At 53.9% G+C, this 69,187-nt stretch overlaps 1 protein-coding gene across 6 annotated transcripts; it reads left to right on the forward strand.

Moving 5' to 3' along the window:
- Positions 1–1,496: 1,496 nt before the first annotated feature.
- On the forward strand, positions 1,497–52,105 carry SRC (SRC proto-oncogene, non-receptor tyrosine kinase). 6 transcript variants are annotated; one of them, XM_074347255.1, is made up of 16 exons: positions 1,499–1,801; positions 15,743–15,835; positions 21,355–21,423; positions 21,545–21,605; positions 31,644–31,811; positions 32,283–32,539; positions 33,661–33,760; positions 41,209–41,307; positions 41,488–41,591; positions 43,378–43,527; positions 44,984–45,139; positions 47,091–47,270; positions 48,315–48,391; positions 49,146–49,299; positions 49,459–49,590; positions 49,899–52,105. In XM_074347255.1, the coding sequence occupies exons 6-16, from the start codon at positions 32,290–32,292 to the stop codon at positions 50,105–50,107; spliced, it is 1,611 nt and encodes a 536-aa protein (XP_074203356.1). In that variant the 5' UTR covers positions 1,499–1,801; positions 15,743–15,835; positions 21,355–21,423; positions 21,545–21,605; positions 31,644–31,811; positions 32,283–32,289; the 3' UTR covers positions 50,108–52,105. The 6 variants fall into 6 exon arrangements, with proteins under 6 accessions (XP_074203359.1, XP_074203356.1, XP_074203360.1 ...); XM_074347258.1 differs by lacking the exon at positions 15,743–15,835 and having other exon boundaries at positions 1,497–1,801; positions 32,286–32,539; XM_074347259.1 differs by lacking the exon at positions 21,545–21,605.
- Positions 52,106–69,187: the final 17,082 nt, after the last annotated feature.

Raw genomic sequence — 69,187 nt, forward strand, 5'->3', positions numbered from 1 at the left:
CTGAGAAACCTGCTCCTCCAGCCAGGGGCCCGCCCAGTATCCTGGGAAGCTGTCGTTAATCTTTAAGCCAACCTTGCAAATAAGTGCAGCCATTTCACCAGCCAAGGGTGGCTTCTGGTGCTGGCTCTGCTGCCCACTTGCTGTGGGACTTCAAGCAGCCCCTTCCCCCTCTGGCCTCAGCTTACCAACCATAAGAGCTCCCATTTAGCTCCCATTGAGCACAACCTCAGCCACCCTCACCCTTGTCAGTTCTGAACTTCCCTGGAGTCCTCAGTGGCCACGTTCACTCCTGTTTCATAGGAGAGGGGACTGGGCTAGGGACGTTGACGGACTTGTACAAGGTACAGCAGGTGGGCAATGAACCTAAATTTGAACCTACATCAGTCTGGTTTAAGGCCTTGCTCGCTCCTGGACTACTGGATACTATATTGTACCCTGAGGCCTTTGCCTCCCATATTCTAGGGTTCCCCTGCCAACTTCTCTCAGGAGAAGCCCAGGCCTGGTACCATTTGACCTGGCTGGGCCTTAGTTTCCCATCTGTAAAATGGGAGAACTTTTGGAGAAGGAATGTGGAGGCAGATGGTGGTATTTAAAGCTGGATTCAGGCCCACCTTCTCCTGTGCAGGAGGACATGTGAGGAGCTAAGGGTGGGGCACCCGCCCCCAATAGGGCGGTCCAGAAACCTAGGCCAGGAGGTGGTGGGAGTAAGGTGGGGTCAGATAGGGAGGGGGTGGGGGAGGCTTTGTGGTGAAAACAGCATTTCCTCAATATCCCCTTTCTCTGCAATACTCCCTGCCCTCTGTGTCTAGATGCACTCAGCCTCTTTGTTTGATTGGAAGTGTGACTGTCACTAAATACCTGCTTCAGCCCCCTCCTAAGCAGGAATATCTGGAACTTGCTGCCTTCTGATGGGCTGCTGTAGTTCCTTTTCTTTTTCTTATGCACATTACAATGAACAAATTTCTATTAAAATACATGTTGCTCCTTCTCACACTGTCCCTCCTGCCCCAGTCTCCACTTTGGGAAACTCAGGTCAAGGCCAGGGTCAAAGCCCTGGTTCTTGTCCAGCGACACGCTTCTCTGTGCCTCAGTTTTTTCATCCATAAAATGGGGATAATCCTTGGCCTGCCCAGCCCAGTTGGTTGGTAGTAGATCCTAAAGTTGATCTGAGCCACGTAGCATGATAACCTGGCAAGAATTGAGCGCTCCTTTAGTGCTGCTATTATTATTATTATTATTATTATTATTATTATTATTATTATTATTATTATTATTATTATTATTATTGTTACTAATAATTTCGGGAGGGGTGGATTTGGGGTAAATAAGGTGGGGGGAGTTAGGAAGGGCATTTTGGCTTGGGGGCCGATGGGTGTCCCGCGGGGTAGGGAGCTGTCTCCGGGTGGGGGTGGTGGGCGGGGCTTCTGTGCCCCAGGCCTCCGCCCCCCTTCCCTCCCCGCCCGGACCCCTGGCGTGGTGGGGGCCCGCGCATGGGTCTCTCCTGGGTCACCGGCGGGAATCTGTCCTGGCGCGCTTCCTCTTTCCTCCTCCTCCCGGCGGCCTGCCGGGCCCCTCCTCCCTGCTCGCGCGCTCCCTCCCTCCTCTTCCCCTCCCCGGGCCGCCGCCTCCTCCTCCTCCCCCCCCCCCCCTTTCTCTCTCGATCTGTCTCTCTCGGCCCGGAATCCATTCCGGCCCGGGAGCCGGAGCGGCCAGGCCGCCGTGTGCCTGAATCCCTGGCCGTCCGGCCGGCTGTCCTCCCGTGCGTCTGTTTGCCGGTGCGCCCGCCCGCCCGCCGGCTCAGGTGAGCACCCCCCACCCCTCCGCCGGCCCTCAGTCCCGGCCCGCGTGAGGGAGCCCCCGCCCGGGGACCACTGTGGCGTCGGATCGCGGGCTGTGGGAGCTCCTGTCCACCCCTGCAACCCCCATCCTCCGGGCGGAGCGGCGATCCCGGAGCGCTGGGCGGGCACACGGGGACTTGCCTGGCGCGGCCTTTTGTTGTGATGCCGCGGGGGGAGGGGGCTGGATGGGGGTGCCTAGGGGTCCTGTTCGCGCGGGGACTCCCTCCGGCTCACCCTCCCTCTGTGGGCCCCCTGAGAACAGCTAGCTGGGCCTGAGCCCCCGGGCCAGGTCTAGGCCAAATCTGAAATCTGAGCCAGTCGGCGCCGCCTCTGGCCGCCGCTGCCCGGCCTGGCGCCCCCAGCCCGGGATGGGGGCTAGAGAAGGGGCGAGCAGGGTGGGCCTGGGGGCGCTGGATGAAGGGTGCAGGGCCTAGGCACCAGGACCTCCCTGTCCTCATGGGGCCTCCGGTAGGGCCTGGTGCTAACGGCCTGGAAGGGACTGGGCCAAACTGCTTTGTCCCTGCTGCCCACCGCCCCCAGCCTTGCCTCTGTGCAGGCCCAGCCGCCTGTCTGCTTAGAAGTTGGCAAAAGTTTTGGGATTTCACCACCAGGCCGGGTCCATCTGTCTGCCTGGGCTGGGGTTGGTGGTGGGTTTGAGTCCTGACAGGCGTTACACTTTACCTGCTGTGTGTCCTCAGGCAACTGCCTGCCCTCTCTGAGCTAAGGGGTCCTCATAAGGACCAGCTGTGGGCCTGGCTGAGGTTACTGGGCTGGTGGAAGGATGAGGTGAACAGAAGGGGCTCGCCTGTGGGGTATCAGTTCAGCCTCTGGCGCCTTCAGGCAGGCTTGAGAGTGCATGGAGTTTATGTGTGGCCCTTGGTGAGGCTTTTTGGGCTTCAGGGACTCTGTACATCTGGGACAGTGGTCTCTAGGTCTCCTGAGGTGAGTCCAAGCCAAGCCACAGTGCAGCTGATATCAGACTTGCTTTCAAGAATGGACCAGCCTTGTCCTGTTGCTGACCGTCTTCTCGGCCTCCTGGCTTCCCCAAGAAACTTCTAGGTGATCTGGGCTACAAGACTGCCCCTCTGAGTCCTCATGTGTGGAATGGGGATCCTCAGGGGAAGAATCTGTGCACTTCTGCATGTAGGGGCTTGGCATGTGGTAGGTGTTCAATAAATGAGCGCTTCCTGGATGAATTGCCTAAAACAGATGGGTGGGAGGCCTCGTGGGGCTCATCCCCAGAAGGGGATTGGTACTCAAAAAGTCACTGAATAACCCCTTGAGGAAGAAACAGCTCCAGCACAGTCTCACTGCCCAGTGGCTGTGTGACCTTAGGCAACTCACTTCTCCCTCTGGCCTCAGTTTTGTTGAGTATAAAATGGGCCAGTGATAATGAGAGCTGCTAACATCTACTGAGCAGCTCCTATGAGGTAGGGACTCATGTGTATCCTCATTTTGCTGGTGGGGAAACTGAGGCTTATGGAGGGGAAATGACTTGGCCAAGCCCACATAATTTGAAGTTGGAATGAGAGCCTAGATCTGAGTCCTCAGTCTGGGTGCCCTTGTACCCTTCCAGTGATGGGGGAGCAGCGGTTTCCCAGTATGGGACCAGGCACGTGACAGTGTCAGAAAGACTCTACTTATGAGTGATTGTGTGGAAGCCACGAGGCCCTTTTGGTGATGTGGTGATGTGGTGTGCCTTGGTGATGTGGTCTTTCCACCCAGGGAAATGATTTACAATGTGTCACCTGTCTCAGCTGACTGCCTGCCTGGGCTCTCCCTTGTGGCTCCTGGGCCTTTGCTCCTGAAGGCGTGCCCTCTAACTCTACCAGTTGTTTATCTGCTCTTGCTCTTTAAGGCTTAGCTTAAGGCCCACCTCTCCCAGGAAGTCCCTCCAGCTCTCTCCTCTCCCCTAGCCTCTTCCTGGAGCATGAATTATCCCCAGCTCACAGTCAGTTCCTGATTTGGCTTCTTCCCTGATTGTGACCTGGGGCGGGGGGTTGTCTGGCACCCTCAAGCCTCAGGAGCCAGGCAGGAGATGGCTCAGTGGCCTGCTGACAGGTCGTCCTCAACTGACCTCGTTTTTCCCAAACCTGCCTAGATACAAACATCTGTGGCCCTCTGTTGAGCACCTGCTATGTTCTAGGAGCTTTGAACTTGGGCTAAATAGTGTGGTGATGGGTTAGCAGTCGGAGTTCTGAAGGTATCCAGAGCCTTCCAGGAGGTGGTGACGAGAGGGAGCAGCAGTTCACTCAGCAAAGAAGGAGAGGGTGTGCGCTTTCTACCCTTCTGCTTAGACACTTCCCAGGGCCCCGGGGCTGGTGGGGAGTGTGGTCAGCCTGGGTGGGTCCTTGCTGGGGAATTGTGAACAGGTCCTTGGCCACCCAGAAATTTGTCTAGAGGGTGAGCCAAGTAGCAAACAAGTTGCCAAATAAATTAATATATAATCACAGATGAGATAAGGGCTCAGAGAGAGAGGCATGCGGTGCAGAGGAATCTCAAAGGAAGCGTGTAAGAGTTGGTCAGGCATGGAGCTAGGGGAAGGGCTTACCAGGCAGAGGGAACTGCAGGTGCAAAGGTCCTGAGATGGGGGAGTGTGTGCTATTATGGAGAAGCAATGGGAGAGCCTGTGAATCTGGGCACAGAAAATTAAGGGGAGTGGGTGAGAGGTGAAATGAGGGGGTGTTATCAGGACGGCTGGACCATGTTGGGCCACATGGGCCTTGGGGAGGAGTTTGGCCTTCATCTTCACACAGGAGGCTAGTTGGTGTCCCCTGTGTGAACAGCCCCATGTTGGAGACCAGGGGTGCAGAGTTGACCAAGTCACCTGGTAGAAATAGACCTGTGGGCTCGACCCCAGGTATTCTGTGGGTGCCTAGATCAGGTGTCAAGAGGAGGAGGCATTTGAGGCTGGGCTTTGAAAGTAGAGTAGTTCACTAGCAGAAAGGCAGGAGAGGGTGAGAGCCAGGGGATGGGGCCGTGCAATGCAGGATGGCTGGAGGCTGGGAGTGAGGTCGGCTGGAGAGATGGAGACCAAAGGAATGGTCAGGGCTCAGGAGTCAGAAAGATCTGCATCCAAGTTCTGACTGTGCCCGCTTGCTGTGTGTCTTTGGGTTATTCATTCTACCTTTCTGAGACTTAGCTTCCTTGCCTTAAAAATGGAAACAGTAAATATCTTCCTATCAGGTGAGGGTTAAAGGAGGGCTGTATGCCCAGTGCCTGGTGCCGATGTAGGTACTCAGGAAATGGGACCTGTCTTGTGTGCTGTGACACTGGGTGGGTCAGTGGGCCCAACAGGTCTGGACTCCCCAGCTGTCCGGTGAAGGCTTTGAGTGGATGATCTCACTGATTCTGGAGGTGCTGGTCTATGGAGGGATTTTGGCAGCCATGTACTGGGTGACTTGAGTTCTGTCTTGCCCTCTCTGTGTAAGGAGGCTGAACTGGGGAGAGCTCTATTGGTCTAACCCATCCCAGCTTCTTGAAAGCTTGCCTTAGGTGAGATTAGCCCCATTTTCCAGATATAGATACTAAGACCCAGAGAGGAGAAACCACTTGGTTAGGGTTTCCCAGTTGCCAGTAGACAGGGTCTGCTGAGTTTAGGCTTTGGGGCTCTGGACTCCTGGGCCAGGCTGGCATCACCAGGGGCCTCCTGTGTCTCTGCAGGCCTTAGAGCCCCTTCCGAGGCCCCTACCTCCCTGTCCTGGGCCTTTTGACCAGAGCCTCACTTCCTGCTTCAGTTGTGTGGTCTCTGAACCTCTATCTTCCCTGGGGTTCCCCCAGCCCTTTACTTCCCCTCCACTGCTCCCACTCCCTTATCTCCATGGTAAACCACTCTGGTTTCCACTTGAGTCCCTAGCAGGGTGGCGGGCCCTTCCTTTGGGGGCACCTCAGTATCCTCATGTATGAAGTGAGTCATGGCTTCCAAGATATCCCAAAAGAACTGAAGTAAAGCGTTTAGCATGCATTAGCTTGATAAATAGGGGTGAGGAAGAACCAGACACATGCTCAAATCCTTTGTTTTCTAACAGCTGAAGCCCCCTTCCTGCGACTGTTTCTGAAGCTGTAAAATGAGCATGGGGCTTGCACTTAGTAGGGCCAAGAGGAGGATGCGGTGAGGCTGTCCCTTAGGCTCTCTCCTGGTGGCTGGCTCTGCATCCCTGTTCCTGGGGAGGGTGATCCAGTAGGTACCTCCCCTGTATTCAAGGCCCTGTTCCCATCTGTCTGTCTAAAGGCGAGTCACTGAACCTCTCTGAACCTCAGCTTCTGCACACCTCCCTTGTGAGGATTAAATCAGTGAATGTCTCCCAGAGGCTTGAAACTTCCGGATGCTCAGTAAATGTTATGTCTGTCTTTCTTCCTTCCCATCCCTTGAGGGGACTCAGATATTACCTGGTCTAGGGATGGCCCAGGGCTCAAATCCCCCAGGCCTGGATTGCTGTGTTGAGAAATATTCTGAGGCCCAGTCTTGGCTTCATGGGAAAGAGTGCTGTGATAGATTAGTAATGTCTGTCCTGGGCAGAGGATTAGGCATCATTGTATGTGTGCCATGAGTTTGATATTCCTGATCTATTCTGACCTTCTCTTTTCACAGATGGGGGAATTGAGGCCAGCAAGATCCAGGACATATTATCCAAGAAGGGAGAAAAGTGCATATCTCTTGTCTTTCCATCTAGGGCTCTCCCCACCCAGCCAGCCTGTCCCTTCCCACAATACAACCTGGGGGGCTGGGAGGGGCTGAGTCAAGGAGTAGATGATTGGGGAAGATCCCAGAGCTGGAAGCCAAAACCTCGATTTCCCCACTCCTTGATACGGGACCTTGAGCAAGTGACTTCCCCTCCAACCTGGGCCCCAGAACCTCCCCTCCTCTTGGAACTACCCAGAGAAGTTCCAGAATAAAATGAGAAGCCAGAGAGGAGAAACTAGATGATCTTGACCAAGTGCCTTCTTGCTGAGGGCTCTTCCCTCCTTGAGGCACTGCGACTGGGATCCTAGCCAGGGGGTTCTCCAGGGGCTGGCCGGGCTGAGTCCTCTTTGGTGCCATGTGGGACTGGGGATGTCAGCCCGGCTGTGGGGCTGTTGAGAGACTGTGGGAATGGGTCCTTTGAATCCTCAGACCGGCTGGGCTGCGAGGCCCGCACGGGCAGAATCCTGGTGCTGGGGCATGGAAGTCAGGGTTGGGGTGGTATTGGAAAGCTCAGCCTCCCCGTCAAGGTCTGATTATCTTCTCTGCGGCTTCTTTATTCAAGTTTGTGGCCTTGACTTTTACTCTGTCTGATATTGATGCCCTCACATTGTGCTCTCCCCAGCCAGGTCATAGCGAGGTGACTCATTCCATCCTTTGTCCCCTCCTGGGGGTGGGTGGAAGTTTTGTTCCTATTACACAGAAGAGGAAACTGAGACTCACAGAGGCCAAAGGCTAGGGCCACAGTCACCCAGCAGAGTGAGATGTGATCACGGACTTCTGGCTTCTGATTGATGTGTGGCATCTGATTCCCACTGAGTTTGCAGCCAGCTTGGCTGAAATTTTTCTCTGGGTATGGGGAGGATGCCTTGCTGGGCGGGCAGGTGATCCTGACTCTCTGGGCTTCCAGCTCTGGCTGGTGGATCTCCACTCAGATCTGGAGTCCTGGAATCTTGCAGGGATCCCCCCACCTCCCAGCACTGGTACATCCTGGGTGCTCAATGTATGCTTATGGACTAAAGGGAGTAGAAGTAGCCAGACCTTTGGAGCCAGTTGGTCCTGGGTTCAAATCCTGGCTCTGCCACTTGTTTGCTGTGTCTGACTGTGGGAAAATGATTGCTCTGAGCCTGAGGGTCGCACCTCCCTGAAGTGGGGACGACAGTGCCAGTACATCCTGGACAGGGTGCTGTGAGGATCAGAGGAACTAATACGTGCCTGCAGGGCCCCCACACAATAAGTGCTTAAGGTTTCTGAGTGCCTGTGATTATGAAGGTAATTCCCTGATGAGGCGGGAATTCTGGGCCTCTGCAGGCCAGCTGATCCCGGAAGCCCTAGGGCTGACACTGGACGCCTGTGCCCGTGGTGGTTTGGTCCTATGGGGCGGGGCTGGCGGGGGAGGTTAACAAGAGACAGACAAGTTTGGTGGCTGGACCCTTTGGAAGCTGCCAGCTCCATCCTCCATGTAGCCTCCAGAGCCTGGCTCCCGCCTTGGCCCTCACCCTCCTGTGGCTTGTTAAGACCTCACGGCGCCCTTACCCAGGCATTCCAGGCCCCCGTCACTGAATGGGTCCATCTCTCCAAAGGTGGCCGCCATTTGAGCATTGGGTACTTTGCATCTTCGCCTGCTAGGCCTGGAGGCAGCGGCCATACTACCCTTATTTTTTTGGAGAGGCAGCAGAGGCTGAGAGGCAGGAGGGACCCGGGGTCCACAGCAAGGGCTCCTGGCAGTGCTGTTGGTCTGGGCCGAGCTCTTCCCTCTGCTTCACTCCATCACCTCCCACGTTTCCCTTTCACTCAGGTGACCTGGTAGCCTTCCTGAGCCATCAGCTGTCTTCCTGCTTGCCCCGGGTTGTCCAGCATCTGTGCCTCTGCCTCTGCAGATCCTGCTGCCTGGCGTGCCCTCCCTCTCCACACTCATCTTGTGGCTAAGATGCCTCTGCCTCCAGAAGGCTCTCACTGCCCACCCTCTCTGCCCCCGCCTGAGCCCGTGCTTCCCATGCGTCTCTCCTCTGCACTCCCTGCTCCTTCTCTGCCCTCCCTCATGGCTCTAATACATTCTGCCTTAGATGGTAAGTCATAGGATTCTTTTTTGCCTCTAAATGTGGTAGTCATCACTCCCAAGGGTCCCGCACTTTACAGTTTACAAAGCACTTTCCACAATCACCTCTGATCATCCCCAGTGGGCTGGGAGGGAGACAGACCATCATAATAATCTTCATTTGGCCGATGAAGAAACTGAGGCCTCAAGGCAGGGTCATGCCAGGTGCTACTCTGCTTGGGCAGGTGGAACTGAACCGCCCTCTCCCCATAAGCCCTCAGTCCCCCCAGGGAGGAACATCTCTCTCAGTCCCATGGAAGCCGTGATACATTATCAAGAGAAGGCTCTGAAAGTTCAGAGAGGTGAAGTGATTTGCCTGAGGTCACACAGCCTGGAAAGCCAGCAGAGCTGGGAGGGTCCCGTCTAGGAATTAGGGAAGAGGCAGGTCATGCCCACCTTCCCACCCCTTCGGAGTGGAGAATCAGACAGAACCCAGATCCTGAAGGAACAGCGAGCCCAGTGGTCCCGCTCTGAGGATTCCTTGAATAGTCATTGTTCTTGAGCGCATAGTTGAGCCCTGCGCAGTGCCAGGCCAATGGCTGTGTCTGAGCCCCACGACATCCCTGCGAGGCAGCAGTTCTGGCCCCATTTCACCAAGGAGGAAATCGAGGCTCAGAAAAGCGAAAGGACTTGCCCGAGCCAACCAGTGCATGGATATGGACCCAGGGCCTTCTCAGCACCTCTGCCCCGCCTGCCCCGCCTCCTCTAGGCTGAGCCCTACTCCTGCCTCCTGCCTGATGCCTGACCCTTCCTCCAGCCCCTCCCCACTGTTCCTTTCAGGGCTGGGTGAAGGTTGGGAGACGTCTATAAGCCACCCCGCCTCCAGCCCCACAGGCTTCTCCTCTACCTCCATACTAGCTGTGTGACTTTGGTGAGTCAGTTTGCCTCTCTGTAGCCTCAGTTTCCACATTTCAAAAAGAAGCCTGATGGCAGTATCCACATCACAGACTTGTTCTAAGGATCAAGAGAGGCATTATGCATGATGCTCTGAGCAACGTTAACACATAGTAAATGCTCAATAAATGTTAGCTGTTATTTTATTATCATTTATATCTACCTGGGGAGGAAGGGAACCACAGCTCCATTCTCCAGATAGGAAAACTGAGACTCAGAGAAAGGAAGGAGTGTCCACCAGACCACAGGAGGATGTCCTGGGGCACATCCCACTTTCTAGACGGGGAAACTGTCCCCTTTCAGGACTCAGTTTTCTTATCAGTGCAGTAGGTCTGTGCATATTTTGGGGCAGACTGTTCCATCACAGTGTACCAATCTGGCTCCTCAGTCCTCAGCCACCCTAGGTGGGGGTCAGAGTGATGTAGGGGCTCCAGTTCTGCCTGGGCTGGTGGGGGCTGTGCCCTGTGTTCTTTGTCCCTAAGTTATGCCAAGTCCCCAAGGCTGGGCCTGCCTAGGAGGCTGAACCAGGCCCTGCCAGGCCATCTGGGTGCCCTCTGGCTGCTGCCACTCAGGTCCTACCACATCACCTGGTCCACTTGCTTCCTCTGCTTTGTGTCCTGGGCAAATGGCCTCTCTTTTTGAGCCTCAGTTTCCTCATCTGTGAGATGGGGGCAGGAGTCTTTTCCTCGCAGGGATGTTGGGAAGATCTGATAAGCTCGTTCCCCTGAAATGCCCACCCATGTCAGGCTTATAGAAAGTGCCCAGTCAGTGGCCATGGTTATAAGGATAGGCAGGATTCTGACTGGCAACAAGAGGAACAGCATTCCAGGCAGAGGACCTGCTTGAGCAAAGTCTTGGGGGTGGGACAGTTTAGGGGAGCACCCAGTAGGTAGATGGGGCTAAGTGGGAGAGGACTCCCCACTTTCCAGGGTTTGGACTGACCCTGAGGGAAGTGGGCAGTTGGGTGTCAGCACTGACAGCAGTGATATTACTTCCCTGCTCCTAAACTTTAGATTTCCTTCTGAAGCCTCTGGACAGCAGCCACCTGCCTCCCCACCCCCACCCCTGCCAGGTGTTCCCGAAGGCCCTGGAACCAGATGAGCCACCGTTCTATTTGGGGACAATTCTGCTGTTCCCGTTTCTCTCCTGTGCCCTAGTTTTAGAAACGACGTGGGTTGGGTTACCAGTTGGCCATTTGTGAAAGCCCCCTCCCCCACTCCACCCATACCTTAGATCTGTGGGCAGTGAGGGCAGAAGAGGACTCAGCACTGCCTTTGGGAGTTGCTCCTGGCTCTGCCCCTGTGTTCTCTGGGCCGGAGTTGGCAGCTGGACTTTTGCTCACCTGCTGCTGATGTCACCCAGTCTTGTGCTGGGGACCTCAAAGCTGCCCTCTGGGAGCAGCCTGCGCCCTGGAGGAGCCAGACACAGACCCTGATCATTGCAGTACCGTGGGGTGGGCGCCATATGGACTGTGGCAGCCATTAGGATGCCAGAAGGGCTTCGCAGAGGATAACTCATGAGGGAAGAAGAAGGGTGAGGGCCTCCCAGGAAGAAGGGACAGCGTGAGCAAAGATCTGGAGGTGGGAAATAACCTGGTGTGTGTCGGCGTAGCCTGCGGAGGTGAGGAGTGGCAGATCATGTACAAGGTAGTTAGACGGTGACTAGGTTGGTCAGGCAAAGTTTAGCCTGGGGCTTTTGGGAGCAGGGCAGGTTTCCTGCTGAAGGTGTGAAGGGAAGGATCAGGCCAGGCTCAAGTGCTCAATTACTGTTGCCAAGTGAAGGCAGCCCAGAGGCTGGGGTTCAAGATGGGGATTCTTTCTGGGGCTCAAATTAGAGGCTGGTCTGAAGTCCTGGAGTGAGTCAGGGAAGACCTCCTGGAGGAAGCAGTACCTATGACACACCTGGAAGAATGAAGTGGTTCTCTGGTGGGGAGGTAGAGCTTGAGAAAGGCCAGAAGATGCAGTGTCAGTAGCTGCTCTTGTTGGAGCTCAGAGGAGCAGGAGAGTTTTGCCCTGAGAAATGGCTGGTGTACCTACATGCAGCCTTGGGGCAGTGAGGAGAGGCCACGGGGCAGGACTGATTTGTCTGGTGCTGGGGGTAGTAGTGCCCAGCTGAGGTAGTGTGGCTTTGGTGCAGTGGCCCTGGGGACTGCCGTAAGAACAGACGGGCCTGGAGAGAGGCTGGGTACTGGCCGGGCAGATGGCAGGTCTGGTATTGACAGGGGAGCGGCGAAGGGTAGGGGACATCTGCCCCCTGGTCTGCCTGCCCACACATCTCTTCCCTGCAGACACCTGCCTGGCAGGAAGTGGTGGAGACGTGCTAGGGCCTGGCCGGCAGACTCCGAAGACACCTGGGGCATGGGCTGGGCCTGGGGCAAACTCAGGGTTCAGAGTCCAACCGCCCTCCATGGTTGGGTAGACCATGCCAGGGCAGTGGTCTCCTGCTGGGGTAAGGGCTGGGAATGGTTGGCCACTTGTACCTCCAGAAAGGCCCCTCCATCCTCCTGAACCCAGAGGGCCTGTCCTCCAGACAGGGGGACTTGAGAGCAGTGGAAGACTCGGGGGCCAGGTGGGCCTGGTTTCAAATCCCAGCTTTGGTCTTTGCTGGCTGGGAGACCTTGGCCAAGTGGCTTTGCCTCAGTTTCCCCATCTGTGAAAATGGGGGTCGTCCTAGACCCTCCCTCCTTGGGCTCCTAGGAAGAGTAATGAGATTTTAGTGGGCTGTGCTCCATACCATGCCAGCCCCTGGGATCTGGCTTTGGAGCTGTTGGCGCAGCTGACTGGGGGTGCTGGGACCTGCTGGGCGGCTGAGGGGCAGCTTCCGGTCTGCCCCAGGCTCTCAGCACCGAGGACAAAGCCCCTTTGTGGTGGGACAGATGGAGCCTGGGAGCCCCCCCTTCGGGGACCAAGGGGCTGTCTGCCCCTCCTCCTCGCCCAGTTCCCCTGGGGGAAGGAACTTCCTCAGACTGAGAGGATGGGAAATGAAAGTCAGGTTGTGCAGGAGGAGAGGCTGCAGCTGCAGAGCCTGGCTGGTGAACTTGGGGAGACCCTTCCCTTCTCCGGGCCACCTTCTCAGGGCCCCGGGCGTCCCTGGTAAGTCCCAGGCCCACAGTGTGTGCCCTGTTCACTTAACCATCCATCCATCCATCATCCATCCATCCATCCATTTGTTCATTCATTCAGTAATTACCAAGTACCCACTCCATGTTAGACCCTGCACTTTTGGCTAGTGTCCATTCTGACCGAATGGCACCTTAGCATCTCAGCTGTTAACTGTTTCGAATGTTAATACCCACTGCAGTGTTCAGCCGTGAGTGAGACAGAAGTGGCCCCTTGTCCTCATCAGACATGTACTCATACAGTGTGTTACGTTATGAGAGCTACGGTCCACGATGGGAAGGAGAAGTTGAAGGTTCTCCCTTGGGCTGAGGGAGGTCAGAGAGGCCTCCTGTGAGGAGGTGGCTTTTGAAATGAGACTCAGAGAGCAGAGTTGGCTCAGTGTGTTGCCCTTTAAACCAGTGGTCAGGAAAGGCCTCTCTGAGCAGGTGACAGGAGTAAAGTGCCTGAAGGAAGTGAGGGAGTGAGGCATATGTGTAAGGGAAGTATGCTCTGGGTGGAGGGAACAGTAAGTGCGAAGGCCCTGAGGCAGGTGTGCACTGGGTTCTCAGGGAAAGGGGAAGTGGCCAGTGTGGGTGGAGCAGAAGGAGTGAAGGGGGTGGGGCTAGTAGAGTCCACTGTAGGGCCTTGAAGGTCCCTGTGAGGACTTTGTCCTTTCTTTTGGGGTGTGGGCTGGGAGGGGTGTTAAGTAGGACACATTCAGGGTGACATTTCAGAAAGGCTCTCTGCCCACAGTTGGCCAGCCTGGAGGAGGAGGCTGGGCCTGGACTAGGGGGTGACTAAGGCAGGAGGGAAGGACATAGATTCAGGATGTGTTTGGAGGTGGGACTGACAGGGCTTGGAAATGGGTTCAGGGGGCATGGGAGGAATCAGCCTTCCTCTCTTGGGCTGCTGATGAGGGGCTGAGTGCCCTCTGTGAAGTCACTGTGGGCTTCAGGTTCATGTTCACTCCCCTTCCCCCTAATCCATCAAGAGGCACATACACCCAGCTTCTCCACCTTGTCCTGGGGGCTAGACTGAGTCCTCCAGTTCCTTGGGCTTTAAATAGCAGTATACCTTAGGTGAACCTGGCAGAGTCCTACCCATTTTATATATGAGAAACCTGAGGCTCCCAGTGGTATACTCTGGCCTGAGTTATATAGTGGGGGCAAGGTTGGGGCTTGGCCTCTCAGGACTCAGGGGTTTCTGGATTTGGGGAATATGGACCCTGCCCCGCCAATTCCAGCTATAGATTTCAGAGTGTATCTGAGATTTCTTTCCTTCCCTGAACTATCTTGGGGAGATGGAGGCTGCTCAGTGTGACCTCAGGGGTGGGGTCAGGGGCTTGGACTCCAACTTACCATGTGACCGGGGCCTCAGTTTCCCCTGCTGGGAAATGGGCACAGTAATGGTCCCAACCTTGCAGTGCTGTGGGGATGACCAGATGAAACAGTGACTGTAAAGCCTGATGCCAGGCATACAGGAAGTGTTCCGTGGTCAGCAGGTATTCTTATTATTGTTGTTTCTGTGGGGAGTAAGGACGTGCGTGCAAGTCTGGGCTCCAGCCATGTCCACCCCGGAGCTGGGCTTCAGGGGCAGGGCTGGAGTTGCCGAGGTGGCCTCTTCCAGATAACTCAGCACCTTGGGATTGAAGGTCCCTGGAATGTATGCCCAGCATCACTTTCCACCTGGGGAAACGGTCCTGAAGAGCCCAGGACTGGCTCAAGGCTTTGTAGCAACCAGCGGCAGAGTGGGGCTTCACACCAGGTTGCCTGCTGCTTGTCCTGCTCTGGTGCCGCCCACTTCCCAGCCTTACCCTTCCCTCTAGGGCTTCCAGGCTGTGGACGGGTCCTAGCAGGAAGGGATCTGGCCCTTTTCAGAGCAGCTCAGGGCCTAGGGTCTGGAAAGGGGTCTCCTTCCTGCCCAGGAAGAATGCCAAGAGCCAAAGGGGCTGGAACAATTCTGTCTCTGCCGGGCTGGGATGAGTGGGAGCGCCACGGTCCACTTGCTTAGCCTTCGCCCTCCCTGGGCTGCGGGTCCTGTCCCTGGCGGCACCCCTCCGTCTGTCTGCCGTGCCAGCCTGAGCCTGCAGCACCCGCCCCACCCCAGCCACACTGGCAGATCCGGTTTGGGGCCTGCCAGCCCTGAGTGTGTTCATGCCGTGAACACAGGACCAGACATGTTCCGGCTGCCCTGGCTCACGGATGGCCCCTGGCTCATGCTTTACTCACTCCTGGCTCACTCGGCAAACATCCTCTGGTACCCGAGCTGTGCCTGAGCCCATGCTGGGCAGAGCTCCGGGCCTAGAGCTGTCTCAGACTTGCACACTGTCCTGTGTCATCAAGGTGGTCAGAGGCTCTGCCACGGAGACATGCCAGGCAGGAGAGCGCAGTGGTTGGGACATAGACTGTGGGGTAGGATGGACCTCGGGCTGAGGCCTATCCCTCTTTACCTTGTGGGGCCCTGGGTAGGACTCATTCATCCCTCCCTTCCTCCTGCCCTCTATTCCTCCCTCCCTCCATCCCTCCCTCTCTTTATTCTTTCATCCTTCCAACCCTCCCTCCATCCCTCTCACTCTCCCTCCCGTCATCCCTCCCTCCCTCCACCCCTCCCTCCCTCTTTCCCTCCATCCCTCCCTCCCACAAATATTTACCGAGCACTACTATGTGCCAATGTTCTAGAGGCTTGAGATACAGCAAAGAAACAACTAGACAAAAATCTGTGCTCACAGAGCTGACATTCTAGTGGGGGAGACAAAAACACAACAAATAAGGAAATTTTTTTATGCACGTGGTCTGTAAGAACATGATAAGTGCCCTGGTCAAAGCAGGGAAGGGGTTGGAGGGCTGGCTGGGGCGGAGAGAACGGGGCTGTGATTAGATGACTAACTAGCGGGGGAAGACCGCTCCCTGAAGCTCACATCCCAGGAGGGGAGGGAGGAGTCTTGAGGCTCCCTGGGGCAAGAGAATCCAGGTAGAGGGAACAGCCAGTGCAAAGACCCTCAGGTAGGGGCGTGCTGGAGTGTTGGAGGAACAGCAATGAGCGAGTGAGGGGGAGAACAGAGGGAGGAAAGGGCAGAAAGGTGGGTGGTGGGGATGGCCTCTGGACTTTTTTGGTATTGTCTCTTAACCCGCAGTGAGACAGGGACTACAGGAGGCTTTTGAGCACATCCGGCTGCTGCGTGAAGAGCAGACTGTGGGGCCGCGGCTGGAGGCAGGCCATCGGCCCAGTGAGTGGAGGGGATGATGATGGTTGGCCCAGGCTGGGGGCAGCTGGTGGGAGCGGGGAAGGGAAGTCAAACTTTTTTTGTTTTTTTTGCATTACTTTATTTCATCTTCTTTTTTGAACTCTTTATTATGGAAACAAAAGTATAATGAACCCCACGAACTCATCCTCGTCGTGGGTCCCCAAGCACCACCAACTCCTGGCCTGTCCTAGCCAACCCCCCACTTCTGTCCCACCCTCTTACCCATCATTTTAAAGCAAATCCTGCATGGCATACTTCAGGTGTGAGTCTTTCAGTTTGCCTCTCTAAAAGACAAGGACTCATGGTAAGAAAGTAGCCGCAAAACCACAATCTACCTAAAAGAAATGAACAGTAGTTCCTTAACAACAGCAAAAATCTCTCCTTCCTCACTTATATTTTGAGGAGAAGCTGATGCCTCTGGGCCTCCCTGTCTTTGCCATAAGGTGAAGTTCATAGTGGACCTCCTCTCAGGCTGTGGTGAGAATATTCTGGTAGAATACTGAGGACAGGGCCTGGTGCATGGGAGGTGCTCAGTAAGTATCAGCGGCGACTCTGATTGGTTGATGGTGAACACTCGTGGCACGCTTGTGAGGGTCTGCGCTCTGTTCTGAGCACATCACAAATATGAATTCATTTGATCCTCACAACAATCATGGGAGGTAATTATTATTTTTGTCCTTATTTTATAGGGGAGGAAATGGAGGCACAGAGAGGTAGAGTAACTTTTCCCTGGTCACACAGCTAGGAAGGATCAGAGCTGGGTTTTGAACCCCAGAAGCATAGCTCTTAATCCCCATGTGATGGGGGCTATGTGAGCCCAGAAAAAGAGGGCTACCTCTCCCAGTTGGAGGGCAGGCAAGGTAAAATATGGGCTGTCGTCAGGCCTGCAGTGTACATGGGAGTTTGTAGGTGGCACAGGGGAGGCGGGTGGTGAGGCTTTAGGGGAAGAAATAGCATGTGCAAAGGTCTGGAGGCTAGAGGGTAATTACATCCAAGGGAGGGTCAAGGGCAAGGGAGGAGGGAGCATGTCCCCTTCTGCCCTTGGCCTTGATCCCGTGAACAGCACGTAAGAGCTTTAAGGGTATCAACCATCTTGCTGCCCACCATCCTCAGTGTCAGGCTCGGGTGCCCTCTCCCTCAGAGATCAGCCAGAGCCCCCATTTCATGGATGAGTAAAGCGAGGGCTGGACCTTCCCAAGGTCGCACGTCCAGGGTAGGCACCTATGGGTTTGAGTGTGGGGGTTGAGCTCCGGGCTGACTATGTGGAGGGCCCTGGCCACCAGGTGCTCCTGCCCACCAGTGTCCCTGGAGGGAGTTCCTGTGCGCGCGTGGGCAGGGAGGAGGGGGCACTGTGCATTCCCGGAGCAGGGAAGCAGCCAGAGTTGCTGGCAGGAAATAGTGGTCCCCTTGGGCAGGGGCCGGCTGGCAGCCATCAGCCAGCGGGGGTGGGGCCCCTGGGGAACCCGGGAGACATGACCTTGGAGAGGCTGGGAGAGAGCGAAGCTTCTCACATCAGTGTTCCCTGTGGTCAGCCCTGGTCCTTGGGGGTCTGTTAAGGAATCGTCAGCACACCAGAGCCTTTGTCCCCTTGCAAGTGCTGAGGCCCAAGAAGGGGCGTGACTTGCCGAGATCATGCAGAGATTCTGATGGAGGCCTTCCGCTTAGCCACATGGTGGCTGGCCCTCATCAGGTGGGTCCCTGAGACCTGCCTGGTCTGTGGTCATTTCGGGCCCGCATCTCCTCTTCCAGCTCCTCCTCAGCCCAGCACCCCTGGGCCTGATTCCCCAAGAATCTTATCTTCAGAGTCCCAGTCCCACACCCTCATTTGAGGGCTGGCCTCCACCTTGCTGTGTGACTGGGTGCTGGGTGCACCCCTCTCTGAGCCTCCCTTCCTCATCTGTGAAAGGGGATATCTCAGAAAGTTCTCTGAGACTGGGGCTGTGGCCTCCTGGCCTGTGAGCTGCCCTCCCCATCTACCAGCCGGGCTGCCTGGCCTGGACAGGTAGAAACCAGCGGGGGGTGGGAGTGGGGGTCAGTGAAGCCTCCCAGCCCTGCCAACCTCACCAGCCCCAAAGATGCTCCCGAGGCAGGACCACCCAGCAGCCCCCTCCCTAATGCAGGGGCCTTGGAGAAGGGAGATGGTGGGAAATGGGTATGGGGAAGAGGGAGGCACCCACTGTGTGCCCATCTTTCCCTCCATTTTGCTCCTGGGGAAACAGGCTCCATGACTGGCTCTTTGCCTTTCTCTAAATGGTCCCGTGTCTGGGCCTTTGGTACAGCGATCCCTTCTGCCTAGGTCACACTTTTCACAAACTGCTCAGCCTTTGGACCTCAGCTGAGATGTCCCCTCCTGTGGGAAGTCCACCATGGTTTGGATGCCCCCTCTGGAGCTGGAGATCACTGTGCTCTGACAGATGGCTGTCGAATGAAGGCTCAGTAACCTGGCCCCGCCCCTCCCAGCACACTCAAGAGCCTGAGAAAATCTTCATGGCCCTTCCTCTCAGTTTTTCAGGCCTTCTGTCCTTAATTGCTAGACAGGTCCCTCTGAGGGCCTCCCTCAGACCTCCTCATGCTTGGGCTAAAGGCCTATATTGACCTCATTAACCTGGAACCCACTCAGTCCAGACCGCTCGCTCAGTAACTCCCTGCACATCTGACCTTCCTGCCTCAGGGCCTTTGCATGTGCTGTGCCCACCTCCTGGGCTGCCCTTCCCATGCCTCCCTGCAGCTTCAGTGGAGAGAGGATGGGCTTTGGTATCACTTGGACCTGCGTTGGCATCCTGGCTCTTCACTTCCTGGCTGGGGCAGCTTCCTGGAGCCCCTGTGTACTCACATGTAAAGTGAGTATGGCCACAGCTCGTTCCAGGACTGTTGGGAGCACTGAAGAGGTGGTGTGAACGTCAAGTGGAAAAACATGAGGGGAGAAGGAGTAGGTCTTCACACCCCCATCAGCATGTCCCATTCCACCCCATCAGTCCACACTGGAGCAGCTGATGGTGTTGAGTTCTTGGGAGGGGGCTGAGCTGGCCCTGGCCCTGCCAAGAAGAGTCCAGCCGCACGTTCCTTTCTTGGTCCCTTCCTGATGGCCCTGGGTGGCTGCCCTGCTTCAGGGAGAAGTTCAGAGTGGGAGGGGCTTGTCACTTAGCTACTAAGGGGGCAGGATTTTAATCTGATCATTTAACCTGTCTGTGCTTCCATTTCCTCATTGTGAAATAAGGATGATGTAAAATAAGGGGTGATAATGGGGGCATATATGATAATGGGGGCACATAGTATGTGCTAAGTAAATATTCGCTGTTTCTACTGCCATTCACATCATCATTATTCACACTCCCCCAACTCAGAAGCAAGAGTCTTTTCTACATTCTGAACTCATTTTAAGAAAAGCACCCCAGTTGAACAGGTAATCCTTTTGAGAGTCTGAAGGGAAAAGGGAATCAGGAGAAGATTCCTGCCCACCCGGAGCCTCCGTTCTAGTGTGGGGGCCACAGGGGAGGCAGGAAGGGGACTCAGACCCCACCTGTGAGATGGGTGTGTTGGGCCAGTGCCCTCTTTCATGTTCCTCCAGCCCCAGCTTCCTTCCCTGTGGGCACAGCCAGTACTGGTGGTCCCTGCCCCTCTGCTTGGAGGAGCTGTTTGGAGGAGGGAGGGAGCATCAGCTGGGGACCAAGCCTTGGAAGTTCACTCCATAAGTGGCCCTTCTTGGGCTGTGTGGCTTTGGGCCAGCCACTTTCCCTGTCCATGGCTCCACTCTTATGGAAAACGAACTGTCCAAGGGCCCTTCTTGGGCCCTGCAAGGGCCCAGCTGGGACCAGTGGCCTTAGGGAGAGGGGCCAGAGTGGCCCAGGGCCAGGGGAGCCAGGATTCCCAGCTGGTCCTCTGCTGTCTTGGACGGTGGCCTGAGCACCTGACTTGGCTTTTCTGAGCGTCTCTCTCTTTCCTTCTCTGAGAGACAGGGCTGATGGTCCCTGTGGAGCAGGGTCCTGGTGAGAACTGGAGAGTGAAACAGTCACAATGGGAATAATAGCGTAGCAGCAGAGGTCAGGGCCCCATTCATCCAGCGCGCTGGCGTGCCCAGGCACACATAGTCAGCTCATTTGCCTTTGCAGCTGCCCCGGGATGATTATGGGTGTCTCATGGTACTGAAGGATGCTGTGGTTGACTTGCCCAGTATCCTTCCATGGGCCACAGCAGGACACCCCTTAACCAGGATGCCGCACCTCACCTGCCTCGGGCAGGTGCCTGATGGGGCCTTTCTGCTCCCTCCCCTCCAGAAGCAGGACAGTTGAACTCCAGTGGGCCGTGTCCCTCCCCACCACCTCCTCCATCCTCCCTCCTCCACCCCCACACATTCCCCACACAACCTCTACCACCCACTCCTCCCACCCCTGGTTGGGCCACTGTTATCAGGACACATTCTTGGACTGGCTGAGAACAGCTCCCACCGAGGGCCGTTTTGCGAGGGGGTGCAATTGCTGCTATCTGCCCTGGCGGAGGCTCCCTTGGGGGATGGGCTCTGGGACACGAGGCTATGGAGCCCAGACAGCCCGAGCCTGTCTGCTGATGCTGTCTCTTATCTAAGCTGTATGCTCTTAGGCAAGTAACTTGACCTTTCTGTGCCTCAGTTTCCTCATCTGCAAAATGGGGCTGACCACCTAGGGCTGCAGAGAGTTCACCTGGGGTCGTGGAGGTAGTGCACCTTGCAGCATGGTGCCGGGCACACAGGAGTCTCTTTACCCATCAAACAGAAGCTGTTGTCATCTGAGAACCAGTTGTCCCTCCCCTTTGTGGGGCCTTCAGTTTAAACAGCATCAGTATCCACCTTCTGATGAGTGCACATTGGGATGGGCCCCTGTGGACTTTGTCTTCTCCAGGACTTTGTCTTCTCCAGGCCTATGGGACATGGGGAGGGCGCAGCAGGGAGAAGCTATTTCCAGAAGTTGAGAAGGTGCTGTGTGATCTTAGGCAGCTCCCCTCCCTCTCTGAACCTCCTCTTCCTGGTCTGCTCTATGAGCACTTGGACCTGGGTGAGACTCCACCCCAGCCCCTCGTTGTCCCTGCCCTCTCTGTAATTCCTCCCTTGGCCGGTCCAGCTACTTGGCCTGTCTGTCTTTCCCACCGTAGTGTCCGGTGTATAGTCAGTGCTCAGCTAGACTTTGTTGAAGAAGCCGGTGAATGCATCATTGAGTGAATGCCCTTCTCAAAGGCTGCCTCTCCCAAGACTTTCCCAGTTTCTCCCAGTTGGAGGGGGTTGATGATGCTCTGAACACTTGATCTGAGGCTCTCTGGTGGTACCTATTACAATCCACCTGGTGTGCACAGTAACATACTAATAACTAACATGGACTACACACCTACTACTAGGAGCCAGACACGTTGGGGAGCACTGTGCGTGCCGTGTGGTGCACGTGGTGTGGTGTATGTGCTGTGGTGCATTGTCTTATTTAATCCTTTACAACAATCTTGCAAGGTAAATACTATTATTATCCCTCCCTTTGCAGAATCCAGAGGTTCAGAGAAGTGAAGTGACTTGCCCAGCTATGAGAGAGAGCGCCAGGATCTGAAACCAGGTAAGCCTGTTTTTTTTTTTTTTTCCTTAAAAAGGAAGAAAAAGCATTAACATACATGGTAAAAAAATAATTCAAACAGTACAAAAGAAGTCAGAGAAAAGTAAGCCTCTCTTGTACCCAGGTCTCCTGGCCAGAGGCAGCCACGCGGAGGAGTTCGTGGTGTGTCCTTCCAGGGAGTTCAGGTACAGATAAGCATGTATGTTATATATATATATTAAACTCATTTGGGTCAATTTCTTTTTCTTTTTAAAAAAATATTATTTATTTAATTTTTTTAATGAAGTATAGTTGATTTTTTTTTTTTTTTTTGCACTGTTTTGGTTTGTTTTGGGAGGAGGTAATCAGGTTTGCTTGCTTATTTCTTAATGGAGGTACTGGGGATTGAACCCAGGACCTTGTGCATGCTAAGCACACATTCCCACTGAGCTATACCCTCCCCTCTGAAAAGTTTTTTTAAAAAAACCAAATGGTCGTGCATGACATACTCTGTTCTACACCTGACTGTTTGCTCTTGGCAGTGTACCTTGGAGATCATTTTGTGCTATTTCTTTCTTTGTCATGGTTGCATAGTATTCATTGTGTGGATGGAGACCATGCTTAATTTAATTAATGAAGAATACGTTGGTTGTTTCCAGCCTTTTGCTTATTACAGACCATTCTGCGATGTGTGTCTTCCATCGTATGCTTAGTGTTCATGTGTGAAGGATTAATCCCAAATTGCAGGGCTGGAGAATGCATGTGCTTGTAATTTTGATAGATTTGGCCACATTATCCTTCATGCAGGTAGCACTGATGTACCTTTGCATCACAGCCTCTGGTTCTCCCCTCCCCGAGGTTGCTCTAGAATTTGGGGATCTGCCAATCTAATAGATGAACATTGGCCTCCAGTGTAGCATTTTGTTTTTTCAGTATCACAGCTGTATTGAGATATAATTCACATACCATGCAATTCAGCTATTGAAAGTGTACAAATTCATGATTTTTAGTCTAGTCACAGAGTTGTTCAACCATCAGCACAATCAATTTTAGAACATTTTCATTAGTCCCTCTTCCCCTCAACTCTTCCTCCCCCAGCCTCAAGCAACAGCTAATCTACTGTATGTTTCTATAGGTTTGCTTTTCCTGGACCTTTCATATGAATAGAATCATACACTATGTGGTCTTTTGTGTCTGGCTTCTTTCACTTAGCAAATTCTCAAGGTTCATTCATGTTGTAGCCACGTATCAGTACTTCATTCCTTTTTTATTGCCAAATAATATTCCATTATATGGATATACAATGAGTTATTTATCCATTCATCAGCTGATGGACATATGGTTTTCACTTTTTGGCTATTGTGAATAATGCTGCTGTGAACATTCATGGTCAAGTCTTTATGTTTTCTTTTTTCTCGGGTATATACCTGGGAGTGAGACTTGTAGATCATATGGTAAGTCTATGTTTACCCTTTGAGGAACTGCCAGACTGTTTTCCAAAACAGCTACACCATTTCACATTCCCACTAGCAATGTATGAAGTTTCCAATATCTCCACATCCTTGCCAACAGCTTATTGTTGTCTGTCTTTTTAATTACAACCATACTAGTGCATGTGAAGTGGTATCTTGTTGTGGTTTTGATTTGCATCTTCTTGATGACTAATGATGTTGAGCATCTTTTCATGCAGTTTTAGACCATTTGTATATATTCTTTGGAGAAGTATCTGTTCAAATCCTTTGCCCATTTTAAAGTTGGGTTTAAAGTTGAGTTGTAAGAGTTCTTTATATATTCTAGATACAAGTCCCTTATCCAATATATGGTTTGCAAATATTTCCTCCCGTTTGGTATATTCTTTTACTTTCTTGATGGTGACCTTTGGCACACAGAAGTTTTTAATTTTGATGAAGTCCAGTTTGTCTATTTTTTCTTTTGTTACTCATGCTGTAGGTGTCATGTCTAAGAAACCATTGTGATCTGAGGTCACCAAATTTATTTATGTCTGTATTTTCTTGTAAGTTTTTTTAGTTTTACCTTGTATATTTAGGCTTGTGATCCATTTTGAGTTAATTTTTGTGTAGGATTTGAGGAAGGTGCCCTGCTTCCTTCTTTTGCACGTGTATACCCAGTTGTTCCTGTTCCTGCATTGAATTATATTGGCACCCTTGTCAAAAGTCAGTTGACTGTAAATTTGAGTTTATTTCTGGACCCTCAATTTTATCCCATTGATTTATAAGTCTGTCCTCTTACCAGTACCACACTGTCTTGATTACCAGAGCTTTGCAGCAAGTTTTGAGATTGAGAAGTGTAAGTCCTTAAACTTTGTTTTTCTTTTTCAAGATTGTTTTGGCTATTCTGGGTTCCTTGACTGTCCATTTGAATTTTAGAATCAGTTTGTCAATTTTTGCAAAGAAGCTAGCTGGGCTTTTGTTAGGGATTGTGCTGAATCTATAGATCAATTTGGGGACTGTTGCCATCTTAACAATGCGTAGTCTTCCAATCCATGCACGTGGGATATCTTTCCATTTATTTAGTTCTTTAATTTCTTTCAACAATTTTTGTAGTTTTCAGAGTATGTTTTGTACTTCTTTTGTTAATCTTATTCCTAAGTCTTCTTTTTATATTATGGCTTATTTTCTTAATTTTATCTTTGGATTGTTTATTGATAGTGTATAGAAATACAATTTATTTTTATATGTTAATCTTATACCTTGCAACTTGCTGAACTTGCTTATTAGTTCTCATAATTTTTAAGTGAAATCCTTAGGAATTTTTATATTCAAGATTATGTCATCTACAAATAGAGATAACTTTATTTCTTCATTTCCAATCTGGATGCCTTTTATTTCATCTTCTTCCTTTATTGCCCTGGTTGGAACCTCCAGTACAGTGGTGACAGTGGACATCCTTGTCTTGCTCCTGATCTTAGGGGGAAGGCATTCAGTCTTTCATCATTAAGTATGGTGTTAGATATGGGTTTTTCATAGAAAGCCCTTTATCACGTTGAAGAAATTCCCTTCTATTCCTAGTTTGTCGGGTGTTTTTATCATGAAAGGGTGTTGGATTTTGCTACATAATTTTTCTGCATCTATTAAGATTATTATGTGGTTTTTTTTACTTTATTGATATGGTATATTACATGGATTGATTTTCAGAGATTAAACTCATCTTGTATTCTTGGGGTAAATCTCTCTTGGTCATGATGTATAATTCTTTTTACATGTTGCTGGATCCAGTTTGCTAATATTTTGTTGAATATTTTTACATCTTATATTCATAAGAGATAATGGTCTGTAGTTTCATATGATGTCTTTGTCTGGCTTTGGTGTTGGGGTAATACTGGCTTCATAGAATGAGCTGGGAAGTGTTCCCTAGTGAAGAATTGGTATTAATTCTTTAAATGTTTGATGGAATTCACCAGTGAAGCCATTTGGGTCTGAGTTTTCCTTTGTGAGAAGTTTTGAAATTACTAATTCAATCTCTTTACTTGTTTTAGCTTTATTGAATTTTTTAATTTCTTCTTAGTTTCAATAGTTCGTGTTTTTCTAGGAATTTGTCCATTTCATCCATCTAATTTGTTGGCATAGCGTTGTTCATAGCATTTCCTTAAAATCTGCTTTATTTCTGTAAAGTTCATAGTATTGTCCTCTCTTTCATTCCTGACTGAATAATTTGAGTCTTCTCTCTTTTTTTCTTGTTTGGTCGAGCTAAAGGTTTGTTAATTTTATTGATCTTTTCAAAGAACAAACTTTTGGTTTTGTTGATTTTCTCCACTTTTTACTTTCTATTTCATTAATTTCTGCTATAATGTTTATTTCCTTCCTTTTATGTGCTTTAGGGTTAGTTTGCTCTTTCTTTCTTTTTCTTTTCTTTCTTTCTTTCTTTCTTTCTTTCTTTCTTTCTTTCTTTCTTTCTTTCTTTCTTTCTTTCTTTCTCTTTCTTTCTTTCTTTCTTTCTTTCTTTCTTTGTCTCTTTCTCTCTTTGCTAGTGTCTTAAGGTGGAAGTTTAGGTTATTGATTTGAGATCTTTTTTTAACACAGACATTTACAGCTATAAATTTCCCTTTAAGTTCTACTTTACTGCATCCTGTATATTTTGACATGTTGTGCCTTCATTTTCATTCATCTCAAAGTATTTTCTACTTTTTTTGGTGGTTTCTTCTTTGACTCATTGGTTATGGAGGAGTGTATTAATTTTCACATATTTGTAATTTCCCAAATTTCTTTCTGTTATGATTTCTTAATTCATTCCAGTGTGGTCAGAAACACACTTTGTATGATTTCTTTATTGAGGCTTGTTTTATGGCTTCGCATATGGTCTATCCTGGAGGATATTCCTTGTGTACTTGAGAAGAATGTATATTCCACTGTTGCTGGGTGGCTTGTGTAGTTTTAATTTGATTTATCTTCTAAGTGAGATTGGGCATCACCTCATACGTTTAAGTGCCTTTTCATTTGTGGTTATTTTTCTTATTTTATGGGCACTCATTATATACTAATTTTATATATATATGAGTTATAGATATTTTTCCTAGCTTGTGGGTTGCCTTTTGAGCTTATGATATTTATCGAGCCATGCAGACATTTCAGATTTTTATGTAGATTGATTTATTATTTTGAAAATGATTTTTAGATTTTTTTTTTGTCATGTTTAGAAACACTTTTCCCGTTCTGAGATTAGAAAACTTATTCTCCCTCCCCTTTTTAGAGCTTTATGATTTCATTTTTGTGTGGTTTAATTATGACTGACCTGGAATGTATAGGCATGTGGAATGAGATCAAGATCCAGCTTTGTTTCTTGATGGCAGATTATTGGTCCCAAACTAGTCTACGTTTTTCTCACTGGTATAATGCCACTTTCATAATATATTAAATTCCCACATGTTTGGGGATAATTTTTGGACCTTCTTCTATTCTGCTCCATTGATTCGTGTATCACACAGTTTTAATTTCTGTGACTTTATTATAAATCTTATTATCCAGTTGGGCTTCATTACTCTTCTTTTTAGGAACTTCCTAGCTATTATACATTTACTTACAAACTTAAAAATTGACTTGCCTAGTTAAAAAAAATCCTGCTGGGTTTTTTTATTGGGATCACATTCAATTTTTAGATTTATTTAGGCAGAATTGATATTTTTGTAATGCTACGCTTTCTTCCATTTTAGTTCCTGATTGCTGTTGGTATATACATTATTGATTTAACATTTCATTTCCTTCCACTTTACTTAATTCACTTTTTGTTTAATAGTTTTATAGCAGATTCTCTTGGATTTCTCGCATCTACATTGATTACATCAGCAAATAATGATACTCTTCTTTTTTAGTCCATTTTATTCCTTTCATTTCTTTTTCATTGCACTGGCAAGCATCTTAGAGCAAGGTTAACTAGTAGACATGCTTTTTTATTTTGCACTCATTTCCCTGTGAAGTGGCTTTTGTAGGCTGTGGCTCCAGTCAGCTCTACCAGACAATCTCTCCAGGGCCATGCACAGGGATTGGCACATAGATGGAATTTTGGAAGCCTTTGCTTAATTGTAAAAGTGGTTAGAAAAGAGAGCAGGGATCTGAAAAGAGGCCTTCCACAGTAATAATAATAGCTAATATTTATAGAGCACTTCCTGTGTGCCAGACACTTTATAAATAATACCTCATGTTTTCTTGTCAAGCCCAATTACATAGGAGCAATTACGTGGATTCCCATTTTTGATAAGGGGTAAACTGAGGCTCCCTAATGGCTACTTGACTAGGAAGTGGCAAGCTGACATCTGAACCTGGCATTCTGGCTCCAGGCCTTCCATGATGCTTATTCTTTCCTGGAGGGTCCAGAGATACATATGGTGATGTTAGAGGTTGGCCTCTGACCTGTGTTGCCTCTGTGTTAGGGAGGTGGGGATGGTGGAGTGGTCGAGGTGCTTGGAGCAGTGGGGGCATCAGCACAGTGGACAGCGCACCACAAGTGCCTTCTGACTGCACCTTTCTGAACCTCAAGCGTCCCAACTTGCTGCACTTGTTTGCTGTGTGGCCTCAGGCAAGGTTCTGGCTTCTCTGAACTTTGGTCCCATCTGTAAAGTAGGTGCAGCTATAGTCCCTACTTTGCAGCGCTGTCAGGACAGTTGAGTATCAGCTGCATTCAAAGTTCAGTTCTGTGCTTGACGTTCAAGGCCCAGCTACCTCCTCTGTCTTCCTCCTGCATTTTCCCTCTGTCACCTGTACCGGTATTAACATCAGCAAACAAACAGCAGTGAGTGCTGTTTATCCAGCACTTACTCTCTGCCTGGCACAAGGACTCTCTTACTTAACTCTCAGATTTTAGGTTTATAATGACCCCCATTTTAAAGATAAGGAAACTGAGATTTGAAATGATTTGCCCAAGAAGATTTAGCTAGTAAGTAGTGGAACCAGGATTTGAACCCAGGTCTGACTGGAGTCCTCACTCTCAACTCCTAAGCTCCTGGCCTCCTCTCCACCCTTAGAAGAGGTGGAGGTGATGTTCTTCCATGTCAGGAAGGAAGGAGTGGGTATGTCTGGACTGAATAATAGTCTTTTCTGGATTCTTCTGGATGTTGTGAGCATCTGTGAGCCTGGAGGAGGGGCCCAGCCTCTGCAAAGGCCAGGAGGCGAGAGAGTGCGGTGCCCTCCCCGGAGAGGGCCCATGGGGGAGGGCCACAGCCCCAGCTCCACAGGGCCGCTTTTTAAAGTCTCCCCGGAAAAAGAAATCATGACAAAGTAATTTCCAAATGTCAAGTGATACAACATGTGAAGAAGGGATTTTCCTTTCCCTCTTCCACACTTTTTAGATGAAATATTGTGAAGAATTTGCTCTTTCCAGAAGTTTCTGTAAACCTCTACAGCACATGTGTGTACACGTCTGCAGATGCACACGTACACATGCACAGGCTAATTTTCTTTATGGAAATAATGGTAGTTCATGTGTCCTACATGCCAGGCCCCACGCTAAGCCTGTTATGTGTGCGTCTATTTAATCCTCCCACCAACCCTCTGATGCAGGTGGCACTACTGCTGCATTTCCAGGTGAGGAAACTGAGGCTCCGAGTGGCCCAGAGGACAGTCTACACTGCCATCTTCCTCTTTTCATTTAACAATTTGTGGAGAGCATCTTCTCCGGCCACGCTGAGCTCCCATTTTGTTTAATCAGCTGCACAGCTGACTGCTCCATGAACGGACCGTCATTTATTTGTCCAGCTCCCTCTGATAAACACGTTTCCGGTTTTCCATGGACAGTGTTGAGTGGAGGAGACCCCATCTGTTTGTGCGGATTACAGAGATGCCTCTGGTGGCCGGAGGAGGGCGCCCTGGAGGGGCCACCACTGCTGTCCCAGGCCAGGATGACAGGGGCGGGCGTGAGGGAGTGGAGAGAGGGTCGGGAGAGGGATGCATATGAGGACGAGGTGGTAGGGAGAATGGGAGAACCAGCCCTGAGACAGCGACATGGGATGGGGGGCAGCCTTAGGGGGAGATGCCAAGTCAGTTTGGGACGCCCTGAGCGCAAAGCACTGGGGGCACTGGTGAGGGAGTGCTGTGGGCATCTCGCCACCTCTCACAGTACGGATGGCGCAGGCCCTCTGTCCGGAGCCTGTGGTCGGGAGCAGCTGCCCAGAGGAAAGGGGCCACCTTCCTCTGGGAACCTCAGACACCCGCAGTCCAGAACCCCCACCACTTCCTCTTGGACCCCAAGGAGCTATCTCTGCTCAGAATGTGCCAGTGGCGGAAGAGATGTAGGGCGCTGGCCCTTCTCCAACAGGCAGATCATGGTGACGTGGCGTTTGGGCCTTGAGAAGGGTCCTGTCTCAAGAAAGAAGACCAAGGCCCGGGAGGGCTGTCTCTCCCAAGGTTACAGAGCTTGGCGGCAGCCCTGCAGAGACTACACCCCGCCCTCTATGTGCTGTCCCTCCTCGAGCACACCCTGCTTTGTCGAAGCTTGAAATCTTGGGCTTTCTCTAGGAACGGGGCTAGGCAGCCTTATCCACTCACGCCCCATCTGTCAAGGGCATCTGGCTGTTCCATGTGAGAGAGGGGGCAGGAGATGGGGCCCACGAGTTCCTCCCCTGGACCCGTGAGCAGCCGAGCCGCTGATTCCCGCCTGCCCAGTGTGGTTTCCTGTCTCCACTTCTTTTCATTCTCACTCTCACTGTGTGACCTCAGGCACATGCCTCAACCTTTCTGTGCCTTTGCTTCCTCATCAGTGAAATAGAAACACTATTAGTATCTACCTGCTAGATTATCATGAGGATTTGGTGAATCAATATTTGCAAAGTGCTTAGAGCAGGCCCCAGTGCAAGGTCCAGGCTCTGGGAGTATCTAAATATCGCAGAATGATATTTGGTCTCTACAATGTAGCATTGCAGGAACAAAGCAGGAGGCAAATCATGTGTCTATGCTCATTTAGTCTTTTGTCTGTTTTGCAAGTATTTTAGAGCACCTAGTAGGGATATGGAGATGGAGCTGACCTGGTTCTGCCTTCAGGTAGCTTACTGTCACAGGAGCTTACATCTACTAGATGGATCCCAGTTTACAGCCCTGCGTTCATATGATGCTGGAAGGCAATGCACCTCCATGCCCAGGGACTTGGAGGCAGGGTTAACAGTGTGCTGCACTGTCCCAAGCATGTCCCAAGCATGGTTCATGTACGTCCTCATGGATTCTCCCAGCAGCCCTATGACGTGGGTACTGTTATTCTCAATTGACAGAGGAGGAAACTGAGGCACAGGGTCCCACGATGGGCTTGTAGGGCTGGGATTCAAACACAGGTAGTCTGCTGCAGGACTCTGGCTCTTAAATTGGACCCACCTGACTCTCCACAAATATGTGGTACTTATATAATCAGAACCCAACCACAAGGACAAAACTTCCCCCAAACCCAGAAAAAATCCCCAAACAAAAATCCAAACCCCACAAACCAACAAACAGTGCAATCAGAGGCCCCGGGCCACTTTAGCCTGGTCTTGAAGGCCCTCTTCTGCTTTTTCTGAATGCCCCAGTGGGGAGTGGTCTTCTTGTTTAGTGTAAGAGCTGAAGGGCCAGGAGCTGCCTTTTTTTCCTTGCCCCTTCTCAGGAGGGCATATGCATCCTCTTGGTGCTGGAAGGGCCTTCAAGGTCCAAGCCCCAGCTCTCCCTCTCCCTCCATGGTACATTAACCAAGTACCTGCTCTTCTGCCCTTGATTACCTCCAGTGACAGGTGGCTCACTCTCCATCATTTACTTCATTCTAAAGAAAGTTTGGGCTCTTAGTTCTTCATTAGCATTTAAATTTTTAATGTGTTTTTTATAATTTTTACTTCCTCTCAGAGTCCTGCAAATAAATTCCCTGTTAAAGCATGCACCCTTTGAGGCAGGACCTGGCCAGTTCATCTCTGTGCCCTGCTTTGGTGACTAGCAGAGGGCTTGCTGTGCAGTTGGTGCTGTGAACACCAAACCAGGGCACCATGACCCCAAGGGATTGGGTTGCCATAGAAACTGGCCTTCCCAGGCCTGTTGGCATGTCCCTCAGGAAGCCCTGGTGATCCTTTGAGTAGGTCTCCCAGGGCCTTCCCAGCCCCACTTTCTCTGAATCAGGTGGTCCCCATTGTGCATATGGGCAGCCTGAGACCCAGAGGGTTACAAGGACTCGCTAAGGTTCACACAGAGAGGGGGTGTTACAGAGCTGGACTTGGCACTCAGAGCAGACAGTCTTGCCTGAGGCCCCCACTGGTCACGGGGACTTTTCCGCATTCACAGGTTCTCAGAGGAAGTTCTGGACTGATTCCAGGGCCTGCAGCATCCCCCAGAGAATAATTAGAACTCACCATGCCGGTGTGGCCAGTATCACACAATGTCAGTAATAGCTGATGTGGCAGAGTGACCTACTATGTTCTCAGCACTCTGCCTTGCCTCCTTCAGTTATCACAATGACCTCATCATTTCCAGATGAAGAAACGGGGCACACAGAGAACTTAAATCACTTGCCTGAGGTTCACACAGCCAATTAGGGACAGATTCGGGATCTGAATCTGGGGAGCCTGGCTTCAGAGCCCACTTTTAACTGCCATGCCGTACCCAGCCTCACTCTTGATCTTGCTTTGGGAAGAACGAACGATATTTCAGGTCTGAGAAGAGCTTAACATCAGGCCTGCCGGAGTCAGAGCCCGAAAAATCGTGACCGAAGAATCAGAGCCACGGCAATTTCTCTTTCTAATCATACCCTCCCAACACCCCTGAGAAGTCTGCTTTATCCTTGCTTTGCAGATGAGGACGCTGAGGCCCAGAGAGGGGAAGTGACTTGTCTACGGTCACACAGCGGGGAGAGGTGGAGCAGGGTCTCTAGTCCAAGACCCCTGACTCCATACCTGGTGTTCGTGCTGAGGCCTCAGGCTGCTTCCCAGGTCCTCTGGGATAGCCCCTGTCTTCCACCAGGTGAGATGATGACCTGTCAGGGCTGCCAAGATGAGGGAACGGGGAGAGGTGGCCATGATGGTTAAGAAGACCCTGGCCAGGCTCATTGGGAGCCGGGACCTGTGGATGGGGACGTGGGAAGCAGGGGAAAGTGGGGAAGATTAGGGCTTCTGCTTATGAGGCTTTCTTCTGTGCTTCACCCTGTACCAAGGAAGCCCTTGTGTTGATCGCCACGTCACCCAAATTTGGGTAACAGTTGTGTTTCCTCAGGGGCACTTGATCCACAGTGGGCGATCAACGTGTTAAGGGGTGCCATCATTATTCCCATTTTACAGGTGAAGAAGCTTGAGGTTGTGAAAGACTAACTTAACCTAATGGGGCTAGTACTCCTCTTTGGGCCTGTTTCCCCATCTGTAGAATGGGTGGATGTTAGCCTGGGCAGCCCTGCCTGCTCCCAGAGTCCTTCACCCCAGAGTCCTCTCTCATCCCCAGCAGGACCATGGGCAGCAACAAGAGCAAGCCCAAGGATGCCAGCCAGCGGCGCCGCAGCCTGGAGCCTGCCGAGAACACCCACAGCGGTGGCGGGGGTGCCTTCCCCACCTCACAGACCCCCAGCAAGCCGGCCTCTGCTGATGGCCACCGCGGCCCCAACACGGCCTTTGCGCCTGCGGCCGCCGAGCCCAAGCTGTTTGGAGGCTTCAACTCCTCGGACACAGTCACCTCCCCGCAGAGGGCGGGGCCCCTGGCTGGTCAGTGGGCCTGGGAGTGTGGGTGCCGTGTGGGTGGCCCTGGCCCCTCTCCTGGTCGGTCCTGGGCTGCCGTGCCTGGAGGGCTGTGTGCCCTAGGGCAGTGATACCCCCTCTCTGGACTGCTGTTTCTTTCTGTCACTGAAGGAGGAATCTGTGGGTTCCTTGGCCTTGGGGACTGTTGGGAGTTTCCTGGAGGCTTCATAAACTGGAGAGTACACTCCATGGCCTCGAGGGATGAATCTGATGTAAAGTGTAAAGGGGCCTAGGATATAAAGGACTGTAGGGGGCAACTGAGGTCCAGAGAACCGGGGGTTCTCAGGGTGACACGGGGACCAGGTCTGAGGCTTTGCTTTTTGCTCTGGTCGGCCCAGAGATGGATCTGGACCGGAGAGGTGAGTGGCAAAGGGGTGGGGCGGATTAGGAGGGAGAAAGGGAGCTCCGGTCCTTAGAGGGCTGGCCCAGTGCCGAGATGCGCCCCTGCGCCCTCTGCTGGCACTTTGTGGGTATAGCATCCCCAGGCAAGGGATGCTTACAGAGGCAGATGTGGTCCTGGAGACACTCACAAAAGCACATGAACTCTTACCTGGACACACTCAGACAGAGCCACGTGCACACACAGCAGCTCATTCAGAGACATTCATACAGGACATGTACATGTACTGAGCTGGAGACACCATCGTAAACAGAAACCATGCACGTGGAGACACACTCAGGGACGTGTGGATGTGCCCCCTCCAGGCACAGACACACACCCAGCGTGAATGTACACAAATACAAATACACATACACAAAAAACCTCATACTCTCAGATGGAGATACAGACACATGCAGTCAGAAGTCCTTCAAAGACACACATGCTCAGCTAGAAACGCCATCCCGGAGACCCACAGACTTACAGATGCACATACATGCAGTAAGAACACACAGACGCAGACACACCCCCAAGTGAGACAGACCCACACACAATGCCCATTCATTTGTTCAAGAAATAGTTGTGGCGCTCCTACTGTGTGCCAGATGGGAGACCAATTGCCCCCCCCCCCCAGGATACAGGGCTCTCCTGTCCACCCCTCTCCCCAGCCATGGCCCTGGTGGTCTGACAGGCCCTACCCCCTCTGCAGGTGGCGTGACCACCTTTGTGGCCCTCTATGACTACGAGTCACGGACAGAGACTGACCTGTCTTTCAAGAAAGGGGAGCGGCTCCAGATTGTCAACAACACGTGAGTGGCCCCCTTCCCCATTGCCCCTCAGGACCCCGACCCTGGGCCCAGTCTGGGGCCAGAGCCACTTCTGAGCATCACCGAGCCAGGAGGCAGCTTGGTGGGCAGCGGGCAGAGCTGAGCATCAAGGCAGCCAAGGTCCAGGGATGGTCCTGGGGCCTGAGGGAGTGATGAGGCAGGCGCCCATGGGCGGGGCTCCGGGAGGGCTCCAGGGGCTGGGATCCGAGTTCAGTAACTGGTCAAGAGAGCGCAGCACTCCAGATCCCAGAACCCGCAGAGGGGCATGTGGTCAGGGCAGGACCGGCCTGGGACCCAGGACTGCAGAAGGCCAGGCCTGTGGAGCTGGGGGCTGTGTCCACAGGTGCTGGGGGTTCTGGGACAGCCAGTAAAGCCAGAGTCTCCAGCTGTAGAGGGAGGGGCCTACATTGGGCAGGGGTTGGGGGACCCATATTGGGGGCCCAGTGTGGGAGGGGTCAGGATGCGGCATGGAGATGAGGTGGTGGGATAGGGCGTGGTGGGCAGGGCACCCGGTAGGGCGTCTCTGGTTCGGGGACTCCAGCCTCAGGGTGGGGCGTCCCAGGGCCGAGCTGGCATATGGGGGAGATGGGGGCCCCTGCCAGGCCCTGGGGCCCCGGTGAGTGGGGATAATGAACTGGTGAGGGGTGGGTGGGGCTCTAGCCAAGGGATGGGGGTCCTTCCCCTCCTCCCCTCCTCCTCTCCTTTCCCTGCCAAGGGTGCAGTGTGGGTGGGGTGCAAGACCTGTCTTGGGGGGTGGGCGGTATAAGCTTTAGGTCATTTGCCTGGGGGTGATCACAGTGGGGACGGAGCTGCTGACAGAGGGCAGGGTACAGCTCCACACCTGCTGCATTCTTGCCCTTGTAGGGCTTCCTGCCCCCTCTCTGCCACCCCCTACCCACCCCGCAGCCTCGAGGACCCCCCTCCCCATTCCTGGCCTGCACCTGCTCCCTCCAGCTCTCTCTCAGCTTCTCCCTCTCTCTGCTTCTCTCTCGCTGGCCCTTAGGAGGAAGGTGGATGTCAGGTGTGTACACACTCCAGGGGCGGCGGGCTGGGTGGGGGCGCTTTGCTGGTGGGGGTGGGGCTGCTGGCTGCATGTGCTTCCATATGGTCTCTGGCTCCCTTGGCTGCACCCCCTTCAGCCTCCCCAGCTTCTGTCCTCACCCCTAGTAGTCTGACCAGATCCTGACCTTAACCCCCGGCTGAGAAAGGGGAGGGTCTTTGCATCGCCCCTGTCACTCCCCATCATACCTCCTCCCCCTCCCCCTCCCGCTAGCTCACCCCCTCCCCGTTTAGCCCACACTGAGTGGCAGCTGTGTGCGGAGTCCAGTGTGGGCCTGGTGAGGCCTGGGTGGAGAAGGCCATGCCCTCCTGGAGCCAGAGTGTGGCCAGGACCCAGCCCCAATGCAGACCAAGTGGCAGGCAGACTTGGGGGCCAGAGTCAGCTCAAGCTTTAGGGCCCCTGTTGTGTACCCCCTTCTGTGTAACCACAGGAGCTGGGAGGTTCAAGCATGAACTTGAAAGAAGCACAGTGAAGTCTCAGGGCCGGTGGGGGTGGTAGAAGGCAGTCCCCCTCACAGGGCAGCTTGCGGGAGGGTGCAGTGCTGGAGGGGGCTGGATGCCTTCAGGGCTGTGGAAGGGTGAGAAGATTCTAGAGGGTAGAGTAGGATCTGTGAGCATCCTCAAAGGCCTGGCTAAGGAGATTGGACATCTCCACCATCTCCAAGCATGTCTTGCTTGTTCATGCCTCCCTGCCCTCGTGCATGTTGTTCCCTCTGCCTGAAAAGCTCTTCCTCCCATCTCTGTCTGGCAAACTCCTATTCATCCCTCAAGATCCAGCTCAGGACTGCCTTCTTTGTGAGGCAAAAGGGGAAAGAGGTACCAGGCATTTTTACCCATGTCCTTGTATTTACTCTGCTGCAGTTCCTCCAGGGCTGTAGTGATGGGGGAGGGGCCATCTCCATCTTGCAAATGAGGAAACTGAGACTCAGAGATGTGAGGGCTCTTGCCCAAGGTCACACAGCTACCAAGTAGCAAAGCCAGGATTGGAACTTGGGTAGATGCTCTCCCTGGGGAAGGGGGCTTTCCCTGCCCACCCCCCAACCCCCGCCCCCTGTCCGAGTCCCAGTTCTCTTATGATTTCCAGCTATTTGCATCTGCCTCCCTCCAAACTAAGAAATCCTTGAGGGCTGCTCTTGGACCTGCCACATTTCTGGGTCCCCCATCACCTGTTGCTCAGTACACTGGGGGTTGCCCAGTGTGTGCTGGTGCACGAGATGCGTGAACAGTAATAAAACAGCCACCATTTCTTGTGCCCTGGTCTCGTGCTGAGCCCTCTTAGTTGCGTTGTTTTATTTAGACATCACCATGGCCCTGGGAGGTGGAAATGTTTATTTGCTCCATTTTACAGATGAGGAAACTGAGGTCCAGAGAGGGGAAATAACTTGCTCAAGGTCACACAGCTAGGTGGAGCAGAGGTGGGGGGGTAGGTATGACCCCAGGTCCTTGGAGGAGGGGCTCCTTGGAGGCACAGAGGAGATGGGAGGGAAGGGCCCAAGCAGAGAGGAAGCCTCAGTTTGGAGGCTTTGAAGTACTAGAGGATCTCAACGAGCAACGATGGGACAGGTGTCTCGGGGGTGTGGCCAGAGGGAAGGCTCTGGAAACTTTGATTCTGCCTCTTTCACCCAGAGTTAGAGGGCAGCCCTCACTCCTTTGTCCAGCCCCTTCCCTTCCTTCTTCTTGTCTCCCAGGATGGGCGGGGGGACGTGTGGCCAGGCCTGGGGGCGCCGGGGAGGGGGTGCTGGAAGTGATGGAGCCCCATCCGTGGGAAGCCCTTGGGGTAGGTGGGGCAGTGAGGCACCCCAGTTGGAGGGTGGGGGTAGGTCAAAGCCTTTCTTCACATCGCAACGCTCAGCTGCTCTTTGCCTGAGAAGTCAGCACCATAGAGTTGGGGGCTGGCAGTAGGGGAAGAGGAAGGGTAATGAGATCGGGGTGGGGGAAGGACCTTAGTGGACGATTTACCCAGGTTTAAGGTGTTGAGGTCTCGTACCTCATCCAGGGACACCCTGTGTGTCCTTCTACTATAATTGCTTAGGTTCCATTATTATTAATCGCCTGCCCCCTGCCCAACACCCAGCCTGTGCAGGTGAAGGACCTTCTGAATCTAGCCTGTGGCTGGGCTGGGAGTCGGGGAGGAGAGCTTAAGGATGTGCCTGTCTGTTGCGGTCTGGCTAGGGCTGGCTGGGTTGGGGTCCTCACAGTAGCGGCCTGGGGACCCTGCTCCCTGGATCTTCCTGACAAATGATTCTGGTCCTGGAATCCTGGGAGCTGTGTGGCCTTGGGCCCGAGGAAGCCCACTAGGGTCTGAGGTGTGACTGCCCTGAGCCCCCGCCCTCCAGAAGTTGGAGCCCCTCTGAGTCTGACTCTGGGTTGCTTCCTAAACTGCCCTTCCTCCTACCCGGATTCCAGCAGCTTCTCTGGGGGAGCTCCCCAGCGGGCACTGGCCTCTGCGCCCTTGCTCTCCAGTTCTACTTCCCGCCCTTGGGGTGAGGGACTCCCTCCTGCCCTCCTCACATGACCTACCTTGGCCTCACCCTGCTCTCTCCCCACCAACCGTGGATCCAGGCCTCAGGTCTCAGGAACTTGACCGCCTGGGCCGTGCCCAGCTGCCCTGGCTTGCCTGCAATCCCCAAAGTGCTTCTCTGACCAGTCCCCAAAGCCCAAATGGGTTAAATAGGAGGACCCAAACTGGCACAACTTCCTAGGTTCCAGAGCTGCCACTCTCCCGATCCACATGCCAGCCTGGATTAGCCACAAGGATTAGGCTCCAAAAAGAGGATCCTGAGGCTCAGACAAGTGAGGTCAGTAGCCTGAAGTCACACAGCTAGTGACAGCAGTGGGGATGGAAAATCATAGCTCAGGGACTGCTGGTCCAGTGCTTTCTCCTCTGGCCACATGTGGGAAGGTGAGGGTTGGGCAAGGAACGTGTGTGATTCCCTGCTGTCCCTTCTTCCTGCCTATCATCTGATGAGGACCAGGCCCCAAGGAAGTGCCGGATGCAATGAATCTGCTCAACCTATTAGGTTAACGCCACTGTTACTTCTGACATTGAGTACTGAGGGATAATCAAATTGGTATCCCCGCCAGACTGGACTGATCTGGGGTCTATGGGGCCCCTCACGGTGAGGGCAGAGTCAGCTCCCAGCCACCTGAGGCAGGTTTGAGCCTCACAGACCATTGGCATGAGAAGATGGGGCTTGATGTCTCCATTTCACAGGTGGGAAAACTGAGGCTCAGATGCTAATCACAGTAATTAGCTTCCCCAAAGCCTGGCTTGATGCTGACTGGTTTACATACTTTGCCCACAAGGGAGATTTTGTGAACATTGCCTCTTTTCTATAGATTAGGAAACTAAGACCCAGAGAGGGTAGGGTACTTGCCCAAGGTCACACAGCAGATCCTTATTGGAGACTGGAACTGAGTTGCTTCGGTTTTAAAAAAACGTTTTGGGGAGTGGGGAGGGGTACCACAGAGTTGCAAGTTTAATTGTTTTTCTTTTTTTTTAGTTAAATTAAGATACTAAGAGCTCATGCACATTGAGCACCTACTGTGTGCCAGGCCCTGGGCTGGTACTTTACATCCTCTGAAGGAAGCATGAGTATGCCCACCCTGCAGATAAGAAAACCGAGGCAGAGCCCAGGTAACACAGCCTGCAAGTGGTGAGCTGAGGTGGCGCCAGAGTGGTCTGACTCTGGCCCTCAAGCCCTTAGGTACCTCTCAAGCTGGGGCCAGGCTGAAGTTGGACCTTGGATCCTTTAGTGAGATTGCAGTGCACCTCCATCCCTGCCCTTGTGAAATGAAACCCCCAAACTGAACCATGAGCCCGAACTCGCATGTGGGCTGATGGCAGGGAGCTGGAGGCTCTGCCAGCTGAAGTCCAGGTGATGTCAGCAGAGCTGAACCCGCTTTACTTTTGGAGCCTTGTGTGGCTGGCCTCTGGGAACGTGCTCCTGCTGACCTCCCACTCTTGAGTGGGTGGCTGGGGCTTCCCAGAGGCTGGCTGGCTTGTAAACTCTGTCAGTCTGCCTCATTTTGTAGTCTCTGACCTAGACCCTAGACCCAGTCCCTTGCCCTGCACCCCCTGGCCCTGCTGCCTCCTTCTCCATCTTTCTCTGGTTTCCACAAGGGTCTCTGAGCCTCTGGGAGGCCTCAGGAGGCTGCAGGGGTCCAGAAGGCCAGCTGTGCCTGGCTGTGGGCACACAGGGGCCGTGGTTCTCACCCTTGCTCTGCCGTTGATTCGCTGTGTGGCTTTGAGCAAAGCACTGCCCTTCTCTGTGCCTTATTTTCACCTTTGGTAAAATGAAGACTTTGGACTGGAAGATCTCAGCTCTTCCCTGTGATTTGAGTCCTTGCTGTGTAGCTTTGGGCAAGTCTCTGCCCGGCTCCATGCCTCAGATTTCCCAAGTCCACGAAGAAAGTGCTGGGTTACTCCAGCCTGAGTGCTGTGTGTCCTTGGGCTGGTCCCTAGACATTTCTGAGCCACAGTTTTCTCCATCTGGGAGCTGAGACCTGCCTTCCTTCTTTGCAGGGTGGCCTTGAGGGTCAAATGGGACGGGCAAGTGTGGACCCCACAGTGTGGGTACGCATAGGCAGGTAGATGGAAGTCCTGGGCATCTAAGGGCTTCTTTCCTTGAGGTGGGCTCTGTCCCCTTACTCCAGGGCCCTCTCGCACCCACAGAGACCCTCTGCCTTAGCAGTGATCCCACAGCCAAGTCAGCTCTCACTGTCCCAACGGTGATCTCTTTGCCTCACTCTATCCAGAAGAGACCCACACTCTGGTTGAGCCTTGGCCCACCTGGTTGAGCCCCTGGGTTGGGGATGCTCACCTGTTCTAACCTGTTTTTGGAGAGCTCCCTCAGCCCTACCCTTTCCCAGCCTCAACTTCTCCATCTTCAAAATGGGATGAAGAGTATAGGTCAAGGGCAGTTCAGAAAACCCAGGAGCCTGGGATCCCGGTTCAAGGCCAGACTGTGGCTGTGGGCAAGGGCCTTTCTCTCTCTGGGTCCCGGCGGTGGAGATGGGGGAGCACATCCTGCTTGCTGTGTATTTTCTGAGGGTTGTGGTGAGGTCCACTGCAGCCTTGGATTGAGAAGCTCAGCAAGGCATCAAGCCCCACTGCACCCTGTAGGGAAGGATTCCTTCTCATCTGGGAGTCAGGAGCCTGGGCCTGGCTGTGTGACCTTGAGCAGAGGCCTTTGCTTGTCTGGCCTCAGTCTTCCCATCTGCACAGTGGGAATGGGAGGGGGCTAGACCCTATTTGCCCAGGCAGCCCAATGGGCCTCCCCTCAATCCCCATGGACTCTCTCCCTGTCTCCTCTGATTGCTTTGGATGCGAGGCCTCTGTGGCTGCCCCGCCTGGCCCCCTGTCCCCAGCACTGCCTGGCTCTCCTGCTATCTCCCTCACTCTTTCTGCCTCTCTCTCTCACCACCCCCATCTCTGCCTCTTCTTTCCTGTTGGGCTCTCGCTTTCTCCTCCCTCCTCTGTGTCTCTGGACCCCCGCTCCAGCCAGACCTGGTTCACATTCAGATGGCTGCAAAGGTACTTCTGCCCCTCTCCCACTCCCACCCAGACCCAGGGGACCCGCCCTGCCAGGGCCTTCTCCTGCCCCCATTGCCCTGTCCCCATCTCCTCCTCCTCCTCCTCCTCCTCATGGGGCAATTAGTGTAGCTGTACCCTGGGCACTGGGGCTCTGCCAGCTCAGCTCTCTCTGACACGACTCGCTGTGTGACTTTGGGCAAGTCCCAGCCCCCTCTGGCCTCAGGTTCCCCCATAGTTGGGTAGACTGCAGGAGGAGGCCTAGGAGCCCTGAAGGTGTGGCGCACGATCTGTGACAAAGGCGAGCATTGCTCCAATTTGCAGGGTTGGTGCCTAGATTGTCACCAAGCCCCCAAAGGGCCACCCTTGCCTCCCCTCAAGTCTCACCAGCTCCCAGGCCTGGGCTTCCAAATCTCAGGGCTTGGGGAGGCCTTGAAGGTCTGATCTGATATCCTTCTCAGGCGGAAATCTTCTCCTATTACAACTTGCTTGCTCCCCAGAGACAGGGTACTTCCTCCCCCAGTTCCACAGTGGCTCTTGGCATCTTGGGATGGCTTGATCTCTCTGAAGGGGAGCAGATCACTTCCCGTCCCAGGATGCTGCCCCTGTGAATTCAGACCTTGTCATCTGAGTCAGCTTTTGCCAAGAGGCCTCTCGGGTGGGGAGAGGAAGAGTTCAGGCCAGCTTGGCCCTGCAGGCTGTGAGGGGCCTGATCCCACTGTTCCCTGCACCCCACTCGGCCTCAATCCCCCAGCACAGCACTCATGAAGACTGCAGACCTCAGGCTCCACTGCTGATGGTTCCTTCTCCTTTGCTCCCTCCCCCTCCCCCTGCTCAGAGAGGGAGACTGGTGGTTGGCTCACTCGCTCAGCACAGGACAGACGGGCTACATCCCCAGCAACTATGTGGCGCCCTCTGACTCCATCCAGGCCGAGGAGTGAGTATCAGCCCTGGCCTCTTGCTTGGCTACCATCACTGCCGGTTCAGAACTTCTCTCCTGGGCTGGAGCGGGAGGTCTGTCTACCCAGGGCCCTAACCACATCCCAGGAGGAAGAGGTGGCACTGTGGGTGGGTGGAAGCCTGGACACCAGCATCATCCTTCTCCCTCCCACCCCAGGTGGTATTTTGGCAAGATCACCAGACGGGAGTCAGAGCGGTTACTGCTCAATGCGGAGAACCCCAGAGGGACCTTCCTAGTGCGAGAAAGCGAGACCACAAAAGGTATGAGCCCTCTTGCTGGCCAGTGGGAACTGAGTCTTGTGGATTATTTAAGCTGGGTATTGTAGAATGAATAGGAGTTTGGTATATGAAGTTGGGTGGGTAAAGCCCTGCAGCTGGAGAAAAAGACAGGATCAAAGACAGAGAAGTACATTTGAGGAACACTGAGTTCTCTGGGGTGGCCAGAGGTACATCAAGAGCTGATGCTTAGCTTCTCCGGCCTCAGGTTCCTTAGGTGAGGAATGGGCACAGGTTGTCAGGAGGTCTGAGAATCATATAGCAAAAGGCTATTCCCAGGGAGGGTGCTCATGCAATGGGCCCCTCTCTTTCCCCTTCTCCAGGGGCCTCAGGGGCTGGTCTGGGTGCTGAGACCTGGCCTTGCCCTTCCGCCAACAGTCCTGGCCTCTGTTCCTCGCCAGTCTCACCCCTCTGCCAGAGACTGATTGCCTCCCTTTCTCTCCAGCCCCTTCACAAGTGGGTTGCAGACTCCCCATCACCATGGCAACGCAGCTTCTGCTTCCTGTGGGCCTAGGACTCAGCAGGAGATGGGAAAGCAGGGCATCCATGTCCTGCGTGTGCATTTATGAACGGTCATGTGGCCGTGCATGCTGTGTGTGGGTCCAGGCATGTGTGTGCACACGTGGGGATGGATTTGTCTGTGTGTTGCTGTGTGGGAGTGAATTGTTGTGGGTTTGTCCTTGTGCCCAGGGGCCTGGGGAATGTGGGCCTTTGTGAACATGTGGCCACTCGACACGGGCATGCCTGCCTGTGTGCACGTGTGGTCAGGACTTGGCCTTAAATTCGGGCCTGTGGCTTCTACATGCACGTGGCCTGGGCCATCTGCAGCAAATCATGGTTGTCCAGTATGGGCTTTAGAGACCTGGGTATAGATTCAAGTCCCAGCTCTGTGCCTGACTTGCTGGGTGACCTGAGGCTAGCTGCTTTCCCTCTCTGGGCCTCATTTTCCCTTCTTTACACTGGAGATTGTAACCCCTACCTGAACTCTGTCCAGAGGTTCTGTGGGCTGTGGGGGCTTTTAGGATGATCCCTGTATGCTGCTTCCTGAGAAAGGCTTTCTCTGGCTGCTCAAGTCTCTGCCCCCCACCTCTGGGCCTCAGCCTTGCTCCCTGATGCCACCCCAGGCGTCTCTTAACAGGGCTAGTCAGTCCTGTTGGGCAGAAGGAAACTTCTCCAGCCCAAAGCTTTTCCAGGCTCGAGGGGAACAGGGAGCGGGCCACCAGGGCTGGCCCAGCTTAGCCTTGGCAGCCTTCAGCCAACCACTGGCTCCTGCCTGAGCCTGGAGTCTTCAGGAAGGGGCAGGGCACAGACAGTGCTCCTGTGGGCAGACCCAGAGAGGGGAGGCAGTTAGGCCAGGGACACACAGGCACTTGGGGCCATTCTGAGGCTCCCAGAGAACATTTATTGAGCACCTACTGTGTGCCAGGCCCTCTTACATGTGGTCTCATTCAATCTTTCCAGCAGCCCTGGAAGTAACCCCATTGTGCAAAGGGGGAAACCAAAGCCCAGAGAGGGCAAGCGACTTGCTCAGGTCACACAGTTGGGATGCACACTTGGGCTTCAGAGGTTTTGCCAGGCTAAGGGTGCATGGAAAGGCTCTCCGGTCAGGTGCCCCTTTGTCACTTGGCCCTACCCGGGTGACTGCCCCAGAGCTGGGTGCTCAGACGGGTTGGACCAGACCTGGCTCCGCCCTGCTGTGTCGGGTAGGTGTGCTTACAGCTGTGGGGGCGCCGGCATGGTGGTCACGGCTCCCCTGTGGCCTGCCCTGCAGGCGCCTACTGCCTCTCAGTGTCCGACTTCGACAACGCCAAGGGCCTCAATGTGAAGCACTACAAGATCCGCAAGCTGGACAGCGGTGGCTTCTACATCACCTCCCGCACCCAGTTCAGCAGCCTGCAGCAGCTCGTGGCCTACTACTCCAGTGAGTGTCGGGGCGGCAGAGAGGACGCCCCCTGGGATGGGGGGCCTCGGCCCGTCCTCTGAGCTGCAGATCCTGAGGAGGGCGACTTTGGGCTGACAAGGGCCTGGACGTCTATCACCCTGAGGATGTGGGCTTCCATTCCCCTCTGCCTTCTTCCTTTCCCCTTTCTCCCTCCTCTCCCTCTCCTTCCTCCCCCTCTTTTTTCCTTCTTTCCTCCCTGTGCGTCTATTTCCTGTTTCCCCTCTTCCCTGCCCCCCACTGCCCCTCCCTCCCCTTTCTCCTCCACAGCTGCCTGGTAAGGAGGGGGCTGCCTGGTAAGGAGGGGGCTGCCTGGAGGAGTGAGCTGGGAAGGAGGGGGCATAGGCCAGTGTCATTTGTCTCTGCAACCCTAGAACCGGTTAGAACCGGTTACTGGGAAGGAGGGGGCAGCTCCATCGATTGAAGCGAAGAGGGGGAGAGAGCGGGGGAGAGAGCAGCAGGCCTGGGAGCTCACATGCACAGGTCATGAGAGCAAGAGTGAGGCCGACCCATCTGGATGTCCAGGGCTGCCCTGGAGGACTGAAGTGTTGTGGCCGTTGTGCTCCCGTGTGGGCTGGTCTCTGTGGGTGCCTGTGTCTCTGTGGCATGTGACTGTGGCCTCCATGTGCAGGTGTGGCCTTTCCTGAGAGCACCAACTACTCCTCCTCTGTCAGCTGGGCCTCCCGACTCCTTCTGGGATCTGCCACCCGTCCCTGTCCCCTTGGCCACCACTGTAGGGTTCATTCTGCACCCTGTTCCCCCAGATCAAAACCCTCTGGGGTTACCTTGGAATTTTAGGATAAAGACCCTCAGCTGGCCTCCCTGCCTTACCAGGGGCCCTCCCCCAATTTGTGCCCCTGTGGTCCCCCTGGCCTCCACCGTTCCTCCAACCCAGCGGCTTGTTCCTCCTTCAGAGCCTTTGCACACACACGATGCAGTGTGCCCTCTTTCTGGAGGGCTGTTCCTTCGTCAACCACTCACCCTCCTGTAGATCCAAGTGCAGGGACCACTTCCTTTAGGAAGCCTTCCAGAACTCCACCCAGCCCACCTGCTATTGCTCGCACACCTCCCCTCTGTCCCACTCGTGGTCCTGGGAGTTGATTAAGAGAAGTTGGGTGCCCCCTGGACTGTGAGCTCCCTGAGGACAGGGTTCCACTTGGTCTGTCTCTGACTGGGTCCCTGGCACCCACATAGGTAGCCCCCCTTAAAGTCTGATGAATGAATGAATGATTCAGGGAGCAAATGCATTGAGGCAATATGGGCCTGTGTTGGGGAGGGTGTGTACGCACAGGTGTGGACACCTGGCCTCGAGGCCATCTTGCATGTCCCTGAGGGCTGTGTGCATACGGTGTGTAAGTCTCCACATGCACACCATGGGACATGGAGGCCCCCGGGCGGATGCCCAGCTTGATCTCCACCTCTCTGCCTCTGTCCTCAGAACACGCTGATGGCCTGTGTCACCGCCTCACCACCGTGTGCCCCACATCCAAGCCACAGACTCAGGGTCTGGCCAAGGATGCCTGGGAGATCCCCCGGGAGTCTCTGCGGCTGGAGGTCAAGCTGGGCCAGGGCTGCTTCGGAGAGGTGTGGATGGGTAAGGCCTTGCCCTGCCCCTAGGAGGAGACCCTGGGCCCCTTGGGGGGACTTCAGTGTCACCCCTCTGAGAACCAGACAGATGTCTATCCTGTGTGGCAGCTCAAGGCTCCATTAGTCCTCCCAGCCTTTGCCTCCATGAGTCTCATCACGTCTGCTCAGTAGTGGGCCCTGTGTCAGCACGGAACTCCCCAGCGGTGGCTGGCAGCAAGCTGGGGTGTGGACCCCCCACCTCTGCAGACCGTAGCACCTGTTTACCAAGAGCTGCTTAGGGCTGGGCATCGCAACTCCCCAGGGACTTGTGTGGAATGGGTGAGGTGGCTTCACTCTGAGCTTTGATCTTCCCAACCGTAAAATGGGGCTGGAGATACTAGGCCCCACCGGCGGGGTTGAGAGAAGGCTGGCCCGCGTGCGTCCACACGTTAGTCTCAGCTGTGGGAAGAGTTGCCCACAGAAGGAGCGCCGGGAGGTGCAGGGTCTGTTTACGATCTCCCGTCTAACTGGAGAAGTGGCCAAAGCGTCCTTGAAAACAAACGCCATGCAGCCCTGACAAAACCAGGCCCCCTCCAGCTGACTGGTTTCTGCTGACGCAGGAATGGTGGAGGTCGGGGTGAGGGAGGCCTGGTGGTCATGAGGCTGCGCTTCCAGTGCGGGGATGGCCGTGTGCTGTGTTCAAGATTATTTCATCTGAGCCGCAGTGACTACCTGGTATCACTGTCTCCACTTTCCTCCCTTTAGAGGGAGAGTTGATGGAGGGGAGCGGAGGGAGTTCCTGGGTGGCAGGCACTGCAGGGGCAAAGGTCTGCAGGCTGGAGGTCAGGCCAAGTCAGGAAAAAGGCGGCCTTGGCTTTGAGCTGAGGATGAGAAGCCAGCTCCCAGGCACAGACACAAAACCTGGTAAATCCAGAGCATCAGCTATTCTGGTGGCTGCAAAACTCGTTCCTGGCCCGTGTGTGCGGTGGAGTCAGTGGGGGACACTTTCATTCCTCCCTGGGTGATCCGGGTGGACTCATGACGTGCCAGGCACACATCCTCAGATGGCCTGTGCCGGGAGCACCACAGACCTGGGTCTGATGGAGACCCAGAGATGGGAAGGAACGGACCCAAGGCTGCTCATCAAAGGAGCCTCAGGCCCAGCTGGGAGGAAAACTCAGATTAAACACACCAGTTTAGAACTCAGCTTCCCCCAATGCCTCACAATTTAAAAACCAGGTAATAATAAAATGACAGCTGCAGCTATTACTGACTGTGTCTTCACAACGGGCTGGGCCCAGTGGCTCAAATCTCATTTAATCTTCAAACAGCCCCACAGGTGGATACTGTAGCATCCCCATTTTCCAGACGAGAAAACTGAGGCTCAGAGAGGGGAACTGACTCACTTGTGGTCTCACTCCTGGCGGGAAGTGGAGGTGGGAGCCAAACTCCTGTCGGTCTGACCTCTAAGCCCTCGTTCTTAGTGGGGTGCCTTACTTTTTGGGGAGTGTGGCTTGAGACAAGCCTTGTTCTGGTGGCTTTGTTTTGAGGCCAGCTCTGCCTCAGCCCCAGCCCCCCGATACACATTGCATTTGCCGACACCTGAAGCACCTTCGATGAGTTATCCAGAAGGAGTGTGACTGCCCGGAGAGAGTGGTTGTGTTGGAACCATGGTCTCCCAGCTCTCAGGCCAATGTGCTGCTTTGGGGGACATTTCTTGTAATCAGAATTCTAATAGCATTACTCTTTCTTGAGCATGTACCTGATACTCATTTAATCCTGTAACAGCCCTGTGAGGAGCGGCCTGCCCTTGTGCCCATTTTGCAGACGGGGACACTGAGGCTCAGAAAGAGGCTGGGCTTGTCACATAGCTTGGGAGGCCAGAGCTGAAGTTGATACCCAGGCAGGCAGATCCCGGTTCCCTGTTGGGTGGGAATGAGGGCCCTCCACTGAGGCAGCCTGCCTCCCTTTCCACACAGGGACCTGGAACGGCACCACGAGGGTGGCCATCAAAACCCTGAAGCCCGGCACAATGTCTCCGGAGGCCTTCCTGCAGGAGGCCCAGGTCATGAAGAAACTGAGGCATGAGAAACTGGTGCAGCTGTACGCGGTGGTGTCCGAGGAACCCATCTACATTGTCACGGAGTACATGAACAAGGGTGAGGCCTGGGTGATGGCGTGGAGACACGGGCAGCCCCTCGCCAGGGTGCTGGGGCGCTTCCCTTCCCACCAGATCTAGAGTGTACATCTTTAAAGGTGGAATGGTATAGAATCAATTTCCCATGTCAGTGGAAATTTAAACCAAAGGTCGCCTTTCTCCTTGCATTTTGTTTTTAACAATTTCCCACAATGTATCTTCTGTCCCCCAACCCCGTTTGCTGGTTTTCTAGAGCTGTTTGTCATTCCGGGGCTGGAAGGAGAACTCCCCCAATCCTCCAAGCTGAGCCACATCTGGGTCAAGTTCCTTTACTCAGTTTTGAAATTAATTATTTTTCACAATTCCACTTTATAGAGGTATAATTTACATATGATAAAATATACTCATTTTAAGTGTCCAGTGAGGGTTTTTTTTATATTTTATTTATTTATTATTGTATTATTTATTTTACTTGAGGAGGAGGTAATTAGGTTTATTTATTTTTAGAGGAGGTACTGGGGATTGAACAGGACCTTGTGCATGTTAAGCATGTGCTCTACTGCTTGAGCTACACCCTCCCCACAATAAGTTTTAATAAATGGATACCCTGTGTATCTCTTACCACAATCAAGATGTCGATCTCCATCACCCTAGGAAGCCCCCTTGTGCCCCTCTGTAGACAGTAGTCTCCAACCCCAAAACCAGACAGCTACTGATGTGCTTTCTGCCTTCATAGATTTGTTTCTTCTAGAAATTCACATATATCATCTCTTATATCTGAGGTTCTTTCTTGTTGTGTGCTTGTTCCTTTTTATTGCTGAATAGTATTCCATAGTGTGGCTATATTGCAGTTCTGTCCACCTGGAGGTGGACATTTTCTTGTTTCCCATCCTGCTTGGCTTTTGAATGAGAAGCACTAAGACTTTATTCAGAGATGGGTTTACATAAAAATCTGCTTTGTGGATAGAGCAAGGCCAGCCTGCCCTGGTGGACAAGATCTGGGAATCACCTCCTCCTGGCTCAGGGAGGACTGGCTGGGGGCTAGAGCTGCTTTCTCTCTGCCCAGGGAGTTTGCTGGACTTTCTCAAGGGAGAGACAGGCAAGTACCTGCGGCTGCCCCAGCTGGTGGACATGGCTGCTCAGGTGAGTCAGCCCCTCTCGCCTCCCACACCTAGCCTTGAGCACTCTGACCCACCTGGCTGATCTCTTGAGTGCCCCCTCCAGGAAACTTGCTTTGATTGCCCCCACACTTGCTGATTTCAGCACATATATTACTGGGACCACTTACAGGTGCTGCGAGTGGTGGTTCTGGAAGGCAGCTGTGCTCACCACTATACCACCAACGCGCGAGTGGTGGTTCTGGGCATAGGAAGGAGGCTTTACCTGGGCATCAGGAGTCACTGACTTGCTGTGGGACCTCAGGCCTCAGTTTTCTTCAGTCATTCAGTCACTCAACAAACATGCATTAGTGCTTGCTGTAGGTGGTGCTCAACAACCACTTTTTAATTTAATTCTTATCACAATCTGGGAGGTAGAGATGGTTATTATTCCTTTTGATGGATGAGGAAACTGAGGCTTCTCAGAGAGGGGACTTGGGACTATAGACAGGACCTGGCACTTATCTGTGTCTTGGGGCATCTGGGGCCTCTTTTTTATGGTCATTCCACTTCCCTGGATGTATCTTGTGCCTCCCCTCTGCCCTTTGCTCTGCAGTCCTGCCTCCCGCCAGATGTTGGTCCTGCTTTTTATGCCAACAGTATTTATTGTAAACTGATGTCATTACCTAAAGAACTGGGAAGGGCAGGGCACTTGGTTGGCTGTTTACTCCTGGGGGTGACCCCAGCCTGGGAAGGGCACAGACAGCCCCTGAGCCAGGCTCCTGGGGTTCTGCCTACAGATTGCCTCAGGCATGGCGTATGTGGAGCGGATGAACTATGTCCACCGAGACCTCCGTGCTGCCAACATCCTGGTTGGAGAAAACCTGGTGTGCAAAGTGGCTGACTTCGGGCTGGCCCGGCTCATTGAAGACAACGAATACACAGCCCGGCAAGGTGGGCAGGGCCCCAACCGATGCCGTATGGCCGTGGGGAGTCACCCCCCATTCTCTGAGCCTTAGTTTCCTCCTCTGTCAAGTGGGGATGAGAATGGTGCCTATCTGGCGGAGCAGTCATGTCCTCCTGAGCTTCCCCTGACCCTTCTTGCTCCTGCAGGTGCCAAATTCCCCATCAAGTGGACGGCTCCAGAAGCCGCGCTCTACGGCCGGTTCACCATCAAGTCCGATGTGTGGTCCTTTGGGATCCTGCTGACAGAGCTCACAACTAAGGGACGGGTGCCCTACCCTGGTAAGAGGGTTCCCCACAGCCCACCTTTGGTCCTTCTGCCCATGCTCTGGTGACCCCTCTATCCTGGTGACCTTGGGCAAGTCACACCCCATCCCAGGCATCAGTTTCCCCATCTGTATAACAAAGAGGTTGAACATCTGATCTTAGGCTCTCTCTTTGGTCTGGGTTCCCAGCCTTAGGAAGGGACTTACCCATGGTCACAGCCACCCTGTCCTAGGTGGGAAGGCATGTTTGTTGTCCCCATAAGCTTCCCCCTGCTCCACTTCCTTCACTGGAGCCAGCTGCCTCTTGCCTCTCTCTGCCCACAGGGATGGTGAACCGCGAGGTGCTGGACCAGGTGGAGCGGGGCTACCGGATGCCCTGCCCGCCTGAGTGTCCCGAGTCTCTGCATGACCTCATGTGCCAGTGCTGGCGGAAGGACCCGGAGGAACGGCCCACCTTCGAGTACCTGCAGGCCTTCCTGGAGGACTACTTCACGTCCACTGAGCCCCAGTACCAGCCCGGAGAGAACCTATAGGGCGCAGGCTACAGGCCGGACTGCCTTCTTGGCTTGGATCCTGGGTTGGGTGGCCCCTAATGTGGGGTCTGGCCTCTCTATGCCTGCCCACCGTTGAGCCCCTCTGTGGGGCTGAATTGCCAGTGATGAGGCCCCTCCCTCTTCTGTGGCAGGGCCTGCGGCCTGAGACAGCCCTGGGGCCAGGGTCCAAGGCTGTGCAGTGACCGTGTCCTGGCTCCATCCCAGCCACATGCCTCCTCCCTTTGTTCCCTCCCAGAGCCCTGTGTTTCTCAGCAGGAGGAACTGGGAAGAAGGGGTGGGGCTGAGGACGCCCTTTCCTTAGCCTCGGCCTACTCCACGCACTGGCTCCTTCCCACTTCCATGCCATCCCAGGTCTGTCTACGGAGCTGGCCGAAGAGCCTTTCCAAAGAGGAGTGATGGGCCCGGGCCCTTGGCCTGCCTGCCACCCTGCCCTTTGCCGTCCATTTCTGAAACACCTGTTGGTGGAGGCCGCTGGGTCCAGACCCCTCTGCGTGGCTCTCGGGCTGCCTAGCTTGACTTGATGGTGGGTGGGGTGGACATCCCCCCTTAAGCCCTGCCCTTCTTAGACCTGAGGGATCCTTAGAGATCATCAATTCCTTGTCCCCATATTACCCATGGGGAAACCCGAGTCCAGAAAGGGGGTGTGACTTGCCCAAGGGCACAGAGCAGTTCAGGGATGAGGCAGGATTGGAACCTGGTGCTCCCTCTGTCTTCCTCAGGAACCAACAAGATTGTCCTTGGAGGCATTGTGGACAGACTGGGGCAGCCCAGGGGACAAGGGGTCTGAGGATGGGTTACGGATAGCAGAGAGAGTCGTGCTGCCACTGCTCACTCAGGAGGGCAGTTCAGGAGGAGAGAAGTAGGAGGCAGATTTCAATCAGAATGTGGGTGGTTTTTGATGTTTGGAGCTAGCCGGCCGTGAAAGGGAGTGAGCTCCCAGGCTCTGGAGGCAATCAAGCAGAAGTAGAAGATCCAAGTGGTTGGGAGGCCCTGGCCTCAGGAAAGAACCCCAGGTCCTACTTCCCCCAGTTTGTCCTGTGTCATTTCAACCCCTGGCCCCTGCTGTCCTCCCCAAGTTGGCACCCCTTAACTCATGAGGAGGGAAAGGAGTGCCGAGGTTGTGGTGAGATAGGACAAGGGTGTCTGTTGCCACGCACTAGGACTGGCTGTGTGCCCGTGGGCAGCCCCTGCTTCCTCTCTGGGCTGCAAGTCTGCCTCGATACGTGGCCAGGGCCTCTGCAACTGCCCCACTCCTGACCAGACCCTGTGGCTGGCATCACATGGTGAGTCCAGCCGGTGGCATCAGGAGACTGGCCTTAGTTCTGCTGTTCAGCCTTGGAATAATGGTGACTTCTCCCTGGGCCTCAGTGTGCCCTTCTTAAAAGGGACAGCTGACAGTTTGTAGGCATCTTAAGGGCCCCTGTGTGTGTGTATGTGTGTGTGCGCGTGTACACGTGTGTATCCCTCCATGTGCGTCCATATTTAACATGTAAAAATGCCCCTTGCTTTGTCCCCTAGACATGTACATTTCACCCACAGTCCCCCATCATAGCAATAACATTCCCGCTGCCAGGGGTTCTCGAGCCAGCCAGGCCCTGCCAGCGGGGAAGGAGGCCAAGTGGTGCCTGCCTATGAAATTTCAACTTTTCTTTTCATACATGTTTATTACCCAAGTCTCCTCCCGTCCGTCCCAGTCAAATCTGGGCTCACTTACCCCAGTGTGCTCTCAAATCCCCTTCTGACTGCCCAACGCCCTTTGTATAAGGTGTCCTAATACTGTCTTTTTTTTTTTTTTAAACAAGCAAACAGTGTTTTGTAGATTTCAGATGACTATGCAGAGGCCTAGGGGACCCCTGGCTCTGGGCAGGGCCTGGGGTCCCACATTCCACGGCCCAGGCCTGTGGGGGTAGGGAGGGGGGATTTGGAATCCGTTGTAAATACTTTGCATATTGTCTGATTAAACACAAACAGACCTCAGAGTGTGGCCAGTGCTTTCTTGAGTATCTATTGTGTGCTGGGGAGTAAGAGGGTGGGATGTGAGGACAGATTGTGGTCAGAGGGGCTTTTGTGCAGGCAGCACTGGTTGCTGGAGGACTTCAGGCCAGGAAGGGACTGAGACTGGAGATCTCCAGGATGTGGCTCTGTGTACATATCTGTACCTGCGTCTGGGAAGCGAGTGCCTGGCAGAAACCTTGCTTGTGTCTGAACTGCACCAGGTGAAGCCCAAGACTCTGGAAGTGTGAGCAGTTGAGGACTCAGATGCCCTGGGTGGATGGTGGCAGTTGACACTCTGGGGGCTCCCGCGGGGCTGTCATGCCCGGGTGGAGTTGTGGATGTGCTCATGGGGAGATGTGGCTGTGTGCATGCTGTGTGTTTCCTAGGAGTGCTGGACTGGGTAGGGGCTGAGACTGGATCAGCAAAAGCCCTAGGCACTCTGAAGAAAAACCCCAAGACCCTTCCTCGCCTCTCTTCTCCAAGGCACACAGCCTGGGAAGTTCATTTGCAACAGTCTGTACAAAGAAACTGATTTTATGTCAGATCACACACATATCCACGTGAGTCACCTCTGGTCGTAATAACACTGTTAAATCTGTTTAATTAAAAACAGCTTTCAAAAACAGAATGTTCCTCTGTTCACTATTATTTTCACATGTCTGGGTCAGAATGGACACCCGGAGACCCGGTGGGTGTGCATGTATCTTGGGAGCAGACATAGGAGCATGGGTGTGAGTTTGTGCTCCAAGGAGTGTGTGCCTTTGTCTTCACGTGGGTATATGTGTGGGTTTGTTTGCTGATGGGGATCTGTGTTGGTGTGTGGACAGATGTCCGGGTGGTCTGTGAGTCTTGGCTCCTGGGGGTGTGCGCCCAGCTGTGTGCACCTGTTTTTCCGGCCACGCATGCATGCACACCAATCCAGGTGGTTCTGCCTGAACCTGCGGGCTTCAGGGGCATGGGCACCGATGTGCGTGGCTGGGCTCTGCGGGCAAGCGCGGGGCAGCGTGTGCCCGCGTGGACCCATGTGGGCTCAGGGAGTGCACAGAGTGCCGGCCGCTCCCGCTGGGGCCCACGTATGCCCAGGGGTGGGGGTGCAGGGACACGCGCGAGCAGCTCGAGCAGCTCGAGCAGCCCGGGGACGCGCCCCAGCCCCGGCGGGGACAAAGCGCTCGTCCGCGTTGCTGCAGCGGCAGGTCTGGAGTGCGCCTGCGCGGCGCTGGGCGGCGGGGTCGAGCGCCCGCGAGAGGCCCCCAGCCCCCTTTTTCTCCATCTCTCGGCCTGTCTTGCTGTGTGATTCAATCCGTGTGTCTCTCTTTCTGTGCCTCTATCCGCCTGTGTCTCCCTTTGTCGATCTGTGCCCCTGCAACTCTCTCTCTGGCTCCCTGACCCTGGCTCTATGTCTTGACAATTTTTTGTGTTTCTTTCTTTTCCCTTCGCTAAACCCCCTTACCCCTACTTCTTGGTTTTCCCCTGTGTATCTCTGTGTGATTTCTGATTTTCTGTCTGTTTCTCCCTGTATCTGTTTCTCCTTTTCTCTGTGCTCTACTGCTGTTTCTAGTCTCTCTCTGTATCTCCCTCTCTCTGATTTTCTTATCAATGGCTCTACGCCTCTGATTCTTCCCCCAGACCCTCCCATACCTCCATACCTTTGCCGGGGCTATTTCCACTACTGAGAATGCCCTTTCTTTCCTCTCTGCAACCTGGCAAACTCCTATTGATCCTTCAAAACACCTCAGAGACCACAGACCACCTCTGGGAGCTTTTCCTGACCTCCTGGAACTTGTAAGGGCTGTCATGGCGGTTCACACAGCTCCCTCACTAGAACGAGAGCTTGAGAGGCTGGGGGAAATTCTGGCTGATGAACCCAGATCTGGCCCGCAGGGGTGATGTCTGCTCCGGGAAGGGAGGCAGGGTCCCTTGCTCTGTCTCTCCAGTCTCTTGTCTTTGGCTCCTTCTCTGGTTTTGATTCTCTCATTCTGGGCCTCTGTTCAGTTTGCTTTTGCTCAACTCTCTGAGAAAGAGAGAGAGAGAAAGAGAGAGAGAGAGTGAGAGAGAGAGAGAGAGAGTGAGAGAGAGAGAGAGGGAGGGAGAGGGAGGGAAAGAGAGAGGGAGAGAGGGAGAGAGAGGGGAGAAGAGGTGAGCGGCACCCACCCTACTGGGACCACCATCTCATGGCCCCTCTGCCTGCTCCCCGTTCTGCTGCCCTGTTCAGTTTCCAGCCCACTTCAGGGGACTGGGGACCCTGGGAACCCCTTGTCCCCTCTGCCTTCCCTTCCTGGTTTCAGTGACTTTTCTCTTATTCTGTATGCAGTTTTTTTTTTTTTTAGAAAAATAAGATGTTTTCCTCCATGGGAAAAAATACTCCTTATAGCAGAGTAGGAAAGATACAGAAAAAGCACAAAAAAAAAAAAAAAAAAGGACTGTAATTTGTGCCCCTCGCCCCAGAGAGTTTGGGGCATGTTTCTGGGTATGTGCCTGTCTGGTCCTATCGTCTGCCCACTGGCCTCAGTGTCTCCTTGTCTCTCTTGTATCTCGGAGTGAGTCTCCCTGTCTCTGTCTCTCCATCCTCTGGCCCACGGTTACTGGCCCTCACTCTGGGCTGCTGGCCTAGTCATTCTTTCGTACACTCATGTAAACCTTGTATTAAAGATGTACCCCGGGCCCCATCCTGCCTCTGGCCTGCGTGGCTGCGTGAGTGCACATGCTTACCTGTGTGTCTGTGTCAGTCTCCCTGGGCTGCCTCTGGCTTTCTCAGCCCCTTCCCTGCCTCCCTTTCTCCATAGTTTCATTGCTGTCCCTTCCACCAATTGCATTTCCAATGTGTGCAGTGTGTGTGTTTGTGTGTCCAGTGCACGGTGTGCGAGGCATGTCTATTTCCCTGTTCCTTCCAGGCTGCGGCCCCACACTGCTTTTGGTCTCTTCGATCATCTTCTGTTCCTTTCATCCCCTCCCACCCTTCCTCCCTCCTAAAATTCCATCCATACCTTGTGCTGGACACGGGGACACACACACACACACACACACACACACACACACACACAGTCCCTCGTCTTTTTCTCTCATCTGTCTTTTCCCATTTTTCTCCCTGGGGCTCCAAAAAGCTGTGATTTGCCGAGAGAATGAGCAAGACTGACAGAGACACACAGAAACACAGAGCTGCAGACAGGAACAGCCAGGGGAAGGGGCATGGATGGAGACGGGGGTTTGGTGTGGGGGTACCGGGCCGGGAGATGGAGCTCTGTCCATCTGTCTGTCCATCCCACTCTCCCCAGCCCTCCCTTCCTGGGGCTCTTGTCTCCCAGTGCCCTGCCTCTGCTCCTCTCAGCATGTGTCCCATGGGATCCAGGGTTCTGCCTGTCTGTCCATCTGTCCATCTGACTGTATGTCTGCCTCTGCTGCCCCGCCTCCCCCTTGCTGTGGTCTAATTAAATGCCCATCTCTTTCTCTGATTGTCGTGTGTGTGTCTGTGTGTCTGTGTGTCTGTGTTTCTGTGTCTGGATCTCTGTGCCAGTGGGTCTGTCTTTCTCTACCTCCTGCCTCCACCACCCTGCAGTTTTATTAAATATCCCCCTTCCCTTTCTTCTTCCTTTTCTGGCCGCCCTTTCTGTGTGAGTGCATCTGTGTATATGTGTGTCTGGGAATGAACCTCTCGCCCACTCCCCTTCCTCTTCCCTGGGGCTCCTGAGACATGGCCCCTGGGGTCACTTTCTGATTGCTACCCTTCCTGGCCCCAGATTCAGCCCAATGCTCCCTCTAGCCTCCACCTCAAGGCCTCTCTCCTGGACAGTTTCCCTGGCGACCATCCCCCGGACACTTCATCTTTGACCCCCCCAAACTCGACTCACCTTCTGTCTGCTCCCACCTGCTCTGCAGAGGCCCCACTATTCAGCCTCTGGCACTGGGCCGCCGGCTTGGGGTGGCTTAGCCATCACTCACCCTCACTCTGCTGTGGCCTTTCATCTCCTCCTCCCATCTCTGGCCCTGCTCTGAATCCTTTGTCTCTGGTGGAGGAAGCCCCATCTCCCTCACCTGCCATTCCAGGCCTCGCCAGGCTGACTCCAGTCACCCTGATTGCTTAACATGTCTTTCCTTCCTTCAGCCTGGATAAGCCACCTCCCATGGGAAGGCCTCCTGATTGCCCCTTCCCTGGGTTCCCTTGGCTCCAGCACTCCCTGCAGGAGGGTCTGCTCTAACTTTGGCCTCTTGTTACCCCATTCCAGGATGGGCACCCCAACAGGGCCCTATTAAGACTCTTGTGGGTGCTAGTCAGCTTTGCTTTCATGGGCCCCTTACTCTATAAAAATTTTTTTAAATTCTATTTTATGACAACACTGGCATAAAGTTGAATATATTAACATTACATATGAAAACATTGAGCTAATGTTCATTTTTCTTCTGATTTGGAAAGAAATTAGAACATTTTTCATGGATCCCTAAATGTACTGCGGGCTGTAGATTTACTGAGCAACCTTCTCTGTGCTGGGCCTGGGTAGATGCTGTCGCTGGCAGGCTGTGTGTCCTCTGCATAGTCCACCCTCTCTGTCTTTCTTGGACTCCACTCTGCCCCTGCAGTGTGCCCCTGACTTCTGTGTGAGTGCCTCCAAGCCACGTGATGTGTGTATCCCCCATCCCTGAGTCTCTGCGTCTGTCTCTCTCTGTCCATTTCTCTCAGCCTAACAGGTTTGTCCCTTGCTCTGGGGCCTCCTGTTCATTCATTCATTCCCTCAACAAACACGCAAGCCCTGGTGTCTGTGCGTCTGCCAGGAAGCAGGGGTCTGAGTCCCTGTCTGTCCCCTAGGCCTTCTGCCCTCCCAGATCTTGTGGGCTTACTGAATTTCCAATGTGGGTTCTCTCCTCGCAGCCCCTTCCCCTTGCCGTGGGCTGGGGGTAGGTGTTTCATTTCATTCCCTGGGCTCTTCATAAAACGCTCATCATGGAACAACTGCCCCTGCCCGGTGGTGGGCGTGCATGAGTGTGTACATGTGTGCGTGTGTGTGAAACACCCGCTCAGTGCTTCATCCCCCTCCTCCTGGCCCTTCCCGGCTCCCAGGGCTCTGCCCCACCCACCTTGATTATTCCAGATGTGCCTGCCCCGGGGCTCTCCCTGACCCCCCTTCTTTTACCCTCAGCTTTCCCCCTCTACATTCATCCTTATCACCTTCCAGCTTTGCTTTCACTCAGGGGTGTGACCTATGGTATTACCTGACCTCTGTTGGGGGTTAGGGGTTCAGGGTGAGAAAAATCTGCTGGGGTGTAGCCCTGGACAAGGCACTTACTGTCCAGAGGGACAGATGAGCAGAACAGCTTGGAGGGCCTGGGAGGGCTCCTCTGAGGAGGTGGGCTGAGTGAGGCCCAGGGCAGCAGGGGTTACGGGTGGGGAAGTGGGAAGGGAGGCTTCTGGGGCAGCAGGACCGCTTTGCAAAAGCTGGGAGCGGGGAGCCGAGCCGAGCCAGTGGGCCTGCTGCCAAGTCACCACATCCCCTCTTTTCTCTGCCCCCTGGTTCTCCACTTTTCTTGAGGGGTGAGATTGTGTGCAGGACAGTGAGTAAGAGGGAGATAGACAGACTTACAGACAGATACCGGGAGAGGGCGAGAGAGGCGCACGGAAGGCTGTGCTGTCCCCGCGGCTCCATCGCTCTCCTCCCCCCTCTCTCTGGGGCTCAGGAAACCTCTTCTTTTCTCTGGGCTTCCTGCAATTGTTTCTGTGTGCGTACATGTGTGTGGTGTGTGTATGGTGTGTATGTAGTATAGCATGTGTATGTGTGTGGTGCGTGTGATGTGTGTGTGGTGTGGTGTGGTGTGTGTATAGTGTGTGTGGTATATGGTCCCTGGCTGACCCCCTGGCTGTTGCCTGAATCCAGCACGGGCTGTGCTGAGGGTCCCTCCCATCCATTCAAGCATGTTTCATTCATTCATTTCATTCATTCATTCACTTGTTCCCTTAAAATCCTCTTAAAATCCCAATTGACACTGTGCTGTACACCAGAAATTGACACATTGCAACTGACTATACTTCAATTTAAAAAAAGGATTTTCTAGAACAAAAAAAAAAAAGAAGAAAAAGAAATTAAATGGAGACATTCTGAAAAAAAAAAAGCCAGTCGAGCCGTTCTTCAGAGGCAGCCCTGGGTGGCCTGGGAGCCCCTCTCTCTTCCTCAGCCGATCTTTTCTCTCCGTCCTCCTTCATTCGGCCTCTGTCTAGGTTTTCACTTTCCATATTCTCCCCTCAGGGTGTCTCCTCCGTTTGGTTGTGGCAGTCTGTGTCCCTCTTGCATTGGTGTCTGTCACCCCCCCCCACTGTCTCTCTCCTTTCCTTTCTCTTTGTTTTCCTGTCTTTGTCTCTGAGTCTGTGTCTCTGTCTTCCTTTTTGTTTTGCTCTTTTTTTTGTCTCTCTCTATGTCTCTGTCTCTCAATTTTAGCTTAACTGTATGTGTTAACTTGCCTTAATTTGTTTTTTTGTGTTACCCGCATTAATTTGTTTTTTCTGCCAAGTGTGACTGCACAGTTGTATGTGTGTGTGGGTGACTGTGTCCCATAATGTGCCTTTCCATTCGCTTACCTCACCCCAGCACTTGTGCGTGTGTCTGTGTGTCCAAGCTGAGGTCTGGTTCGACTGACCCCCAAGCCTCCGGCCCTCCTGTCCCTGGTGGCTTGTTGAATTCCCAGTTTGTGCTCCTCCCTGGCTCCACTTCGGGGGTCCCTGCCATTGGCTGGGGGTTTTGTTTCCTTTCACGCCCCTGGCTCTTCCTAGAACACTCATCAGGAAGCATCTGCTCCTTCCCGGCCGTGAACATGTATGTGTGTGTGTGTGTGTGTGTGTGTGTGATGACACGGAGTGACTAACAGCCCAGGACCCCTCTCTTTGGAGTTCTCGGCTTTTGTGCCCATTCTTTGAATCACCTGCATATGTCCCCCCACCAACATGTTCACTCAGCACCCCCAAGCCTCTCCTGTGCTGGGGGGTGAGTGTGTGTGACTCTCCCTCCCGCCTGCCTGTGGCTGCCCTGTCTCTAAGGCAATTCCGAAAGCTGCCCTGGCCCCGTGCGTGTGGATTCACGGAGCGCAGTTGTGTGTGTGTGTGTGTGTGTGTGTGTGTGTGTGTGTGTATCCGGGTATGATAAGCTGTCTGTCACCCTGTCAGCTCGGCCACTTTACCTAATCCTCTGCTCCCACTTGGGGGCAGTTCCTTTGTATTTTCTTTTGGTCCGCACACACTGAACACCTCCCGTGAGTGTGTGCGTGTCTCGATGAGTATGTGTGTCTTTGTGTGTATGTAGTTCAGATCTCCCCTCACCCCTGCTCTCCGAGCCCTCTCCTTTCTCCAGCCCCATTGTGATTTTCCCACACTCGCTGGTGTCTAGTTCTCTCCCCACTCCACCCTGAGTCTCTCTTTCTCCTTCCACGTCCATCTCTGAGTTTCTGTCCAGCGTTTGCTTTTGCTCCACCGCACAAGAAGACCTGTCTCTCCTACCAACCATCTATCCATCTGCCTGTCTGTCCAAGGGTTATTTCTGGGCTCTCTTCCTACCCTGCCTTCCCGGGTGCACTGTTGTCCTCGCCGTGCACACCGCTGCTGGGCCATCTTGGCGCCGGGGCCCGCCTCCCTCTCCCCCTGCCCCTGTGTTGTGAGCTCCAGACCCGAGCACGCAGCTGCTCCCAGGCCCCTCACCCAGCCCGGCCCTGGCACCCCTCAAGCCCACCGCCGACTCTGCATCTTCCTGGCCGCCTTCTCGCCTTCTCCCTCATGCCTGCTTCACCCGCACCTCCAACGGGTCACTCTAGCTGGGCGGGTCCACAGCCGGTGGTGGACACCTGCCCTGGGAGCCCCCATCCTCTGGTGCCTCTAGTTCGGGGGACCTGTGTTGGTGATGTTTCTCCTGTCCTGTGGACCCCTTCCCAATTCAGGTCTCCCCAAGGCCTCCCTTTCCATATGAGGGTCTAGGAGACAGTCTTTTTCTCTTGGTAGTGTTAGCTTTGTACTTCTTATCTTGTCAGACTTTGTCAGGGTTTTTTGCACCTGGACATTGTTATATTGTGATGTGTGTGTGTGTGTGTGTGTGTGTGTGTGTATGTGTATGTGCATCTGTTCCTCTCCCTGCCTGACAGTCATCTTTTCTTCTCTCTCTTATCCTCTTTCCCTCATTAAAAAAAAAATTAAGGTATAACTTACATACCAGAAAATGCACAAATCTTTAGTGAAAAACCTCGACAAATTTTACACGTGTCTACACCTGTGGATCCACCTCTGGGAGCAAGAAACGGGCCTTCCCAACCCCCAGAGCCCCCTTCTCACTCGTGACCACCCCCGCCCGCCAAGGGAACTGCTATTCTGACTCTATTGCTGTTTACTCGCATTGTTTTAAATCCAAAAGTTGATGGGGATGTTTTTTTCTCGTTGTGTATATGTGTGACATTCTGTCTCTCTGTCTTGAAACTTTCTCTCGCGCTGCTTCCCTTCTGAGAGCCCCTCATCTTTGTTCCTTCACTCGATCAACAATTATTGAATTCCTCCTGAGACGACGGGGCTATGTGTCTAACTCCTTCCCTCCCTCCCTCCCTCCCTCCCGCGGCCGCTTCGCTCCCGCTCTCTCCGCTCCGCTCCGTCTCCAAGTCATTATTGAATTCTGCTTCTATTCTGTGCGTCACTGCAGGAGTGTATGTGTGCGTGAGAGTGTGTTTGTGTGTGTCCCGCTTGCCCACCACCTCCCCCTCGCTCCTGCTTCCCCCACCTCTGCCTCTCTCTCCTCTCCCGCTCCTGGGGGCTCCATCTAGAATTTTCCAGGTGAGCCTGGTTCTATTTCTCCCTCTCTCTCTCTTCCTTTCTTCCCTTGCTGCAGCTCTGGCCTGGCCCTCCTCCTCCTGCCCCCTTGCATCTCCCCAGCCCCCTTAGAGAACTCTGTCTGCTCCGCAGATGGCCCGTTGCCATCAGGGTCTCTAGCCGAGCTGAGCCCCAGACCCGTCTACCCACCTTGGTCCGTCTTCTCGCTGCAGAAGCCCCCTCTATGTCCCCACCTGTCTTCACGTCCCCATCCCAGGGCTCTCTTCATGTCGGCACCTCCCTCTCACTCCCTGTCTGCCTGCATGTTGTTCCCGACCCCCTGAAATGGCCTCTCCCACCTTCCAGCAAACCTGGGTCTGGCTCTGCAGACAAGTCTGTTCCCAGAGCCTCAGTGACACCACATCCCTTGACTACCCCTCTGCCTCCCTACCAGTCCTTCATGTCTTGCCTGGCACTGGCATCCCTGTGGCCTGTCACCTGCTGCATTGCTCTGGCCTGTACTTGGCCTCCCAGAGTGACCCTCTGACATTAGGCAAGTTTGGTCATGTGTTCAGTCAACAAACATTGTTGCTGCCTCATGGGAGTGGGGCAGGAGGGAGACAGACATCCCCCACACCCTGTTCCCTTTGCCGGGGGCAGGCCTTAGTGTCAAAAGTATATCCATGGTCGGGCCCCTGGTGTGGAGGGGACACCCCGAGCCAGTGGGCTGGGGTGTGGGCACCTGGCCTCACGTCCTCTTCCTCATCTTTATCTTCTAACTTCTGCCAACTTCCCTTTCCCTCTGTCTTGCCCTTGGGAGTGTCCGGCCCATCTCTCTCCACCTGTCTGTGTGTGTGTTTCGGTCTGACTCAGAGTGAGGGTCTGTGTGTCTCTGTCCACGTCAGGTCTGTCTGTCTGTCCCTGTGTACCGTGTGTGTAAGTATCTGTTCCTGCTATGTGTGTGTCCGGGGATGCATTTGTGAGTGTATCTGACTCTCTGGCCGTCCTAGTGTCCGTATTTGTGTGCAGGTATCTGTTTCTCTGTGTCGATACGTGTGTACGTTTATCTGACGGTCTGTGTGTCCTGACCTGGGTTTTTTATTGTTTCTGCCCATGTGAATGGGAATGTTTGCCGGTCTCTGTGTCTTGTCTGTCTCTCTATATGTCTTTCTGTGTGTCTGTCTCTGTCTCCTGTCTGTGTGCAGCATGGAGTGTGCGAGGGATGTCTGTCTGTGTATCTCAAGCAGGGTCCCTCCTGGCTGTGTCTCCACGTGTTGTGAGAATCACTGTGTCTCTCTGGCTGCATCACCCTGAGTGGAGGGGTCTGTCTGGCTGATTTTGTCCGTGTGTCCTTCCCTCTCTGTCTGGGGTCTCCCTGTCTGTCTGTCTGTCCACAGATCCCCCTGGCTGCCTGGCGATCCAGCTCATGTGTCTCTCTCCTTCTCCTCTTCCTTCTCTGCACCCCCCACCCCTGGGGGCTTTGTCCGGGTCGCACATCACCTTCTGTGCCTGGAGGCCTCACCAGCCTGCTAGCGGGGGCGCGTCACACCTCGCGCCCTGCGTGGGCCGAGGGCGTGCGTCATCCCAAGCCCCTGGCGGCGTGGGGGTCTCGCCTCGCTGCTCCAGCTCTCTCCCCGCCCCTCCTGCTCTCCCTCGGAGCCTTTCTCGAGCTTTCTTCTTTCTTCGTGCGTCAGGCCTGTGTCTGTGTGCATCCTTCCAAAGCTCCTCGCTCTCGCCCCTCCTGTTGCTTTCTTGCTGCTGAGTGAGTTTGTTGGGGAAACTTTCAGGGTTTAATCAAGTCTCCATCAACCAACCCCACGGTGGGTAGGGCCAGCGGGACTGAGGCCTGACAGGTCCCTCAGGTCTTTCTCTCCATCTCCCTGTCCACACTAGGGTCATCTGTCTCCCTGCGGGGCACTCTGCTGCAGAACCAAGGTACTCCCCTTCACGCACACAAAAGGCCCTTGGCTCCAGGCAGGGCTCTGCTGCCCCTTCCTCATCCACCACTCCTGCGCTCCAGCCACTCTGCACTTGCCTATCCTTGAATAAGACCTGCTGCTCCCACCCCAGGGCCTTTGCACATGCTGCTGCCTCTGCCTGGAGTGCTCTCTCCTGAGATCTGTGTGCTCGCTCACTCACTCGGGTCTCTGCCCCACAGTCCCCTCTTTGGAGAGGTCTCCCTGACTCCTTAGTCTAACACAGCATCCACCATTGTAGCTCTCCTTACCCGTATCCTGCTCTATTTGTCTTCAAAGCACTTTTCACTGCCAGCTGTCTTCTTCTATATGGATTTATTGCTTTATTTTCTGTTTTTCACACCATCCTCTTTGCCACTGTGCTGTAGACCCCAGGAGGGCAGGGAGTGTCTCCAGCTCCTAGGACACTGCCTGGCATGTAGAAGGCACACAGCACATGTTCTCTGACTGACTAAACAATCTAATTTCTAAGCCCTGCCTAACCAGGATACAGGAAAGCTCTTCTTCTTGCCCACCCAGTCCCCAGGGAGGCAGCCCCTAACTCTAGTCTCAGTGACCCCATCTGTTCCCACCTGAGTCTATCTGGTTCCCAGCCCTGGGAGCCTTGGCTGAGTCAACCCCCTATCCCAGCACCCGCTGCTCACACCTCACCAGCCCCAACTTGAGTGGCAAATACCTGCCTCCTCCCTGGTCTCCTGGTCTCTGAGCTTACCCTGTGGACCCATTCTCCACGTGGGGACAAGTCACAGCTCTGCAAAGCAGCTCTGACCCAATCCTCTCCCACCTCATAGCTCCCGGAGGCTCCCACCTCCAAGAAGCATTCGGGCCCCCCACTGCCTCCCCCTCCAGTCTCCTCTCCTTCTGCTTTCAAGCCCCCCCGCCACCCCTCCTCGCACTCCCACCAGGGGCCTCCATGCCTCTACACCCCTGCAGATGCCGGTCCCTGCACCTGCAATTCCCCTTCTTCACGTGCCTGCTTGGTGATTCCTCACAGCTTCCTCTCTGGGGCATCAGGTGGCTTTGCGCTCCTTTTGAGCATCAAATGCTTTGTCTGTGTGTGTGTCTTACTGGGCCACACACACTCTTGGTCTGTCTGTCTGCCCATCCGACTGTCCACTACACTGTGCTCCTTGCTTTCTCTCGGCTCCAGCCCCAGGGGTCATTGTCATTGTTCGAGTGTGTGTGAGCCCCCCCCCCCCACCAATGTGAGAGAGGGAGAGACAGAGACAGAGGAGCCCCCTGCTTGGGCCCCCTCTCCGCAGGGTTCTTGCTTTTGTGCTCATTCTGTGAGTCTCAGGCATTCATCCCTCTATTCAATCAACACCCTCCAGTCTCTCCAGTGCGCTGGGCTGTGTGTGTGTGTGTGTGTGTGTGTGTGTGTGTGTGTGTGTGTGACTCTCTGCTCTTCCCCCTCACTCCAGCCCGTTCCCTCTCTGTCTCTAAGGCGTTACTGAAATCTGCCCTGGCTCTGAGAGAGGGAGGAGGCGAGATGGGGGTGCCCCCGCCCCGCTCCCCTTCCCTCTCTGGTCTTCCTGTCCCGACTCTCCCCTCTCAGCCACCTCTCTGACTCTGGGTCTGTCCTCTCTCGCTGGCTCTTTGTCCCTCTTTCCCTCTCTACCCATCAGGCTCCCTCTCTGTCTCTCGGCTTCCACCACACTCGCCCTCCTTCTCTGTCTCTTGGCCTCCCTCTCCTTGCTCCTCGATTTTTCCAGATGTGCCCATACCTGACTCTGTCTCACTCCACGTATTCCCCTCAGTCCCTCCTCCTCTCTCGGGCCCCGTCTTGTCCCCCTTCCTCCTGGTTTCCGGTGCATCTGTGTGTGTCCATAAGTGTGTCGTGACTGTAAGTCTTCACATCGGGTCTCCTTCCGCTCCCTCTGCCTGCGCCTAGTCTGCTGGGGCTCCCGGGGCGCACTGCGTGGGGGCGTGGGGGGCTTCTCTCCCCATGGCACCCTCCCAGCGGTGACTTCATCCCTCCTGGGGCATCAAAGCCCCATATCTGACAGGTGTCACAAGTCTAACCTCACCCTCTCCTCCTGAGACTTTGTTGAGTTGGGGATCCCTGTCATTCTCTGGTCGCCCAGGTCAGCCCGGCCCTCCCCTCCCCCACCCAAGGTAACGCATCCTGCAGAAGCTGTCCCCTAAGCAGCTCTCTGTCCCCACCCCCTCTCCCTAGTCAGACCACCTCCTCTCTCCCTGGAAGGCTCCACTGGCTTCCTCTCTGGTCTTCCTGCTTCTGCTCCCATGAGGGATCAGAAACAACCTCCATCCCAGATCCTAAATCCCTAGCTCTCATTGTGCTAAGAGCAAAGGCAGCTGCTGAGGTCTCCCAGGTCCTTGCACCTGGGCTGCCGGTCCCTGCAGCCTCCCTCACTTGTCTGTGTCCCTGTCTCTGCCTCTCCCTCTGCCTGTTTCTCGCCGTCTCTGCCTCTCTTTCTAACCATGCACTTCGGCTCCTCCAAGCCTTTGTCCTTGTGCTCAGCTTTCCCCCTGCCTGGTAAGCAAGGCCATGCCTTCTGCTTCATCTGTTTGACAAACTCCTCTTCCTCCCCCAGGGCCCTGCTTTGGGCTCTAGGGCTCTGGGACCCTTCTCTGGGAGACCCTCCCCTGCCTGGGCCTCTGGGTCAGCCCAGACTTGTCACCCAAGGTGGCGGTAGGCTTGAGGGGACCAACCCCGAGGTGCTTGCACACAGTAGGTGATCAATAAGGGCAGCTGCAGGCCCCTCCGGGAGCTGTTCTCCCTGTGTGAGTGCAGATGTGTTTAGAGGTCTGGGGATTGGAACCTGTTTGCTGACTTCCCCTGCCCCTCACTCTTCCCGCTCCCCTCCCCAGGTCTACCCTCAGTCCTGGGGCCTGTGCGCACGTGGACGGGTCTGATCACTTCCCTGCTTGCTCTCCGCAGCTTCATCTCCATTCCATCTCTGCACCATTTTTCTTTCTTTTTTCTTTTTTTTCAAGGCACATGTTTTTTTTTTCTCCTGATCCCAAAAGTAATGCATCCATCTTTGTGATAGATCGTTTGGAAAACACGGAGAAGCACAGAAAAAAGAGCAGAAGTCTCATGTTGCTCCCATTTCCCAGAAGAGGGGGGCCTTGGGAGCGTGCTGGGGAGTAGACCCCAAGCTGGGCTGGGACCTGGGCCCCACCTTGCTGTGCCCCTCATGTCCCCTCTCCTGCCCCTCTTCTGCCTTGCACTCTCTGTCCCTCTCAGTCTCTGTCACCGACTCCCATCTGACTCAGAGCCCTTCTCTGTGTCTCTCCCAGCCTGTCCCTCTGTCTCTGGGTGTCCGTCTCTGTCTGCATGGGTTCTGCTCTCCCCCGAGGGTTCCCATTCACGTGCACGTTCATTCATTCATCAAACCCGTCCTGAAGACACCTGTTCCAGGAGTGTGTGTCTGTGGGATGACTCGTACCCCTTGCATCACTCAGGTCTCCCTGAATTTTGCCCCTACTCTGTGTGAGCTCCAGGGGGCTTGTGTCCATGTGTCTGGCTCCCTGGACACCCATCTGCCTGTCTGTCTTCTTGCCACCTTCCTCTCTGCAGCCTTTTAAAATCGCCATCTTGCTCTTGCCCTGTCGTGCGCGCGCGCGCGTGTCCCTCCACAGGCTCTCCCTTCTCACTTCCTTTCTGTGGTTTCCTCACAGTTTGCTCTCCCTCTGTCTCCGACGGTCACTCCCATTCATAAGTTCTTTTGCTCATTCAAAAAATAGAGCATCATTTTTTCTAAATTGTCTGCCAGGAACACAAATGGCATTATTACCTTTATAATAAGAAAAGCCCTTTTAAAGTTATAACCACAACCATCAGAATAATGAGGGCATTAGGAGCACATTGTGAGCAGTGAGCTGAGTCCTGCCCTGGGCTGGGGGCGGGGTGTGTGTGTGTGTCCACCCATCTCTAGGCTTCTCTGTCTGCCTCTCCTTTCTCCTCTTTTTCACACTTTTCCTTCCTTGGAGATTTCTGGAATTTCATTCTGGCTGTTCACACTGTGAGCCCACAGAACAGGACCGTGTGTGTGCCTGTGGGTGGGAGGACATGTGACCGTGAAGGGGTGTGTGAGTGTGTGAGCCTGCGAGTGTGCGAGCTCGTGTGTTGGAGCGTGTGTGTGTGTGTGTGTGTGTGTGTGTGAGTGTGGTACCCACTCTCTCTGCTTCTCTGCAGCTTTGGCAGGTCCACCCCCACCCTCAACACCCTGTGGACGTTTTCTTTCTTCAGGAAATGACATTTATCGTTTTCCTTTGGTTTCAGAAGTAATATGTGTTCACTGAAGTCAAGGTGGAAAATACCAGAGAGAATGTGCAGAAGAATATGAAACAAAAATCCCCTGTAATCCCATCTCCCGGAGAGGAAGGAGCCGCTGTTAGCAGTTCGGGAATCTTCTTGCAATCTTCCTTGTATCTGTGAACCTGTTCTGTCTGTGTGTGTCTTGCTCTGCAGATTCGATTTCACTCTGCTCTGACTTATCCGTTCCTTCAGAAGCGTTTGGGGGTCCCCACTTGGGACACCCCCACGTATCTTTGTCAGCCTGTCTGAATGGTCTGAATGTCTTTGGGAAGGTCTGTCTGTCGGACAGTCTCCTCCTTCCTTCCCCCCCTTCTGGGGCTTTATCAGATGTGTGTGTGTGTGTGTGTGTGTGTGTGTGTGTGTGTGTTTTGTGATGATAGAGAGGAGAGAGGAAACTAGACAGAGAAACCCAGCAGTAAAAAATAGTGGGGGGGAGGTTGGAAAGAGAGAGAGAGACAGAGACAGAGACCCCATCTCCCATCCCCTCCCTTCCCTCTCTTTCTCTGCCTCCCTCGGGTGCAGGGACCAGCTATGCTGGGTGCCTGCCTGTGTCCTGCATCCTTTTTCTGCCCCTGTCTCTTTGTTCTTCGTTTTTTTAAGAATGAAGAAGAGCTGGCGCTGGTGGTGGTGGTGGGGGTGTGGATAACGCAGGTGGAGGGCACGGCTCCCACCAGCGAGTGTAGGCAGGAAACTGGACAGTGTTTCTGGAAGGTTTCCTTGTCAGCCCGGAAGATGAGGCTGGCAGGGGACCAGGGGCCTGGGCATGGAGGGGCTTCGCTCTTGTTTCAACCTCACAGGGCCTGGGGGCTGGGAAGTGGGACATGGTCCATGGGGAGCAGGAGTGGGGTGGTCTGGACCCTCCTCGCCTCCCCCTGTGGCCCAGGTCGCCTGCCTCCTGCTCAGAGAACGCAGCTGTCTCCTTTCCATTTTGTCCCGCCTCTGCCTCCTGCCTCTCACCAGACACCGTAGAGAAGCCTCTGGACTTTGGTGCCCAGCACCTGTTCACGTCTTACTATGGTCTTCAGGCAAGTGACTCTCCTTGGAGCCCAAGTGTCGCTGCCTGCAAAATGGGGGTAAGAAGAGCTCTGAGGCTCATCTGATGTGATGGCTCATGGCAAGAATGCTTAGCACACTGCGGGCAGGCAGCGGGCGTCTGCTACGTGCCAGTTGGTGCGCTGCCCCTCCCTTCCCTCCCTCATTCCATCCTTCTCTCCCTCCCTCCTCTCCTTCCATCCATACACCCCTTCTTTCCTGGCTCCAAGCTCTGCGCTGGGCTCAAGTGTGTGCACACGCGTGTGTCCGGTGGCTGAGCTGTGCCCCAGCTCTTCCCCTCCGCCATCCCTGCTTCATGGGCTTCACAGCTCCCTTCAGAGCAGCCATCTGGGGCCTCCCCAGGTCCTCACAGACACCTGCCCACGGCCCCCTGCTGGGCTCCTGGCATCAATCCCACGCTGTCAGCCCCTGGCAGGGCCCCTGCTTGATTCCTGGCTTCTGACACCCACTCTTGAGCTGTCATTGCTTCCTGCAGACTCTGTACCCAGATTATCTCCCTGAAGCCCCTCCTCCTCCTCCTCCCCCTCCCCCTGGCCTGGCCTTGGTACAGACCTGGACTTTGCTTTGGGCCCTTTCCACCCTCCTGAGGTTGACTTCCAGGCTCCCAGGACTCAGAGGGAGCCAGGCTGGGGCCTGAAAGGGGGTGGGGTGGGACAGTGAGCCAGGGAGGGGATGACCAGGAGTGTCTCTCCCTCTCCTGAGGCTCCCAGCTAGGGGGAAGGTGTAGCTCAGTGCTAGAGTGCATGCTTAGTATGCACGAGATCCTGGGTTCAATCCCCAGTACCTCCATTAAAATAAGTATGTAAATAAATAAATTACCTCCTTTCCAAAACCAAAACCAACAAACAAAAAAACACACAAAAAAACTAACTAACTAAATAATATTAAAAAAAAAAACCCACCTGAACCAGCCCATCTGTCCTTTCCAGGGAGGGGGCATCAGGGAGGGGCTTCGAGCGTGGATTCCAGAGCCGGGCAGGTTGGAGTCACCC

This window comes from Camelus bactrianus, chromosome 19 (genome assembly GCF_048773025.1).
Source record: "Camelus bactrianus isolate YW-2024 breed Bactrian camel chromosome 19, ASM4877302v1, whole genome shotgun sequence".
Lineage (NCBI taxonomy): Eukaryota > Metazoa > Chordata > Mammalia > Artiodactyla > Camelidae > Camelus > Camelus bactrianus.

Bases quoted from the DNA above. Each gene is read 5' to 3' on its own strand.
- SRC (XM_074347258.1), top strand. From the start codon at position 32,290: ATGGGCAGCAACAAGAGCAAGCCCAAGGATGCCAGCCAGCGGCGCCGC. The intron at 48,392-49,145 runs GTGAGTCAGCCC...TTCTGCCTACAG, and splicing joins TGGTGGACATGGCTGCTCAG to ATTGCCTCAGGCATGGCGTA. The intron at 49,300-49,458 runs GTGGGCAGGGCC...TTGCTCCTGCAG, and splicing joins CGAATACACAGCCCGGCAAG to GTGCCAAATTCCCCATCAAG.